At 42.3% G+C, this 72,089-nt stretch overlaps 1 protein-coding gene across 2 annotated transcripts; it reads right to left on the bottom strand.

Annotated features, from left to right (window-relative positions):
* Positions 1-14,981: 14,981 nt before the first annotated feature.
* LOC149439350 (uncharacterized) lies at positions 14,982-71,382 on the bottom strand. 2 transcript variants are annotated; one of them, XM_089659125.1, is made up of 21 exons: positions 71,165-71,382; positions 65,666-65,787; positions 63,212-63,300; positions 62,378-62,473; positions 59,754-59,858; positions 59,606-59,658; positions 54,593-54,732; positions 46,757-46,809; positions 43,738-43,827; positions 39,288-39,401; positions 37,289-37,338; positions 34,688-34,824; positions 30,977-31,050; positions 29,305-29,400; positions 29,088-29,186; positions 26,650-26,696; positions 24,692-24,813; positions 21,760-21,809; positions 21,573-21,677; positions 16,694-16,787; positions 14,982-15,203 (listed from the first exon to the last, which is right to left on the bottom strand). In XM_089659125.1, the coding sequence occupies exons 1-20, from the start codon at positions 71,273-71,275 to the stop codon at positions 16,696-16,698; spliced, it is 1,845 nt and encodes a 614-aa protein (XP_089515251.1). In that variant the 5' UTR covers positions 71,276-71,382; the 3' UTR covers positions 14,982-15,203; positions 16,694-16,695. The 2 variants fall into 2 exon arrangements, with proteins under 2 accessions (XP_089515251.1, XP_089515250.1); XM_089659124.1 differs by having other exon boundaries at positions 37,289-37,341; positions 71,165-71,381.
* Between the last annotated feature and the right edge of the window lie 707 nt (positions 71,383-72,089).

Here is a 72,089-nt window from a genome sequence, read left to right as displayed (position 1 = left end):
ATTTTTGACGTTTTTGCTATTAAATATGTCCAGTAAAAAAATGTAAAAAAATCAAATTTCGTCATAAATTTAGGCCAAAATGTATTTTTATTTTTTGCGCTATAAAAAAACCTGCCAATTTTGAGAAAAAAAATATATTTTTGATGTTTTTTCTATTAAATATGTCCAGTAAAAAAATGTAAAAAAATCAAATTTCGTCATAAATTTAGGCCAAAATGTATTCGACTACATGTCTTTGCTAACAAAAAATCCCAATACGTGTAAATTAATTGGTTTACGTGAAAGTTATAGCATTTACAAATGGTGGTATATATACTGGGCTTTTTTATATGTTTTACTAGTAATGGCGAGTGGCGACGATCAGCGACTTATAGTAGGACTGAGGGACTGCGGCGGGCATTCTGACACTGGGGGGGAACTGACTTTGTGTCACTGACATCCCCAGTGCCAACAATACAGTGACTAGTATGTGTATGTATGAATGTGAGTTTGGGACTTTAGATTGTACGCTCCTTGAGGGTTAGGAACTGATGTGATTGTACAATATATATGTAAAAAGCGCTGCGTAAAATTGACGGCGCTATATAAGTACCTGAAATAAATAAATGCAGTAAATAAATAAATAAATAGTGCTAAAAAAAAGCACTGACACTGTACTAATGACACTGGGCATGAAGGGGTTAACATGAGAGACAACCAAAAGGTTAACTGTGTGCTGTTTTACACTGTGATTTGTCCATGTGCTTCACTGTAATCACACTGCTGTGCACAGCCATCCAAAGCAGTGTGCACGAGCCGACAGGGAAAACTGTTTTGTTTACAAACAGTTCTCCTCCCCATCAGAGATCCTCGGAAATCACCGGGTGCGACGAGTAATCACCGGCCAGGACTCAGTGATTGACAGCCGAAGCCATGAAAGCGAAACGCGTCAGCCTACCTCATCTGGGTCTCCTGTCATTTGGGATTGTCACCACTGACTGTCTCTGTTTTGATCTCCTTTGGTTTGTGAGTATGCACTTTTATGCATGTTAATACATTTTTGTTTTGCTACGGTAACGCACGAAAAGAATGCGCCCTGTTTTCATTTTTCTTCACTAGGGCACGCGTGCTCCTTGCGCATGCCCCCTACCCGAAGATGCAAAATCACGTATATATATGTGATTGTGCGCACCCACGCCGCCCTGTAGCAGTATTTCTGCTATAGGTTGGTCAGGAAGTGGTTAATCATCAGCAATATTTAGCAGTCTTGTGACTTCTATCAATGTCCGGCTGAGCACTGGTTAATCTTGTAGGAGGAGTTTTCATTCTCCTCTAACTGTCCTATGAAACTGCATGACCCCTGATCCTCTGTCCAGACAGAGCTGATTGGCCCTGTGCCGATCACATGTACCATGACCCCCCCAAAAAAAAAAACTCTCTAGCAATACACACCAAACAGACCATGTGCAGACTTGCCACTGCTGCTCTTCATTATGACAGATGGATTGGGGACAGTAAAAGATGGGGAGGATCAGAGAAGACAGGATCAAACAGCATTTTTACAAAATGTGGAGGATTAACCCCTCAGGTTCCACAATGAGTATAACAAGCATGTTTTATTACACATAAAGACTGATTTTACTGTTGTGGGTATAGTAACACTTCAAAGCTCAAGGTAGCTCGGACCGCAGTATACACCTCAAATCTGGAGCTGTCCCCTGCAGTACCTCTTCTTCCTTACAAGATGTTATCAGTCTTCAATGATGCCCAGCATCCCTATAAATGCAGGGTTCTCATAGCCCTGACCTCTAAGGGTGTGCAACCATAGCACCCCTGTTCACACCATACTGATGCTTTCTGCATACTCATGACCCATCCAGTGCGGAGAAGAGGTGAAGGTGAGGCAGCCGCATGTGAAAGAACAGAAAGCTTCAAAAATGGTATTAGCACAAAAAACAAAAAAATACTTTCAGTGGGGGCCACGGGGGGGGGGGGGGGGGGATTTTTTGGGGGAGCATGACGTGTAGAGATTGGCTTTAGGGGTTATATAGTCACCTTATATAAATACATAAATAGGTAATTCTGTAAATTAACTGGACAATTGTGAACATTAAGCTTAGTGAAGAAGGCAGAAGGAACATCTTCGCAACTGGAGGAAACAAGATTTAACCATAGGGTTCCCTGATATAGGAACTATACAAATCTTAACTAGACTTCAAAAGTAGCTAGTCCTACTCAGGGGTGCCCTCCAGCTGTTGCAGAGCTACAAATCCCATGCGGCATTGCAAGGCTGAGTGTTAAAAGCATGACTCCCCAAGGCAGCGGCATGATGGGACTTGTAGTCTCTCAACAGCTGGTGGTTCCGCAGTTCTAGCCTATTCAGTGTATTCTTTGAAAAATATGGCTGGTTTTGTTTCTTAAAGCCAAACTCCAGCCAGATTTTTTTGGAATAGAACAGAGAAGTTTCAACCTCTACTACAGCCATTTTGTCACGTACCTGATGGGAAACTGAAATGACGAGGTCGGCCTCACTTGTGTCACTAGCCCTGACCCCGCTGGAGTTGGAACAGAGGGAGTCTAGGACCCAGAGGAACAAGAGCGTCAGTAGTTGTTGTTTGCAGCTCTTGCAGATGAAGACCTTGGAAGGCTGATGATCCTCTGATTTTGGCACAGAAGTAGTGGGCAGAGCAGGTTTTGTAGATTGCCAGATTGCACCAGAGCAAGGCAGGTAGTGAGGACAAGAGACAGGAGCAGTGTCATGGGATAGCCAGGGTCATCAACAGTCGGGCAGCAAGGTACAGAATCAGAAAGAAAGCCCAGGTCAGGAGCAGAGCCGAAGTCAGGAACCAATATCAATCAGGAGAGCAATCAGAGTCAGGTGAGGAACAAAGCGGGTCAGCAACAAAGGAATCACACAGGAACAAGCAGGACACGGGGGAAGCTAAAGACCAGTCAGCACTGAACATCAGCAGAGACACTCCTTAAATAGGCAGTCCGGCGCCAATCTTTGCCATGCATGTGCACGATTGCGCATATCTGCGCGCATGCGCACAACTGGAAATTCTCTGGCGGGAATTCATATGCGCATTTCCAATCGCGGTTCGTCTTGCCGGAAATCCCTTACACATTTTCAACTAGGGTTTCTTTGAAGGTTGCTAGGAGCTCCTTGAACAATGAGAAATGTCAGCCTCCTAGATGAGAAACCACTGACACTAATGATCTTTTTAGCTATCTTTAAGGGGGATGTCTTCCCTCTGACCACAAATGAAAGGAGCTGCTTAACCACTGACCACCAATGTGAGGAGCATTCATCCCACTGACCATCACCAATGGAAGACACATTCTTCCCACTAACCACAAATCTAAGGAACATTCTTCCCAATGACCAACAATGTAAGGAGCATTAGTCTCACTGACCACAAATCTAAGGAACACTGAGCTGGCCAGAACCAACTCTTGAGGAAGTCTATTCCACATTTTCACAGCTCTCACTGTGAAGACACCTTTCCATGTTTGGAGATTAAATTTCTTTTCCTCCAGACGTAAAGAGTGCCCCCTTGTCCTCTGTGATGACCTCAGGGTGAATAGCTTTACACCGAGTTCACTATATGAACCACTGATGTATTTATACATGGAGATCATATCCCCCCTTATGTATTATACATGGAGATCATATCCCCCCTTATGTATTATACATGGAGATCATATCCCCCCTTATGTATTATACATGGAGATCATATCCCCCCTTATGTATTATACATGGAGATCATTTCCCCCCTTATGTATTATACATGGAGATCATATCCCCCCTTATGTATTATACATGGAGATCATATCCCCCCTTATGTATTATACATGGTGATCATTTCCCCCCTTATGTATTATACATTGGAGATCATATCCCCCCTTATGTATTATACATGGAGGTTATATCCCCCCTTATGTATTATACATGGAGATCATATCCCCCCTTATGTATTATACATGGTGATCATATCCCCCCTTATGTATTATACATGGAGATCATATCCCCTTATGTATTATACATGGAGATCATACCCCCCCTTATATATTATACATGGAGATCATAACCCCCCTTATGTATTATACATGGTGATCATATCCCCCTTATGTATTATACATGGTGATCATATCCCCCCTTATGTATTATACATGGAGATCATATCCCCCCTTATGTATTATACATGGAGATCATATCCCCCCTTATGTATTATACATGGTGATCATATCCCCCCTTATGTATTATACATGGTGATCATATCCCCCCTTATGTATTATACATGGAGATCATATCCCCCCCTTATGTATTATACATGGTGATCATATCCCCCTTATGTATTATACATGGAGATCATATCCCCCCTTATGTATTATACATGGAGATCATATCCCCCCTTAATCTCCTTTTCTCAAGAGAGAATAAATTCAGTTCCTCTAATCTTTTCTCATAGCTGAGCTCCTCTATGCCTCTTATCAGTTTGGTTGCCATTCTCTGTACTTTCTCCAGTTCCCCAATGTTCTTTTTGTGAATTGGTGTCCAAAACTGAACTGCATATTCCAGATGAGAAAAAACGTACCTTTTTGTGGAGCTTGTGGAACGATCAGTTAACCCCGTATAGGTTGCAAGCCGATGATCCCCGTAGGATGGATCGGATGTGCAGATTAGGAAGCATAATGGATCGGACTCTGATCCATTATGCTCAATCTGCAGATCCGATCCATCCTGCGGAGATCGTTGGAGGGGGGACACCAAGTGTTATCACACCGTGTAACACCAACCCTAGGGACGCCTCTGACTTTAAGCCAGTAAGTTATTTGATTTTGGGGACAGAAAGAAATTCCTGTTGGAGAAAATTGTACCATGCTCTATAACAGGGGTCCTTATCCAGGAATATCCATACCCCTTTGGGGGTATAGGAACCAGATGATGGGGTATGGGACAGGATCACTGAATAATTAAAAAAAATTCAAGATGATTCTTTTTTAATTTGAATATGAAATTAAAGTGCAGAAATGAACTTGATGTGTCGGATGACATGCGATTCAACATTGTCAATAACTGGAGTTCAATTCCATGATTTCATTGCACAAAAAAACTCCAGGAAATGTTTCTAATTTTAGCTAGCTTGTATATTTGTGATTTGCCATTTGTATATCGATACATACAATAAAATGCTTATGGTTTTCCTTCTGCTATTCTGTTCCTAGATTTAAATATGAAAAGTAAAACCAAGCTATTAACAGCTTTTGAAAGTAAAAAGCTTAAGAATCCCTTATTTAGAAAGATTCGTGCTTTACTCTGGATCTTCTGTGTTATAGGTTTCTTTTTTTAGGTTGGACTCAATAGCTTCAACCTGATTACGCAACTAAAAATGACATTGTGTACAATTCATCGTAGGAGGGAGATCAAATTTTAGCTTTTGGGTAGGGCTTCGGATTCTGGTGGAGATATTTTTACCACTGGAGTTCCTTCGCTATTTAAGAAGTTAGTACAGTTTTTATTATTCCCTTTCAACAAGAACAGGAAGTGTTTCATGTTTGTTAAAGTGTTACTAAACCCACAACAGTAAAATCAGTCTGTATATACACTAAAGCATGCTTGTTAGGCCCCATGTACACAGGACACTTCTGACCAAGGGAAACTGACTGCTGGAAAACGTAGGTTAAAAAACGTCAGTTTATGTGCATTCATGTTTAGAAGCATTTTTTAAAGATAACCTCCCAAATGCCCAGAATGCACTGAAAAGTGGTAAATTATTAACTACTTCAGACTGTTTCAGAGAAATACAGAGAGTAGAAGCAGAGACAGCAGTATGTGTTGAGATTAGCTTAGGTGTGAGTTGCTCATTAACATTTCTTTTGTTTCCAAGGGTGGGAAGGTGGCTGGTGGGGGGAGTCATTAAGGTCACCTGGAAGGGGGTCTTCAGGAGGAATTTGAGGTGTGAATGGTCATTAACATATCTTTTGTTTCCAAGGTTGGGAGAGGTCTGAGGTGTGAATTGGTCATTACAATGTGTGACAAGCTTGGTAGGAACATCCTGTGTTCAGTGTTTTGTCCATTTGAGTACCTTGAAAATGCTTTGAATGCATTTTTCGTGATGAAAAAAGGCTTTGGACAGCATCGGGAACTGGAAGAGTTAAAAAAAAATTTCAAACACTTATAAAAGCAATTTGCTAAGTCTAGCTGCGTTTTGAGTTATAAACGCTGATAAAATCGACTGCTGAACGCAAGTTTTCTGCGTTCAAAAATACAACTGTAATCTCAGATGCCTGTAAACGACTGTAAACGAAGATTTGTACATGGACACATAGGAAAACATTAGGGTGAGTTCAGGGGCTGCTGAAAAAAACACTGAACAGCTCCTAAACATGAGTTTATCTGCTGCAGTGTACAGGAGCCCTTATACTCACTGTGGAATCTGTATCCTCTGCATTGTGTAAAAAGGCTGTTTGATCCTTTCTTCTCTGTTCCTCCCCTTTTTCAAGTGACTGCCACTTATTACAGACTGAACCGTAGGCATGCATATGCTCAGAAAGAAAACTCCTCCTACAAGCTTTAGATAGTGCTGGGCTGGACACAGATAGAAGTCACAAGACTGCTCTGACTTCTGATGAGAAAAGGTATTTAGCAGTTTATATTTACTAAAATAATTGCACTTTCATGATCTATGTATTGTGGGAGACCAGATATAGTGAATGCAGGGTCCTGGGTTTAGTAACGCTTTAAAAATACAGATTTCCCATAAAACAACTGCAGCCCTTTCAGCTTCTAGAAGAACACCAGTGAAGGTATCCTCCATTCTCCCTTTGATACACATATGCCTGTAAGTTCTTTTATTGTGCTTGTCAATGTCACGTACGTAGCTAGATCACATTTAAATATATTCAGTGTGATTTGTAGGTAGCTGTTTTCAAGAAATGCATTCATTGTATGCATTTGTGAGGGACATGTATTCAAGCATATTGTAACTTCAGTTTATGCAATTGTATTGCTGTTTTACAGAACTATTCACAGAAGTAAATTCAGTTTTGGAATGAAACACAATGTTGCTTCTGTCAGTTTTGTTAGCTAGCTGTCAGCTAACGGTTAGTAGGGTAATTCTTCCCAATGACCACAAGTACAAGGAGCATTCTTCCCACTGACCATCACACTAAGGTATCATGAGTTGTAGATATAGTCATTTTTTTTTAAGGAGTTCCTTGAGATTGGAAAGTTATTTCAAGGGTTCCTCTGTGTTGAAAAGGTTAAGAAAGGCTGTTTTAGGTGCTCTTTTTTACTTACCTAGGTCTGCTGTTCATGCCCCTTGTTTCCAGAAACTACAACTGGTCAATCCAGCGTGACATTGGACTGGTTGAATCTTCCTGATGATATCAGCAGTATTCAGTCTTCATAAAGGACCCTGCCAATTGACGGTCGATTGCAAGCTTCCACTTCAAATTCAGCAGTTACTTGGACACTAAAGAAGGATCAATTATTCTCTTCAATGAAGAAAAAACTAGTCCTTTGACCACTGTTTCAAATTTGGGGGGTTTTAGACTATTTTTGTGATCTAGCAACCTACCAATTAGTGGGTGGGGAGTGGGGGTGGAGGCAAGGAGTGGGGAGGGAGAGTTCTGCCTGGAGTTCAGCTTTAAATTGAAACATTAATGGTTTGGGATCATTTATATATTTTTAAGATCAACTAGTTTAAACTCTTGTTTGATTTTTTAAATAATTTTTTAATATTTCTATTTTACAAATAATAATTTAATACCAATACACATTCACTAAGATGAAAGTGCAACAGACACCACTTTACTTTCCTGTTAACTGAACCAACACATTTTGTGGATCTACAGCCTCAATAGGGCTAATGATAATCATAATTAGTGTACATGTTTATTCCCTATTAATTCACATCAACTATTAATTGGGATATTGTTCACAAAATGTGTAAGCTTTCCTTGAACTGTCAATATGTTCTATGCCGATATTGTTCTATGTACAATCCTTGTTTTATTGATTGCATGTAATATTCTCATTTTCTGAGATTGTGGATTTGGGGTTTTCATGAGCTGTCAGCCATAATCATCACAATTATGACAAATCACGGCTTGAACTATCTTGCTTTGCATGTAATGAGTCTATCTCATATATCAGTTTTACCTTTTAAGTTGCATTACTGAAATAAATGAACTTTTGCACGATATTCTAATTTTTAGAGTTTCACCTGTATATCATGAAAAGTTGTGATATCATTGAAATTTTGAGTGATTATTTATGCTTCATATGTAGCCTGCATCCTCAAGAACCTTGTCTCTTGTGTCTTCATGATAGCACACTACCAGTGTCTAGACTTATTTTACCACCCTTCCAGTGTCTGCCTCATACCACACTACCAGGGTTTAATTGCATGATATCACACAGCCAGTGTCTGCATGATGGCACGGAATCAGTGTCTAAAGAGTTTTTCGGTACCAGTATACGAATGATGCTGCAATGGCAGTGTCTGAATGATACTTTGTTGTTAGTGTTTCATGTCAAATGCTGATCCCAAATCACAACCTTACTTCCTCCAGAATGTTGGTAAGATGCCTTGTTCATTCTGTAATGCTAGTCAAAGGCTGCCATTACCATATTCCTTCCTTCCAGGACTGTCCTTGAGCCACCACATTTGAAATGGTGCAGATATTAATATTACCTAGCAAGCAGCAGAGGGACCTTGGAAGAGGTGCATGATGCCTATCATCTGGCAGGTGCCCATAAACTTACTGTACAATTAAAACTTGGACAGGCGTTAGCCCCAGTAGATGAGCTTCTGGGTTATGCATATGGTCTTTCTATCCCTCTATATTTTTCATTGCTATCCCTCAATATTTCTTATAGCTGTCCCTCAATGTTCTTGCCATCCCCCAATATTTCAGATTGCTATCCCTCAATGTTCTTGCCATCCCTCAATATTTCAGATTGCTATCCCTCAATTTTCTTCCTGTCCCTCAATATTTCATATTGCTATCCCTCAATGTTCTTGCTATCCCTCGATATTTCATTTTGCTATCCCTCAATGTTCTCGTTATCCCTCAATATTTGATATTGCTATCCCTCAATGTTCTTGCTATCCCTCAATATTTGATATCACTATCCCTCAATGTTCTTGCTATCCCTCAATATTTCTTTTTGCTAACCCTCAATATTTCCTTTTGATATCCCTCAATATTCCTATTGCTAACCCTCAATATTTCTTATTGCTATCCCTCAATATTTCTTTTTGCTATCCCTCAATATTTCCTATTGATATACCTCAATATTATTATTGCTATCCCTCAATTTCTGTCCCTCAATATTCTTGCTATCCCTCAATATTTCAGATTGCTATCTCTCAATGTTCTTGCTATCCCTCAATATTTCTTATTGCTAGCCCTCAATATTTCCTATTGATATCCCTCAATATTCCTATCGCTAACCCTCAATATTTCCTATTGATATCCCATCTCAGGGTTCATGTGGCCCTCTCACAGACGCAGGCCTTCTCAGAGGGTTTTGTTACCTTTCTAGACAGCCTTTTCTCTTCTGTACTCAATGCCATACTTAGGACAAATGGGTGAAAATCCAAAACAGAACGTGTCCTCTACATAATACTCACTGCAGGGCTTTTTTTTTCCAATTATGTGTTGTAAAGGATAAGCTCACCTTTGGGAACATGTTACACGTTATACCCATTTTTAGAGTGGAACATGTATCATGTTCTCACTGCTGCTGTAGCTGCTCCCCAACCCACCGCCTTTAGTGACAGCAAGCCAGGGATCTCCCCAAACTAATCACAATTTTTAAAAAAAATGTGGCAGTGCAGGGCTTTGCCCACCCGGCCGCCTCATTCATTCACAGAAATCTGTGAATGGGAGAACTACAAGTACCAACAGCCTTTGCAGCTGTCGGCTTGTAGTTCTCTGTGAACTACCAGGGTGCTGTTGAGTGCTCTAGGTAGTTCATTTTTTCTCCCTGTCAGTGTGCAACTGCCTGCCCCTATAAGGTATGAGCAGACAGCTTACACGGACAGTCTGCAGGAGTCCTGCATTGCACCTGCGATCTGCTGATGCACTGTTTTGCAGGCTAACAGTAAAAAAAAATGATAAATGCACATTTTTTTAACTTGCAAAACGATGTGCATTTTTTTCATAAATGTGAATTTATCCTTTAAATAATATTTTAATATTATTCATCTGTCAGATACATAAATACATGTTAAATAAATACTTGTATCTTTTTTTGGGTCATCTTCTGCTTTCTCAGCTTATAGCTCTCTGGGGACATCCAGTGGTCTTCCGTTAAATCTACACTCAGTATTAAAGTCTAATGCTTGGCATATACTATTTTCTAGCAGTTTTTTACCAACATTTGAATGCAAATGTAATAAAAAATAGATGAAGACAACCTACCATCCATGGTGGATCACTTTTCAGAGAACAGTGAAAGGTGGTTTTGCAGGAGGGGTGTAGGCGGCGATGCTGCCATTTCCTGATGCCTGTTATTTTCTGCTTTTTTTGCTTTGAGGGACTGCATCACAACAGTTTGGCTGGCAGTTACAGCACAGTCCCACTGATTTAAATGGGAGAATTTGACAAGTAGTGCTGCCTGTCAAACTCAGCATGACGCGTTAAAATTACTGGCATGTAGTGTTAAAGTTGCTGCAAAGCATCTTGGGTGCGGCAATGTGTACTCATCTAAATGGCACCATGTCTGTCCTTTAGCATAAAATAAGAAATAAACCCTATATATTACAATTGACCTGAATCCAAAAAAACTGAAGGTCTGTATTCTTATAAGGAACACCAAGAAATGGTAATTGTGCCTAAGCAATACCCTGAAAAATCTTCTTTTGTCTGGAAAAAAACCTGCAGTACACTTTTTGTGCCTAGGCACTCCTGTGCCTTCATTGTGTTATAACTGTATATCTGCTGTGTGAATCTAAGGCACTGTGCCTATGGCTGCTAGTTCAACCAGATTTGTCGTGAGGTTGGTGATGTTTCTTCTCGTTTATTCATAATTCTCCTTGCTGGAGAGAAAGCTGAACCCAATGATCTGCACACACATATCTCCCTGCCCCTGCTCCTTCTTTATCCAGTGGATCTAGTCCATCTGAACCACTTCTGCTGCTTCTTGAATATTCCCCTACCAGTCATCAGGGGGCAGCTCTGAGATTATGAATCAAAGCCCTGCCTCTGCAGAGATGGCTGTTGCCACACAGAGGCACAGTGCAGAACAAGGCATGGTAAGTCAGTAATGGAGAAATCAGCTGCAGGGAAACCATGGGCAATACATGTGACTAGTCCATCAATGTATGTTGCCTTTTTGTGCACAGCTTCCAGTATTTAGGTTTCAGGGTGTAAATTTGATTGTGTACCTGTACCGAGAAGTTCTAGTTGCTGACTTACCTCTTCACTGGCTGAAAGCTTATTCCAGTTCAGTAATTTAACCGCCTTTTTGATAGCGCTATAGCCGAATGATGGCTACAGTGCTGTCGTGTAGTTCTGGGAGGGCATCATATGATGTCCTCCTAGAACACCCTTCTCGCACGCCCCCAACTGCCTGCACCCAGCGCCCTTTGTGATCACTGTGTCCTTTGGACACAGCTTATCACATGACGCCATAAAGGGCCAATCACAGCAGCCTTTTACCACATGATCAACTGTGTCCAACCACAGCTGATCACCATCTAAATATACTTGCAGGTTATCAGCTGTACTGTCCTCAAAGTACTGCCAATAAATGGTAACTGTCAAAGGAGGCATCAACACTGAGTGCCCTGATTATCAGTGCAGCCCCAAAATTGCCCAACAGTGCTGCCCATCAGTGCCTAGCAGTTCTTCCAATCTGTGCCCATCAGTGCCGCCAATCAGTGCTGTCATTCAGTGCTGCCAGTCAGTGCTCTTCAGTGCTGCCTATCAGTGCCCATCAGTGCCACATATCAGTGCAGCCTCATCAGTACCTCCTCATCATCACCCACCAGTGATGCCTCATCAATTCCGCCTCATCGGTGCAGCCTATCAGGGCCCATCAGCGCTGGTTATCTGTGCCGCCTCATCAGTGCCCATCAGTGCTACCTATCAGTGCCTATCAGTGCAGCCTCATCAACGCACATCAGTGAAGGGTGAAAAAGTACCTGTTTGCAAAATTTTATAATAGAGATAAAATTTCTTTTTTCTGTGTTTTTTCATTTATAGTGCAAAAATAAAAAATCCAGTGGTTAAATACGACCAAAAGAAAGCTCTTTTTACATGAGTGCAGTGTTGCATGACCCAAGCAATTGTCCTTCAAAGTGCGGCCACTAAAAGCTGAAAATTGTTCTGGGCAGGAAGGGGGTAAAAGTGCCCAGCAGGCAAGTAGTTAAAAAGTACTAAGGCCATAGACAGCCAGACAATTAGCATTTTCATAAGTAGGTCAGAGATGGCAGCCTCTGTATCTAGCTTTAGTTTAGAAGGGCAAATCTGTTTATGCACATAGAATTGACATTTCCACCATATGTAACAATGTTCCCAGGCTATATTAATGAAACATATGGCTAATGGGATTTCCAGCAGAGAATCAGCTCATTAGTATAGGAAAAGAGAGGAGTATTAAAGCATGGGAACTATAATAAGGCTTACACTGACAGCTGCAATAAAACATCTGGTATAAAACTGCTGCTTTTGTAGTTCCTACATTTACCCGCTACTTATCTGTGTCCAAGCTGTGTCCCATTTTTAATTTGTTTGCAATTGCTCTATCCAGTTTTTGCAATAATACCACATTTTATTATAAAGTCTTATTTCAATTGGTACCAGGGTTCTGATGATACAAAGTCAGCAGTTTGGTGAAAAATAGAGTTTGTGCCTGCAAAGCATAGCTGCATTATTCTTCTATGTACTTTGGTTTTTCAAAGGTGAAATGATACATTTCTGGGTTGCTGTACAGCAGTTAGACACCACTGTTTCTCAACTCAATGAAACCTGTACCCCATTATAACATCCACCATTTACAAAGCAGAAATTTGTGTGGTTGCTTGTGCCAAGTAGCCCTTGACATGTGTACACGTTGTACTAGCACCTACAGGTAAACCAGTGCTTTGTGCTGGTCCATGAAGTTCCGGCACTTCCAGCTAGTGTCAAAGTTTGCCCAACTATTCCTACCTCCTTCACATTCCCATTGGCCAGTGGAACTAACCATTGTAGTGACCGGCTAAGAGTTATGTGTGGGGCAGAACTTAGTATCAAACTTTGCCACAACACAGAAGGGTTGGAGGTTTACAAGTCAGAATGGCCAAGCAATCAAACTTGACAGGAAGGTTTGGCAGTATGCTGGATTAGATGCCTGCAGCATGGCGTCTTCTGATCCCCAGAATTACAGAGTCTATTTAAATCCTTGTCCTCGTCTTCTATTTGCTCTATTTTCTTCTCTACTTGTCCATCAGAGTAAAGTGAAATATCTAATACTTCTGGTTGTGATGAAGATACAGTACTTGTACTTTCGGAGCGCACTCCTTATTCAGTGCTTGGTGCCAGCGTAAAAGCTCCTTTGGCAACTTGGCATGGTCCAAACCATCAGTGTGTTAAATGGGAGCATGATTGGTTTGTACTGCCATGATTTTGTAAATAAGTGAAAGAGATCTTAAATCAAAGACCTGCGTATGCATGTACTATGTTTTTGCATGGTTTTGACAAAGATATGACTCGCTTTATTTCCAAAATGCAGTGTTGGGTGCTAATTGCCAGGCCCATGATCTAACACCTGGGGTCAGTAAATAGCCCTTAGTAATATGTAATCTCAAACCAGAGCAGTGGGGTAGCAGAAGAAAGTACTGTATCATCTGAATCATAGGTCATAAGTGCCTCATGGACACTGGCAGATGCTGACTTCTACATTTCTTAGCCCCAAACAGATGGATGACCCAGGTAGAAATCCAAAACCTTATCTCTCCACCCTTAGATGTTTAGTGTGCATATGAATTAAGAAATTGTTTGAGAGCCGTACTTGATCAAGACAGGCTTTCAAGATCTACTACCTCCTTTGAGAACCTATGTCAAGTAGACTTCAATGTTCCATATTGGTCACCAACTTATACAATCTCTATACCCGAGGGAATTGTCTTCCTGTACATAAGCAAATGGGAAAATTAATTGCAAATGTTACTCTCCCCTTTGCAATTTGACAGAGCAATTTTGTTTGGACATTAATCTTCCATGATTTCTAATGAGATTTTAGGAACAGAGCTTCAAATTACTGTCACGTTGATACTACTCAACAAAGTCTACCCACAAGTTCCCATTACTTTGATGACACAAATTACAATCAATTGCAATCTTTTGGAGGTGCTCTGACTCATCCATTTCAGTCTGCAGTCCACAAATTAATCCTTTAATTCACTTCTATAGACCTAGGATGGACTCCAATTGGATATCTTCTTCATATCAACAGTCCACATACTGAATGCAGCATGAGCCTGCCTACCCACTGTGTAGAAGAAGACTAAAACCCCTCCAATGTCCTTATGGTTTTCTTAAATCAATGAGATTCAGTAGAAGGAAGATCTTATAGCCTCCGTCAATAATACATTTTGGAACATATGGTACCCATGGAAAGACTTCATTTATTTGTCTTCTATAAAGAATACGCTGACTCTCGTTGTCCCTACTAGGACCACCAGTAGGAGTCATCCACCATACCTGCTCATCCTAGCTGAGTATGCTTGTCAATTACCTGTCTATACCCCCAAGAGACCTTCTTGTCTAAAACTCTCCTACATGTTCATACTCCTGCATCTTTCCTTTTTCTCCCCCCTTTCCCTCCCGTAAATGACCATGCTAATACTTTCCCCATACCTAATATTCCTTCAGTCTCTGCTTTCTTCCCTTTTCTGCAGGGTTACTCTATCCCTACTGCTTACCCTTTTGCTTTTATCGGCAATCCCTACATATTAACCTGTGTTAGTAATGAAGAGTTTATATAGAGAAAACATAGCATGATACAAGTGTCGACCACCTCCTTTATTTCAAATGATGGACAAATCTCCAATAGGCTGCAGAAGAGCTTAACATTGCTGGAGAAATGTGAAATATGAATATGTGTCTTGAACATTGTGAAATATTTAATTTTTTCTTGACTTTCTTTGTCCAAAGTAATGTATTGTCTCACCCAGCATTGTTTGGGAGATGTTTATGCAGGCATTTGCTTGTACATGACTTGAGTCCTAAATAAAAAAATAAAATAAATGATTAAGGTAGGGAAATAAGTACATTTTATATCCAGTAGTTGTTAACTTAACAGGCACATACTAACACTGCTAAATTATGTCTGACCTTAAAGTGGTTATAAATCTTTAAATACACCCAGTGAAGTGAATGGCCTCAGGTAATAAACAGAGATGAAGGAAATCCTCCTATGTAAGTTGTACCTGTTTATCTGCAGTCTTCTCTTCTCTACAGCATTGCAAAGTGCAGAATTTATAAGACTTGTCTGAAAGTTCAGAAAGCAAGGGGCAGGGAGCTCAAATTACATACTATAGAGCTAAGTGAGAACTCTCAGAGCTGATTGGAGGGACACACCCTCCTTCACACAGCTCACAGGAAAAGAGCTGAGGCTGTCAATCTACTGGAGATCCCTCCCCTGTCACCATCTTTTCTCTTGATGTCAGGAAAACGTGTCAGAAGTAACTCATGCTAATAGCAGCAGGCAGAAATGACACTCAGTGCTCTGGACTGAGACAAGTACACACAATAGAGGGATATGCTTTGCTCATATTTCATGTCTGAGGTTTACATCCACTTTTCTCAGCCCCCATATTGTATTCAAGCATCATGCAATTCGGCTGCATCCCTTAAGTGTCTATCACATGCTGCCCCCCGATCAACCACCTAAAGCTTATTATATTGCCAGAGGGGGCTGTTTGCATGGCTTGGGCATGATGCTTTATGGCAAATATACCACAGCATGCCGTGTTGACAGGCTGCACCCTCTGTCAAACTAGTCCGTTCTTTTTTTGCAGTTCTTTTATTTATACATTTTTTGCAAAGTAGCCAAAATATGTACAATATGCAATACAGAAAAGTTACATAGCAAATGGCAGTATATGGGTAAAACATAACCAATAATCAGGTAAATCAGCAGCATGGTAAAACCAAGATGGACATGAACAAGATAAACTCAAGTGCATGGTACTGTGTGGTCCCAACCGGCTGGCATGTCGATGGTCCAAATACAGGTACCTACAACACAGATCACACGAACAACTGGCCATCCAAAGATCTCAGACATGTGGAATAGAGAACCCACCAGGGATCTCAACCAACCAACTGGGAAAATTATTTCAATAACGGATTCCACATCGATTGGGAGATCAACAAAAAAAACCTATGGTTACACAAGGGAGTCACAAAAAAAAAAAGGGAAATGGGAAAAGACAGGGCACAGAGGGAAGAGGAAAGGGGCAAAAGAGAAAGGGCAGATGTAGTAGGGGAAGGAAACCAGGAAGAAAGGGGTAAAGGCAAACTAGCCCTTTCAAGGCAATGGGTCTGTGCTGCTATTGGGAACCAAGTATTAGCGGCGCATTTGTTCCATTGAAGATTGCAAAAAAAGAGGGGCAGTTAGGAGGCGGTAGGATTGCCTTGTGAATACATAAGATGCTTAGTCACACTCATGGATCGCTTTTCAGAAAATTAACAAGTGTGGACTTTGCCTTACCTCTACTCCTTTATGAAGATCACTGGGATGGACATACAGGCAGCAAAGTGCTTGAATTTTTCAATGTCATGGGGTTCCGCTAGGCCAGATTTAGCTATAAGAGATGTGCATGGTTAAATTCTGCAGGAGAACACTTCAAAATCGACATTACCAATTACACAACAAATAGGTGAATGTTCAGGTGATAAGAAATCTGATTGTGATGACTTAAATCTTACGGGAATAATATATTTGACTACCATGTTGACTATACATTCCGAGTTATTAGGGTAAGATTTTAACCCTTTTATTGCCAGCGATGTATGTCATACGTCCACAGCAGCAGGGGCTTCACACACACACATCTCACAAGATTGCAAGTAGGCAACTATACATGTGCTGGATCACTTCCACGGACCCTTGGAACATGGCCACCCCCCACATGATTTCCCCCCACCATGTTTCCCAGCCTCCGCTATCCCGCCTGCAGGCCCGGTGGCAGTTTAGGGTGTCACCCAGTAGAGGGGAGGAAGACCACCTAAAATCCATTTGCTTTTCTCCCCTAGCAGCTAAGAACCTGGACGCGTCACTTTCAGTTGCAGCTGTCATTGTTCCCGGCTGCTCAGGGAAGAAGCTTATGGAGCGTGATCTGTGCTCCATTAACTTCAGTGGAGGGCAAAGGAGACATCGGGGGTCAAACAGACCCCTGATGTCTCATCAAAGAGAGCCTGTTACAATAAATATGCTTTTGCATAGGGGGCTATTGGTACATCCAAGCATTTAAACTCCACCCCCCAAAAAACTTTGGAGCCCCTCTACCCCATATATGTACTTAAATGCAGGGCGTCCCTAGGCAGGTGCAGGGGGTGCACGCTGCACTGGGTGACACCTATCACACGGGGTGACACCGGACCCGCTCCATGAAAAGGTAAGTTTTAAAGCAAGCTACGGATGAGTATAACGATCCATTATGCTCCCCAATCCGCAGATCCGATCCATCGTGCAGGGGATCGTCGGCTTGCAACCTATATTCTTTGTATTTTATTCTATTCTATTCTAATCTATTCTATTTTTTTCTATTTTATTCTTTTATTTTCTATTCTATTGTTTTTGAAATTAGAATTTTGAAAGACAGCTATATTATTTCTATTTTAGTCCATTTTATTCTATTCAAAATTAGAATTTTGAAATTAGAATTTCAGAAGAAGGCTATATTAACCATTAGCCGCCCGGCCAATGGCCGTTTGGCGGCTTCAAAAGTGTTGCTGCATTCCGGGTGCACGCCATTTGGCATGCTCCCGCACATGCGCAGTTTGCGCTAATGCAGAGCGGCGCAGCAGCGCGATCTGTCACCGGCCGTGTACCTCGGACACGGCAGATGACAGATCCGAGTACCGGCTCCCATTGCTGGTACCATGTGAACTGCTGTGACCAATCACAGCAGGTCACATGACAGTTGTATACAATGGATGGCTTCATTCATGCCATCCATTGTATACTAGTGCCTACCTTTGAATGGTCACAGCTAATCACATGCACATGTCATGTGATTAGCTGTGACCAAATCACAGCTAAGCACAAAAAAAAAAAAAAAAAGCTGAATGAATCGATTTCATTCAGGTAAATGCTTGCTTATAGCAAAGTAATTCTTTGCTATAAGCAAATTGTGTAAAAAAAAAAATACTGATCACTTCCCCAAAGTAGTACAATGGTACTATGGTAACATTGTACTACTTTGGTCATAGTAAAATATGAAAAAAAAATCTTAAAAAAAATGTAATAAAAAATTAAAAATAATAAAAAAAAAAAAATATATATATATATATTTTTTTCATACTGTCACCAGTCAGTGTCCCTGTTCACCGCCATGCCAGTTATATGATGACGCTGTACTGCACTGGTGACAGTATGTAAAAAATAGTGAAAATAATTTTTTTAATTTTTTCATTTTCTGAAAAATTATGACAAAAAAAATACAACTTCAAAAAACTCGCCATGCCTCTTATGAAGTACGTCGGACTGTCTACTCTGCAAAAAGGGGTCATTTGTGGATATCTGTACTATTCTGACATTCTTGGACCTCAAGAAATTAGATTGCCGTCAGTACTTCAGGATTGATCAATATTCAGATCTATACCATAGTTTGTGAACTCTATAACTTTCCTACAAACTAAATAATACATCCTAATTTGGGTTATTTTCACCAAAGACATGTAGCAGAATACATCTCGGCCTAAATTTATGAAGAACAATTATTTATTTGTAAACTTTCACAACAGAAACAAAGAAAAATGTGGGGTTTTTTTTCAAAATTTTTGGGTTTTTTTTGTTAATTTAGCAAAAAATAAAAACCCCAGCGGTGAATAAATACCACCAAAAGAAATCTCTAGTTGTGTGAAGAAAATGATAAAATTTTAGTTTCGGTACAATGCTGTATGACCGCTCAATTGTCATTCGAAGTGTGAGAGTGCTGAAACCTAAAAAATGGCCTGAGCAGGAGGGTGTAAAATTGCCTGGTATTGAAATGGTTAATTATATTCCATTCTATTTTTTTCTATTCTATTCTTTACTTTTCTAGTATGTTCTGTTTTATTCTATTCTTTTCAACACTCAAATTTTGGAAGATGGCTATATTATAACACTAATACACACAGTCTTTGAAGGAAATCAGTAATAGTTAGCAATATGTTTAGAGTTCGAATTTGTTTTCAAATTCAATTTTGTTTTTGAGTTTGTTTTGAACTTTATTTGAATAATTTGTTATATTGGATAAATTTTCATTTCGTTATTTTATATTTGTTTCATTTTGTTACTTTTGTAATACAGAAATTCAGATATATCTGAATAAAAATGAAAATTTAGTCCAGATTTCGATTTGGAACAAAATGAATCGCACTTGTCTAGATGCCATCTATTATACAGGGTGTCCCTAAATTCTGGACACATAGGAAATATCACTAACTATATGTTTTTTTCCTCAATATGCATTTTTTCTATGGGTCCAGATTTTAGACTTTTAGACTATTGATAAATCTGTATATTGCCACCGGATGTGTAATTAAGCTCTTTATTGGATTTAGATTAACTATTGCATGTTTTACATAGTGAGGGGACTGATATAATAAACAATTTGAGAATTACTTTATTTTTAATATTTTTAATATTTTTACAGTTATTGGGTACTATTCGGGTTGCTATTTAGTTTTAACCCTGGCTTCTGTTGCCTTTTTTTTTATTTTTATTATATAAATGAAGAAATACTGAAAATGTTGAAAAAAAATAGGCCTCTTGCACACTGGGCGTTTTTAAAATGCCAGTAGCATTAGCTGTAAAAAGTTGCATTAAAAATGTGAGGGTTTTTTTGCGTTTTACCGTTTTTGCATTAGCGTTTAGCTGTGTTTCGTCACATTTAGCCGCATTTTTGCTGCACTGGCAGTTTCTAGCATTTTTTTAAACAAAAATTATTTTTTGTTTTGGCTCAAAAAACACTCAAAAATGTCAGTTTGCCACTTTTACCACATTTACCAGCATTAGTGTGTTTTTACAGCTAAAAAACTCCTCTTGAAACCCACTATTTTGTTTTTTTTTAGGCCAATAGATATTCTGCTACATGTCTTTGGTAAAAAAGAAAATCTCAGTATATTAATTTGTTTCCAAGAAAGTTAGTGTCTACACACTATGGGATATATACTGGAATTTTTATTTATTTATTTTTTATAATAGTAATGGCACTAACTGGCATTAGGTGGGAACTGACTAACTGCCACTCACATCTCCAGTGACAATATTACAGTCATGCCCAGACTGGGTCAAAAAATAGGCATGGGCATTTTAGACTGAACAGACAATTTGGGGGGGTTCAAAGGCATGGGGGGGGCAGTTTGCTGGGCAAATCCCCGGCGTGCCCTGTGGCCAGTCCAGGCCTGAAAACAGTGATAAGTGATAATACTATACACCAACCTTTTCAAAACAGAGGAAATTTCTGGTCTCATGGAACCCCTGCCAAAAATGACTATATCGACAACTCATGAATACATTAGTGTGCTGGTCAGTAGGAATTATGCTCCTTACACTTGTGGTCATTTGGGAGAATTACCCTCTTACAGATCAATGGAGTCAGTGGCAAATTATCTGACAAGCAGAAATTGCTCAAGTAACGCCTAGCAACATCTGGAGAAACCCTGGTTGAGAAACCCTGTTAGACACTGTCACTGTACTAATGACACTGGCTGGGACAGTCTAAATGTGTGCCTAGCAAGTGTTAATGTGTGTAATGTGTGCTGATTTTGACAAAAATGTCTTTGTTTCTTCTCCCTGCAACTCCAGGCTTTGGACTGTGATTGGACACAGCTGATCAGCAGGTCCCAGCAGGTCCCTGAATCATTGGCCAGGACATGCTGACAAACTACCACTCTGTACAATGACAGCAGGAGTAGGCAGGCGGGCAACCCGGAAACAGGCAGTGATGCACAGGTACGTCGCTGTGCCTGTACTGGCTGCCCATCCACAGTACATAGCAAGCACGGCCCACAAGCGATTAATAAAAATGATAATAAGTGGTAGACAAGAGGAATGGAATTCCTAGCTCAATCACCACCTGGTTTTACAACAGCTCTCAACCCCTCCTTTTGTGAGATGAAACAAAAAAGTTTCCTATCTTTTTTCATTATCCAACACAAAAGTCAGTAACTGATGGTTTTGCCTATAGTGACCACCTGCTATCTGATGTACATTGAGATTGAAGAAGCCCTCCAATGCCCTCAGCATGCACCAGATGCAGGAGATGGTAAGAGGAGATATGATTACCATTGCTCTCTTGTTATTACTATTTAATCTATGGTTATTATATATTATATATATTATATTCATTATTATAATGAAAATATGATTAGACACTTACAAAATAGGACAAGAAAACTTTTTTGCGCTTCTGCATTTCCAACCCAGACCAGCAGGGAATCTTCCAAAGGATCGTAAAATCTCATCTCCATCGTGATCTCCTCCCCTGGACATATATAACATCTTAAATAAAAAGCTGGACGTATTTTATTTACACATCAACTGCCTGAGCTGTGATCTCACAGTACCTTTTGCATATTGCAGCCGTCTCTCCTGTATCTTTGTCGCCTTACTCTTCCTGCAGTTACACAAAACTGAAATCATTTTATATGTTGCTCAGTTACACAGACCAAAATCAAGTGTTTTTAGAAGCACAGGGACCACTTACATGCAGCAATCCTTGGCAAACATTCAGAATTTTTTATTTAGTTTACAGCAATCATATGATTACTCATTAGTTATTATACATTGTTGCACTTTGACTTATTGAGCTTGGTTGGGTAACATAAATCAAGTTACGAGTGCGCACAGGTAAACAAGAAAGAACACATTCCAGAACCATTCTACCATTCTGTAGGTGGAATGATCCTCAGGGATTTTAATATAGATCACTGTGCTGGCAGTGCTGGTGGTGGATTGTGCAATCAAAGCATTTTTTCTGGTGTTAGGATCTCAATGTCCATGATTTCAGTATTGGACATTAAAGTATATCTCCAGGCCAGCCACTCCCAAGCAGAGTTATGTGGAACCCTAGGGTTCCTACAGCAGTTGGAAAACATGGAACAGCCTTGTGCAGTACCTTTGTGACTTTCTATGCAACATCCAAGATTGCCTCTGAGGAAGAGGTTACCACCCCCCTCCATGATTTCAGTATTGGACATTAAAGTATATCTCTAGGCTAGCCATTCTGAAGCAGAGTTCTGTGGAACCCTAGGGTTCCTACAGCAGATGGAAAACAAGGAACAGAGGGTGCACCAACCTTGTGCATTACCTTTGTGACTTTCAATGCAACATCCAAGGTTGGATCTGAGGAAGAGGTTACCCCCCCCCCCTCAGTTTTTGGATGGTCCTCTCATGGTTGAGACTTGCATAGGTGACCAGGTTGCTTTGATTGCATTGTGGACTTTGATGTGCTTTCATTAATGGGTTGTTTGTGAGTATATATATTCATGTTATTTACACAAAGGTAATGCGCAAGGCTGGTGCACCCTCTCTTCCTTGTTTTCCAGTATTTCTCCTGTATTTCCCCAGACCTTAGAGAACAGCCAGGCCAGTGCCAGCCTTGGAACAGCCAAGGACCTGGGATCCATCACTTGCCAGTGTACTGCTCTTGAGCGCAGGAGATGGTTTTTCTTTGTTCCTCCAGAAGTTGCTTGGGGTTCCTTTAGATGTGGCTGATTGATCTGAAAATTATTTCAAAAGTTCCTGTAGGGATAGTCATTTGTTTGCTTCTGTCTGGCCCTTGGTAACTATTTGATCTACTGATACCAAATTCCCCCACTAACACTGATGAAGGGACATGATTCCTCCTAATGATACCAACGATGGGGCACAATTTCTCCCAATGACACCAACAATGGTGCCCAATTACACCAATGATGGGGCAAAATTCCTCCCAATGACACCTATGATAGGGTACAATTCCTTCCAGTGACACTAACGATGGGGCACAATTCTTCGCAATGCCACCAAAGATGGGGTATTGTACTTTTCCACTGACATTGGGACCTTTTCTACTCCCAGTGGTCACAGTCTGGCTTCCTTAAAGTCTGAAGGACAGTTTACCGTCCCTTTGTTTGGAGACCCCTGCTCTAGGGTAAAACTGTTGAAAAAGGCTGCTTAAGGCAAAACCTTTTTTTTTTCATTTTGAATAGAGTGAGGAAGGATTAGATCCTCTGTTAAGTTTTTAATGCTGTCTTTGTCCCCATTGGAAACAAGAAAGTAATGGTAAATCCAAAATTTTGGAGATATCCCCAGAACCAGAATCAATGGAAAATTGGTCAATAGGGAACCTGTTATGGGGATAATTGTCTTTGATGGGAATTTCCCTCACTTTGAGAGATTTTCTTTAAGTTCCTGTTACATCTCCAAAACAGGAATGAAGTGAAGTTCCCCAATGGTACACAGAAAGCAAAAAAAAAAGATTTAGCAGTGGTTTTGATGGTTCCATACTGTAAATCTTTTTTTTTTGTTTTAGCTATAGAGTATGGAACCATCAAAACCACTGCTAAATCTTTTTTTTTGTTTTAGCTATAGCTATACATACACTTTAGAGGGTTCTTTTTTTATCCCCTATGTACCACTACGCTATACACACCATGGTCCATCTCCCGTGTAGCTGTCACCTTGCCCTCTCCCCCCACCACCAGACAAAGTCCTAGCTGCTCAATGGAGCAGAGGGAGCGCCATGACCAGAGGAGAGCAGGTCATGTAACTTTGATAGATCACATGACCAGGCTCTCTTCCCATGCTCAAGTGTAGCCATAGCACTGTTTTATAAATCAGCCTCAAAGTGTTATGGGAGAAGTTAGGTGTCAAGGGTTCCTTTTAAGAACCAGACTAATGTGAACCTGTGCTTTTCCTAGGTAGGACAAAGCAACAGGTTTACTTTAATGCCAGCCCCTGTAGCATGTTATACTTACCTTTCATTCATTCTATTTGCCATCTGAAGTGAGAAGTAAAAATCTTGTGTATGTTTCAAGATGATCCAGGGCTGAGGACCTCCATAAAGTTGACCACCCCAAAATGAATGAACTGGTCCAATCACCAAGCATAGCCTAAAGGTACTGGATAATTCTCTTTGCTCTTGACGGTGGGAGGGATGAATGGTAACTATAAGGGAACTCTAATGTGTATAATGGGGCTGGCTTTAAAGTGAACCTATTGCATGATTCCATGTTTCCCCATTAAGCCACAGATGTCTTTGTCCCCAATGGCAGTATTTCACATTACTTTCCAGTGGGACACAGACAGCAATAAAACCAAATCAATGCTCTAATCCTTCTCTACTCAAAAAATAAAATGCAAGTTTTGGATAGAGCTTTCTTGTAATAAAAATCAGAAACTCAAAATGATTCAACAGCTTCTCCCAACAAATGTTCTTATAAAACTACTTGATGTACATAACAGCTACAGTCAATACACAACAGTTCTAGTAAAATTATAAGGCATGTCTCTTACCAGCTACCCTCTGTGATGACCACCTCCCCGTCATTGATGATAAACTGTATTTCAGGTGGAAAGTTCACATTCTCTTTGGGCACATTGGAGGCAACAGCAGCCAGCTTCCAGTTCCCTGCAATCTGTGGCATAGAGAAGCCATAAATGTTTAGACCCAAGCCAAGGGATTGAATCAGGCAATGCAAAGTGAAATTATGATCGGCAAACATGTCATTTGATAGCAACCAATTTAATTTCTGATTTCATCTTAGCTGAAGCATATCTAAAAACACAAACAATATAATGTGTTGCAGCTAACCAGTTCTAAAATGTAATGGCTGCTTCACTTTATTTCTGAATTTTCTTCCATTATTATCACCTTGTGATCATGTGTGTAGCCTAGAGCTCTGCCCTCTTGCTCCCCCCCTCCCACTCTGTGAGCAGTGACAGAGCCAAGACTTCTGTATGTTATGCAGCAGCCAGCTCTCTTCCCTTGCTTCTCTGCAGTGTGAGCAGAGCAGGCTGTGTTCCTCTCACCCCTCACGTCTCTGCAGTGTGAGCAGAGCAGGCTGTGTTCCTCTCACCCCTCACTTCCCTGCAGTGTGAGCAGAGCAGGCTATGTTCCTCTCACCCCTCACTTCCCTGCAGTCTGAGCAGAGCAGGCTGAGTTCCTCTCACTTCGATGATGTGTGGCAGATCAGGCTCTGTGTGAAATCCTGCCCCCACTCCCTCCTGGCAGCAGAGGCTATGAGCCAATCCATGGCAAGAGGACCTGCTACACAGTGGCAGCCGTGGATCATGGAAAATTTAGTCCTTAAAGGGGCCCAGTGAAATGCAAGTGAAGGGAGGCTGGTACTGTTGTGTAATTCACTACCCAGTATGTCCTGCACAACAGAGGAGGAGAGATAGGACTTTTCATGGGAAATTCTAGAGAGATCTGGGTCATTGGCCCAGTGGAAGTAGAATGTGCAGACTTGCCAGTTGGACTTGTGAGTGCTAGACCAAAGGGACAGCTACATGTTGGGTAGAAATCATTCAGGGGGCCCAGATTGCAGTAATCAATATATTGTAGAACCTGCAAACAGTACAACAGTTGAGTGGAGAGCCCACCCGACCAGGGGACTTACAGTTGATGTAGTGGAGTGCCAGTGGTAGTAGGCCCAAGCTGAAGACAGAGCCTGCCAAGGGGGGTGGAATGCAGCCTGGCCATTGAAACCCAAGATGAGCTTGAAGAAGTAGAGACATAATCCCTGAGCTTTCCGTACTCCTTTGGAACCTCTCCCTACCGCTAATGCTGTCCCTGACAGATGGGTACACTTTCCCTACAGTAGCCACTTCCCAAAAGCGCGTGTGTTCCATGAGGGGTGAACTGAACCATCTGTGTCAGGGGCAGACTGACAACTCATGGGGCCCCTGGGCAATAGGGGATCATGGGGCCCCTGTGTCTTGCCCAAACTCAAAAAAGCATATGAAAAAGGTACCAGGGGCATTTCATGGGGCCCCCTACTGACCCCGGGCCCTCGGGCAGTGCCCAAGTTTCCAAATGGTCAGTCTGCCCCTGATCTGTGTTTATCGCCTCCTCCTCCTTGTTTAGCAGTTCAACAGCCATCTGTTAATGGGATAGCTACATGTTCACTTCCTTTCAGAAGGGCCACAATGACAGCCGGCTAACATTAACAATTAGGTGACAGGTACTTATAAACACCTCCAGGGGTACCTTTTTGTCTACTATTGGGGGAGAAGCCACTGCAGGGACCAGTCTAGCAATTCAGAGAAGTGGAGGATCAGGTAAATAAATCCTCTTTTCCATGTTCTCTAGACCTAAATGAGCAGTTAACCCTTGCAGTTTGAGTACAGCCCCGCTGCAAGGAGGAATTTTCACATTTCCTGGAGTACGTCTTTAACAATGACATCTGATTGGTTGTTATTCATTGTTTGTGAATGCGTGTTGTTTTTGCATAATAATGTGAAATACCTACCTTGTCCACATCTAGAACCATAACTTCATTGGGCAAATCTGCGCAAGCTTAAAAAAAAAAAAATTGTTTTTCTTATGTACACATTTTTTTTACTATATCCAGAATAAACTTTGTGTCAAATGTATATTTGTTTTATCATTGTTCTCTTTAGTTCAGAGGCTGAAGTGTTTTAACAAAGAAGTTGCTGTGTGAACACTTCAAGCATTTGCACAGCAATCATGAATAATCATTGTAATGTGTCTAGCACATTTATTTCCTATGATTGTCAGCTCCATCTAGTGGCCATATTGCAGTATTTTTATGATTGAGGCATTTTAGGAAAAAGTTACATTATGGCCACTAGATGGAGCTGACCATGAAAAGAAATAAACATATTAGACACAATACTTCTTGAGGCATTCGCACTACAATTAAAAAATAGACCCTTTTGCATTGGGTTTTGCTAAAATCCTTCAATTTATTTAACCTAAAAAGAATTTCTTAAAAAAAAAAATCTGTATCAGCTGTGTATTTTCATTTTCTTTGAATTGTGATGGAATAGCAATAACTTACCTTGACTGGTAGACCACAAGCTTAATAATGTCATGCAATGCCAAGCTGCTGTTTCTAAAGCGAGCAAAATCCTCTCTTGTATTAAAAGGTATAGACTCCAGAGAGAGAGATATCATCCCCCCGGTACAAATCATTAATAATACCTCATCTGAAATATGCAGTTCAGTTTTGGGCACCAATTCACAAAAAGAACATTGAGGAACTGGAGAAAGTACAGAGAAGGGCAACCAAACTGATAAGAGGCATGAAGGAGATCAGCTATGAGGAAAGATTAGAGGAACTGAATGTATTTTCTCTTGAAAAGAGGAGCTAAACCTCTTCATGCCGGCCGAACGCAAATGTACGGCCTCCCGGCGTCTGGGCATAGACGCCGAGCGGCCGCACATTTGCGTTCTATTAAAAAAGGACACATGTGCCAAGAGCGTGTGCCCTGCGCGCTCCCTGAACACATGTGCGGTACTCACGGAAAGATCCCGATCTCCTCTTTCGATCGGGACCTTTCCCGATCATGTGACCGCCGTGACGGCGCGTCACGGTGGTCACATGACCCTAAACCCCGCCCTGCCTCCTGGCTTCAGAAACTCTTAAAGGGCCGGGAGGCGCCAGCATGAAGGGGTTAAGGGGGGATATGATCTCCATGTATAATACATAAGGGGGGATATGATCTCCATGCATAATACATAAGGGGGGGATATGATCTCCATGTATAATACATAAGGGGGGATATGATCTCCATGCATAATACATAAGGGGGGGATATGATCATCATGTATAATACATAAGGGGGGATATGATCTCCATGTATAATACATAAGGGGGGATATGATCTCCATGTATAATACATAAGGGGGGATATGATCACCATGTATAATACATAAGGGGGGATATGATCTCCATGTATAATACATAAGGGGGGATATGATCTCCATGTATAATACATAAGGGGGGATATGATCTCCATGTATAATACATAAGGGGGGATATGATCTCCATGTATAATACATAAGGGGGATATGATCTCCATGTATAATACATAAGGGGGGATATGATCACCATGTATAATACATAAGGGGGGATATGATCTCCATGTATAATACATAAGGGGGGATATGATCTCCATGTATAATACATAAGGGGGGATATGATCTCCATGTATAATACATAAGGGAGGATATGATCTCCATGTATAATACATAAGGGGGATATGATCTCCATGTATAATACATAAGGGGGATATGATCTCCATGTATAATACATAAGGGGGGTTATGATCACCATGTATAATACATAAGGGGGGATATGATCTCCATGTATAATACATAAGGGGGGATATGATCTCCATGTATAAATACATCAGTGGTTCATATAGTGAACTCGGTGTAGAGTTATTCACCCTGAGGTCATCACAGAGGACAAGGGGGAACTCTTTATGTCTGGAGGAAAGAGATTTAATCTCCAATAATGGAAAGGTTTCTTCACAGTAAGAGCTGTGAAAATGTGGAATAGACTCCCTCAAGAGTTGGTTCTGGCCAGCTCAGTGAATTGCTTTAAAAAAGTCCTGGATTCTTTCTTGGATACACAGAATATAACTGGATACTAACATTTATAGGTAAAGTTGATCCAGGGAATAAAAGATTGTCTCTCGGGGGATCAGGAATGAAGTTTTTTCCCCTGCAGGAGCAAATTGGATCATGTTTTGCTGGGTGTTTTGCCTTCCTCTGGATCAACTGTGGTATAGGATTATAACTTTTTTTTTTGTGGTTGAACTGGATGGACTTTTGTCTTTTTTCAACCAGACTAACTATGTAACTTTCTATACTGCTTCTTTATAAATCAAGCACGGTCAACACACAGAGCAGCTTGTTATTGAACTTGGGTCTACTTACATGAATGTCCCCATAATACTATGGTGTTATATTTGCGACAGTTTGCGTACTGGACAAATTTTGCGACGGCACCTGATGAAGGGACATGGTTTGTGTGACCTGTAATACAAAGTCATACAGGTCATTCATGAAAAAAAAGCAAGTAAATGTGAGAAATGCAAATCTTAAGCAGAGGTAGGACAGAGACAACACTGTGCTCCTAGCCGGAGATACGTACAATTCAGGTACAGCTTGCCCGGAAGAAGTTCAGGTAAGAACATAATACAGTTGGGGCTCACCCTGTAGACAGGGGACCTGGTGCCTTCAGGGGTATCTGTAAAGGAGCAGAGAACATGTATAGGTCAGTGCCACGGGGTTCACATGAACAAAAATATAGCTTCATTTCAATTGTTTCAGCCTTTCAGTTGAACTTCAGGCTAGCAGATAATAACACATATATGGGAGCTATTTTAACTGTGCAGGGATTTGCATTTCTTTCTATCCAGTCCTGAGATTTTCACAGCTCTGCCACACATCCCAGCCCTTCTTCTCTGCTACATTTACGTTGCATACAGGCAGGGGCATATTTTCCACGAGGCAAACAAGGCATTTGGCTTGGGTGGCATGTTTTGGGGGGGTGACGCCACCCAGAAGAAGGGACATCAGTGATATGTCACTTACTAGAGCAAACCCCTCACTGATGGATACAGTGAGGATTGGGAGTATCAGGCCTCCCTGGTGACAATGGGGAAAGAACAAAGAGAGGGCGCACAGGCCTAGTGCATTACCATAAAAAATGTTTAATAAAAAATAAAGTAGGTGTTGTACTCACAAACGACAATATAGTCAAGGCACATCATAAAAGAACAGCTGGATCAACACCGCGCTGAGTAACAGTCCGCAATAGGGAGTTTAGATATCCAAAAGGCTGATGCGTTTCGAGGACTCGCCTCTTCCTCAGAGGAAGAGGCAACTGTGCGCCCTCTCTTTGTTCTTTCCCCATTCAGTACATTTGGATTCCCCCGGTCCATTTGAGGGCAGCAAGGTGTGCATGTTCCAGGACATTCTTAATGTGGTTGTAGCCTGCATCGAGTCCATCCCCAAGCGCAGGAGCATTTGTGTTTGCTGGTTCTTTGCTCCCTGGTGACAGTGTCATCCTCCAGGATTATCACCCAGCCCTGGCTCCCCACCACCACACATGGCAGAGAGCTCTGGGAGCACTGATCCTCAAACCACTGCATTCTGGGAGTTGTAGTCCTTCCCCCGCCTCTGACCCACCACCTCCACAGCAGAGAACTACAATCCCAGCAAGCTGTGAGGGGTCGGGGCTCAGCTGCCTCTGCTATCGCAGAGATGGAAGAAGGAAGGGAAATGTTACTGTGAGGTGGATACATTTATTTATTTATTTATTTCAGATACTTATATAGCACCATCAATTTACGCAGCACTTTACATACATATTGTACATTCACATCAGTCCCTAACCCTCAAGGGGTGTACAATCTAAGGTCCCTAACTTACATTCATACATATACATACTAGGGACAATTTAGAAAGGAGCCAATTAACCTACCAGCATGTCTTTGTAGTGTGGGAGGAAACCGGAGTATCCGGAGGAAACCCACGCAGTCACAGGGAGAACATGCAAACTCCAGGCAGGTGGTGCCGGGGTTGGGATACGAACCAGCGACCCTAGTACTGCCAGGCTGACATGCTAACCATTTAGCCACTGTGCTGCCCCAATACATGACTCCCCCCCCGGCTTCTGCCAGGTCTGGTGAGTGATCTCCATCCTACTACTCTGTATATCCTGTATACCAATTTGGGGGGGGGAGCGCTGACAGATACTGACCAGAGACTGCCCGGTGACTGACCCATATCACTGACTGACACCTTTACACTACTCATACCTTTGTATAAAATATGTCCTGAACTCTCATCCACCTCAATGTCACTCTTCTCCAGTAAGTAGAGGATTCCGCGACTGAAAGGAAAATGCAAAATACATTTCTATGTCCCTGAATGAATAGTAAATCCTGCAGATTTGCTACTGTTCCCACCCATGCGATTCAGAGCTTGAGTCTGATTGGTTGCCACAGCCATGTCTGAATTATGATTGGACACATGTCTGCTGATCTTTATTGTGCAGTGTATTCTTTGTGATATACCTACACTATAGTTGCACAGACAGTGACATCATTTAGTCAGAATTCTGGCTTGCCACAAAAAAACAGACACTGGAAGGACAAGGATGGACTGCATGCATAAGAACAGTGGATGGAGAATTCCCAATAAAGGTTAGCTTTCACAAAAATGTTGTATTCTGATAAATATACAGTATGTAATTTGCACATTAAGTGATAATATAGGTTAAAAACAACAGAGCTTTCCAAAAAGAACACGCCTTTACTGTAACTGCTTGAAAAAAGAACGGGGGTGTGTATACTCGCGCACCATGGGGCCAATAGAAAAGATAAATTACCTAAATTTATAATTAGGATTTTTTATCACATAATGGCATTCTTGTTTGGATGATTATCTAAGGATGGAGGTCAAACAAAATCACCAGTATTCAACAAAGGAAAGAAAAAAAAGGTGGTCCAGTATTCTTGATACAATAAACACCAAGATCAAAGAGAAACCAATATGGCATAGCTTCTCACTTGGGGTAAACCCAACAATGAGGGGTGGAAAATTACTCCACCGATCATTTGTAATCCACTGCCCAATGCCGACAAGCCACGCTCAACACTATTAAATGTGTGCGCAAATCTGACATGTTGGTTCCAACCAGCATAAGAAAGTGGACAGGTCGACCCACTACTGGAAGTGGCAAAATCTAGACAATGGTCCCTATCACGAGACTATCTCTGCAGACTATTGCTAGAGGGAAATGGTCTTCCAGCACTATATGCTAGAAGTGTGTATGCCAGATTTTGAATTTCTTTACTACATTGCAGACATTAGTGTTTAGCATTATTTACTGTAACTGAATTACATAGTAACTAAATGTTGCAATACTTGACAGAGAAGTATGGCCAAAACTTTTTTGGCCATATTTCTCTTCTGGGTCATAGGAGTGCACATACTTTTGCTCTCCTGTGACCCAGAGTCAGCCAACAGCGGGCTAAAGTCCACTGTCGGCTGATTTCACAGAGCTGCCCAAAGCTCTGGAAGGGTGTATATATATATATATATATATATATTGAAACAAGGTGAGTGAGCGCAAATCACAAGACAGCAGCTAGCACACAAGGCAATCCTCAACACCAAAAAAACAAAATATACAATATGCAGCGCTAAATAATATACCAACCATCAATGTAAAGATGGATGAGACAGTAATTTATCAGTCAAAATATGAATAGTTCCATGTAGATGAAGATATAAATATATAAATGTTAGAATCCAATCAGGCTTGTGGACAAATCCAGTAAATGATTGCGCTTACCACAAAAACATACAAACAGGGCGTTGTATGTATAAGATGGACATCAGGGCCTGGTCAGCAACTAGGACAGCATCCGGTTACCATATGAGACTTCCAGGAATGGTGGAAACCCTCCACGGTCATCTCCGGTTTTACCAGCAGGTCCAACGAAGTCCTCTCCACGCACTGCTCATCTGGATCGCTCCGCCTTGATAGGGCGTGGGCCATGAATGGATAAGAAGCCTGGGGAATGGATAAGAAGCCCCAGGCTTCTTATCCATTCATGGCCCACGCCCTATCAAGGTGGAGCGATCCAGATGAGCAGTGCGTGGAGAGGACTTCGTTGGACCTGCTGGTAAAACCGGAGATGACCGTCGAGGGTTTCCACCATTCCTGGAAGTCTCATATGGTGACCGGATGCTGTCCTAGTTGCTGACCAGGCCCTGATGTCCATCTTATACATACAACGCCCTGTTTGTATGTTTTTGTGGTAAGCGCAATCATTTACTGGATTTGTCCACAAGCCTGATTGGATTCTATAATTTATATATTTATATCTTCATCTACATGGAACTATTCATATTTTGACTGATAAATTACTGTCTCATCCATCTTTACATTGATGGTTGGTATATTATTTAGCGCTGCATACCATTTGTATATATATATATATATATATATATAAAAAATCATTTATAGTCCAATATATATTAGTAATATTATAATATACTATATATTATATAATATAATTAACATATTATATATTATTATTAAAGCTAACAGGGAAACAGCTAAATACATAGAAAACACTGTACATATATGGGAGTTATTGTATCTATTAAAGGATTAGTATTTCTCTCCATCCAGTCCTGAGATTTGTACAGTCTTGTACCACACCAAAGCCAAGTCTAGCAGGGAGGGGACCTGATTTTTTGTCTGCTAAAATGGAAATAAAATCAAATTTTAAAATGTATTTATTTATTTTAATTGTTTTGATAGCCTATGTGGGGTCTATTTACTAAAGCTTGGGAGTGCAAAATCAGGCTCACTTCTGCATAGAAACCAATTAGCTTCTAACCTCAGCTTGTTCAAATAAGCTTTGGCAATAAAACCTGGAAGCTGATTGGTTTCTATGCAGAAGTGAGTCTGATTTTGCACTCTCCAGCTATAGCATATAAACCCCATTGTGACTGTGTTTTTTCTTTTTTTTCCAAAAATAATTTTATTGGGAAAGTTAAGACAGATCAATCTACATGCAAATATGGATTACAGTCCGAACCAGGGGCAGACTGACCATTTGGAAACTCAGGCACTGCCCGAGGGCCCGGGGTCAGTAGGGGGCCCCATGAGATGCCCCGGTACCTTTTTCATAGGCTTTTTTTGAATTTGGGCAAGGACACAGGGGCCCCATGATCCCCTATTGCCCAGGGGCCCCATGAGTTGTCAGTCCGCCCCTGGTCCGAACATAGCCACAATATGCAGCATCCCGTTTTGCAGATGGGCTATGTGTTTAAATTGTATTACAAATCGAGGTGAGGTATATCTTTATATCAAAGGTGTATAGCAAACCAGCAGATACAAAGAGTATAATAGATAAATCGTTATAGGTTTATTAACTACTGACCTATCTACTTGTAAGCCCTTATGTTGAGGGAATGTGAAGTGCTGGGAAAGAATAGCACATGATGATGTGTGCGTTATGATTTGTGTGCCCATTTCGGGAGCGTGTGATCCACGTGAAATTAGTCACACCTGTATGAGAGATTAAATGCTATATTTTTTGGGGGATATATGAATGATGAAAGCAAACAAAAGTTGTGAGATAAAGAGAAGTCAGAGAGGTGAATAGATAGAAGAGGAGATGTAGAGTGAGATAGTAGGGGAGAATATGAGGTAAAAAAAAAGTGGGGGGGCAGGTGGGGGGGAAGGGGAGAATGGGTAAGGAGTAGAGGGGATGTTAGAATGGGTAGCTGCAGATAAAATAAATCACATTGTTTTGTACGAGCCAGAAAGATAGCCATATCGCTTAGGATTCAATACGTGCGAGAACATTCAATGGGGGTGTTTTTCAACAAATAAAACAGTTAGCCATCCCGCTTCAGAAGTGTTTCGCTCAGTGACAGGTTCTCTCTAACTTTTGGATATTCCTGGGAGATGAAAGGGTAAAGTCACTTATCCTTGTTATACTCACTGGATTGAGGTGTGAGACAGGTGCACTTTATTATCTGCAATGCTAATTTCAGTGAAGCCGTGGAGAGCTGACGTATCTGCCAGGGCCGTTTCCGCCTTCTCATGTGCTGAAACTGTCAATATCCATTTTCCTAAAGACTAAAAACAGTGTACAATATATATATATATATATATATATATATATATATATATATATATACACATACATGCATTAACAGTCTTAGATATTAGTCTTATATAGTCTTACCACTCCATCCCCCACAGCTAATTACCTCTTGTACCACTATTGCCTCCCTCCTAGATTGTAAGCTCCAAGGAGCAGGGTCCTCTAATCCCTCTTGTATTGAACTGTATTGTTACTGTGCTGTCTCCCTCCATAATGGAAAGCGCTGAGCAAACTGTTGGCGCTATATGAGTCCTGTATAATAATAATATACCATAGGAGTACACATAGGACCATTAAATGGAGTTCACAGCTCCACTCAATTACTGTGATGCTTATAAGAGGGTTTCAGACTCCCTGCTTAAAGATTCAGTTACATTACAACAAATAAAACAAAGCAGAAGGAAAGGGACACCACAGAACAACTATTCTCATCCAGAGTTCCTCTAGAGGTTGCCAGGCGTTTCTTATGCTGTGGCTGATGGACCTCCCATCTGATGGTACAGCATAGTCTCAGGTCCAACACTACTTGGCAGAGCTAGTGGCATGACACCAATGATCTTTTTAGCTGTCTGTAAGGGAGGCATTTTGACCACCACTATAAGGAGAGCAGCCTACCTACTGACCACAGATGTAATGGCCATTCTTCTCAAAGACCACCAATGCAATAAGCATTCTTCCCACTGACCACTTATGTAATGGGTATTCTTCCCGCTGACCACCAATATAAGAGAACTCTTCTCTCTGAACACCAATTTAATGGGAATTCTTCTGTCTGAGCATCAATGTAAGAGGCACTCTTCTCACTGAACACCAATGCAATGGGCAGTCTTCCTAATGGACACCAATGTAGGGGAATTCCTCCTACTGACCACCTATATAATGGGATCTCTTCACACTGAACACCAATGTAATGGGCATTCTTCCCACTGACCACCTATGTAGTGGGCATTCTTCGCATTCCACACTAATACAATGGAAATTCTTCCCACTATCAATGTAATGGGCATTCTTCCCACTGATGACAAACGTAAGGGGCATTCTTCCCACTGGATATCAATTTAATGGGCTTTCTTCCCACTGAACACCAATAGGAGGTGTAGACCTTCATAAGTCAGTGTGCCAAAAGACACCATTCTGTGTACATCAGGAACTGTGCAATTGATTCTATTCTGACCACATTCCTTACCATGTCTGCTATTTCTTCATGGACAGCAAGTTAGAACAAAGAATAAATGTGTTTTGAGTAGCACATGCCCTTCAAGAGTGGAAGAACATCATTGGAAGATAGCGAGAGATCAGGAAGACCGTGAATGAGCTTAGCCGCAGAAAATGCATTCTTCCCAAAGATGAAGATCCAGCTCAAAGGTCACCAGTTTGACAACATTGCAGAGATCCAGAGATTTGCCTAGTTTCTTGCAGAATTTCACGTTTGTTCTTTGTTCCAACTTGCTGTCCATGATGAAATAGCAGACGTGGTAACACACGTAGTCAGAATAGCACCACTGACCGTTTTCCTAGTGACACCTGAGAGACCCCATGGGACCTGAAAATGATTTAATTGGTTCCTCTGGGGTAAAAACACCAAGAAAGGCTGCCATAGAAAGAATATTCCAAGTTATGAGTAGCAATATTCAATAACAACTCAAGTCATTTCCATTCCAGAGTTCATTAAGTGAACCTATGTTTTACTTAAGACATATTTGCTAAGTGCCAAATTATGGTTTAACCTGGAGGAACAACAATTGATGGATGCAAAGCAAAAGCCAAAAATAGGTTGCCATGCTGATCCAATGCCTTCAATATTGAGCCAACTCTGAGTCACTGACCTAACACTACTAAGAAATACTTAACTCACTTACATGTGAGAGCTAGCATTTTCAGAAGGAGGACAGGGATGGCAACCTCCATATTTCCCATACAATTGGTTTCCTGTAAGACCTGAGCATGCCTAAAGGTGATAATTTTTTCATAGGCAGATGCTGGTGGACTGAATCAACTCTAGATAAGCTAGACCCCCCCCCCCAACAGTAAGATCTTCCTACCATAATTCTTGACCCTGTTACATTCCCCATAATAAAAAATAAATATACCAGTAGGGAAAGTAGGATGGTACAACATAGTCTCAGGTAGATGTGTAGACATTCCACCAATAATGTCCCAGAGAGATAGATCAAACAGTAGGCATATAACAAAAAAACAACATTTTTGAGTGGACTGACTCTTTGCGAATCCTTAGGGGTCTGTTTTTAAACTTTCACCCAAGATTTATGCATTTTTCTGATAGGATAAAATTAGAAAGATTTGTGAGTCGCTGGTGAAAACATTTATAATTAGACCCCTTATGAAGTCTTTAGCTACCAGTAATGTGCTTCACCAAAACAGCGGAGGCTGCTATTTGCTGTGGTGTTGGTGTTTGTGATAATTTATGTCACTTACTTCTCGGAAGTTAATGGGGACCATTTGCTCCAGTTTATCAGCACAGCTCTCTGCTGTTGAAATATCAGGAATAACAATTAATAGCAAGTATACATATTCAATCATTGTTAAAAATGTCTAAATGTAGTTTTAAAGTTGAGCTAAATGCCTAGAATGAGCTTCTATTATGTGGTCCCTTTTCGATCTGTTAAATACGGTATATCATTGAATCCATGTTGTTATATTTGGTCAATAAGTGTAAACAAAAAACTGTTGATCCTGCCCCTCTTATCAGTTAACATTATTCCCAGTTCTCATCTGTGGATTATAGAACATCTCCCCCTCTCCTCTTCTCCATGACATACAGGGAGATGTTCCATACTTCTCAGAAGAGAACTGGGAGCAATGTTAACTCATAAGAGTGTACTTCCCCCTATGCTATGGAGAAGAGGAGAGAGGGAGTTGTTCTCTAGGTTTCATATGTTTCCTAGGGTGAATACATCGATCCACCATAGATACAATAAGTGAATGTTGCCACTCTAGGACAAAATGTTTGTTGCTGGCAGGGTCACCAATTGGAAATAAACAAAGTATAAAAAAAGGAAATTAAAGCTGGCCATACACAAGTAGAATTTCATTACAAAAAATAAATGTCAAAATTTGTGTTAAATTTTCTCATAGTTAATTGTTTTTGACCAAATATTTCTGTTAGAATGGAATTCTAACAGTCAAGGTGGTTTTCACTGAAAAAAATCCACTCATTCTAAAATCAAATGTTGAAAGCAAACTAAATTTTGAAGTATTGTCAAATAATGTCCATCAAGTGTCTGTTGAGGTTTTTCGTACAAGCATTCGTACCAAAATTTACCAGTGTAAATTACATTATTATACACTTTTGTTCTTGGGTATATGTGTGTATATACAGTATATATATATATATATATATATTTAATGGATCTTTTTGGGCAGTATCACAAATTCCAAAAAGGATGATTCTGCTCTGTCATATAAACCATTCATTGAGGTTCTACCTGCCCAGCATCCCCCCTCCCCCAGTAGCCAATCAGGTAAGACCCAGCCTCCCAATCACTGAACTCATATCTACTATAAATGAGCTCCTAAGGGTTCATGCACATGTTATTGATGTATGAACATCAGAAATTCCTGGAAGAAGAAAGTTCCTGTGTAAAATGAAAAAACGGGCTGTACAGTACATGTGTATACCAGTGGTATCTTGTTTTTGTGTTGTGAGAGAGAGAGAGAGTGAGAGAAGAAGCAGCTGGCCATCCAAGGAACTACAGACAGAGAGATGTGTTCTTCCAGTACTCACTTGCACCTCTCTGGAATGAAAACAGCCAGTTATCCCCAGTGTCGGGAACAAGAGTCAGCCTCTACCTACACCCTCCAGAAGTTTGCAGCCTCTCTCTGATCTCATGGCGGAGCTCAGGCAGTGCCTCACTTGGTCCCATCTTCTACCACCTTCCATGTGAGTCCTTTCCTCTGGGGGTTTTAATTCTGGGGCTGTGGTGTATGCATACATATGTACTTTTGCACATGTATGCGCATAAAGTACTGACGAGCAGTGCAAATTGAATTTTTTGAAAATGATCTATGTGCAATACAAGTTTACACGCATGTGTGTGCAGGCCCTTTTGAAAACAATGAGCTTCATTTAGGTCAGTAAAAAAAGGAAAAAAAAAACTGAATGCCTAAAATGTGGCATTTGTAGGCATCCGAGTGCTAGATCCCTTAGTGTCAGAGGTACAAATATTATGTCCATTCCTGAATAGGCAGCTGCTTGTAATATTCAGAGCCCTTTGACTTGGTGGGAATGTTTACAGCCCTCATTTGGGGGCCCCTAGATGGAAGTCAGAACTGCCTGCTAAGCACCCCCTTTGCATTGCCAATGTGAATGAGCCATAAGGATTCTGCTTGGAGGTACAACTGACCCTTGTGCTTCATGAAGGACAAAGAGCCCATTAATGGCAGACTCTACTGCATGCACATTTATCTCACTTACCGTCATCGTCTTTATCAGTGCCTCCCGGTATAAAGTAATTATATTTTGTTTCAAAGCACAAAGCTTGTGTCTTAAATTTATTAATGGCGGACTGCTTTGCTGTAGGGTTCCTTGCTGCAAGACAGAAAAGGAATGAGCTTTGCCAGAGCTATTATGAAGCACTTGTCACTTTTATTTTGTCTAGTGCTGGTGAACCAACACCATTTGCTGTCCCATTGTGCCTATCAATTGGGTTTGTTGGCAAGACACAGGATAATACACTAAAATATTAAACTTTATGTTAGCAGCATTGCTTTTCGGGAGGTAACTGGATCGACCTAGTCTCTTGCTGAAATCTTTCAACATAAGTGTCAAGTGAAAGTTTGAACTATATTATAATATCCCAGGACATGAAAAGGACAGAATATGTGCCTTCCAACCTGAAACCTGGCCTGCTAGGCCATACCCTCCACCAACCCAAATATTCAAAAAGAACACAAACCAGGTTTGGAGTCAAAATGGCCATAGCAGCCTTTTATTAACCAATAAATTATTTCAATATAAAAATAACATAACTAAAATAGAAACAGAGGAAAAACTTGGTGGTCTTTTGAGGGTAACAAACTCAACTTATCTTTTTGCGGAAAACTTTCTTAAATTTAGGCCCCCAGCCGCAGCCTACCGGCTCGGGGACAATCCTACTTATCCCCAGCTGCAACACACCAGCTCGGAGATAACCCTACTTATCCGCAGTGACCTCTGGTTTACCTATTCCAAGTTAACCCCTTGTTAACAGGAATGTACCGAGGTCCCCATACCACCGATGTGTCCTGAACCATTCTATATCCAGAATTCTTTCCTCCTCCAAAGACCAACTACCGCCAGGCTGCCTTGACAACCCAAGCCCAAGAATGATGGGGAAGGAGGGTGGGAAGCTTCTCCTCTTCTGAAACTTCACTGACTGGACTCCTGTGGATCAGCACTCCCCCCTACCTTCCTGTGACCCCTCTCAGAAACCAGCCCTTCAATCAGGTAAGCACAACTTTAACTTTCCAAACTTCCTTCACTTTCTAACCTTACTAGGTTGTCCCACTATTCACCCCGTCATGTCTGTCTCTACACTTTTTTTTTTTTTTTTTGCACTGGGCCTACCTTTATTGAGGATGCCATATATCAACAACCTTTCTGTAATTTGACTTCATGTTGTTTGCATGCTTTTTGTGAGAGGCGGTGTGCAAGTTTAACCTCCCTAGTGGTCTGATTATGTCCATATTTCTGTGCTGAAAGCGGTACATTTTTTTGCATGGAAATATGTTGTTTTTTATTGTAGGCTGTAATTTTTAGGAATAACTCACTGAAATCTGTCCCAACAAGAGTCTAGTAAACATCCTGGGTAGGATAAAACTTGAAACACAAAATCATAAATTCTAATTTAATAAATAATCATAAAAAATAATAATATAATAATAATACATTTATTTCAATAATATAATTAAACCAAAAACACTGAAATTTGAAATATAGCGCCAAGTTCGCACATCACTGAGCAAAGTCGCAAAATCGTTATCAGTGTCTGATGACGAATTTCTCCACGAATCATTATCACTCAATTCTGCAAGTGGTTCTGATTTACTATCTCTGATCTCTAGCTGGTCTAAAACTGCTTTTGACCTAAAGGGACGCTTTTTGGCCGCCATGGACTTTTCTACGTTTCCAGGCAGAAAGAACAGTCAAAATGCAGGCAGGGTACAGGACAAAGCACTCGGGACAAAATGTATGTGAAATGGTTTGAAACAGTAATGTTTTACTATGTTATTTTAGTTTATTAGAAAATGACATTTTTTTAAATTTTTAAATTTGCCTCCGCTTCCGGCCCCCGTACATCCTGACGCTCGCAGGGACCGGAACACAGAAGCCGGATGCCGGCATCGGCTGGAGGAGATGGCCGGGGACACTGCAGGGGACGCATCACGGTAGCGAAGGACAAGGTAAGCGCTGCAGGGAATCCCTGAGCAACGCCGCATGGTAAGCCCGAGTGTAGCTCGGGGTTAACGCTTTTGGTACTGAAACTTTACCCCGAGTTACACTCGGGAATACCGCTCGGGAGGTTAATGAACAGAGGGTTCAGAGAGTAATCTTGTCTATAACCTGCATACTGTTTTCAAGCAGGAAAACTACATTTTCTGGAAATATAGAAATTCATATCAGCTTGCAAATTGAAATAGAAAGGTATGCTTAGATATTGAATTCTACAAACTATTCTGCAGTATTTAAAGGGGAACTAAACTGTATCTGAGCACCCCAAACAGAAAATGCTATTTAATTCATTTTTAACATTCAAAGCAAATTCACCCATCCGTCCATGTCTCCATGCTTTATTTTGTTGAGAAATCATTTTGAAAAACATTTCTAGTCATGGCCATCTTGAGTAAGGGCAGATGATTCATGTAGCATTTACTTCCTGGAATCCATCTGCTCTTATCTCAGGCATGCAGACAGGAGGGTGTGCTTAGCTGAGAAAGCCCTTCCTCCAGATGAAAGAAAAAAATACCCATGAAGGCTCATGGGATGTATGACATCATTTTGGCCTAGGCTAAAAACCAGGAAGCAACATAAGAGATGTAAAAAAAAGTATAAAACAAATAAATATATACCTTCCTATCTATTTACTAATGCTAGGAGCATCAGGTTTACAAATAGTTCATTTTGATTGAGAGTGTTTAGTTCCGCTTTAAAGTCTAAGTTTAACTAGATTCAAAAACATAAAAATCCTCCATCCTATCCCCTCTCCCTCACCATAATCCTACAGTGTGGGCAGGCCAATACATCTAAAGAGCTATCAGGAGCTCTCATCAAGAGAGCTTGACTATGCCAGATCCACCATTTACCATAGAAACCATACTACAGCTTATATGAATGACACAGGATCTATGAATGGAGGGGGCAGAGCTCTCTAACACAGGGTGTTCTGGTGACATGGGATTCATGGAGCATTAAAGGTTTTCTAAAGAGAAGTTACTGCAGAAGCTGTTTCCTTTCAGAAGATCTCTCTCTAACTGAAATTACTAGTATTCATCTGAACAGAGCATACAAGGGTTATTGTATACATCAGGATGGATAAAAAGTAACTATGTGTAGATCTATTTCTTTTATAATGTTTTATTATTGCTGCAAACCTATAGTAAAGTGATATTAAAGGCTTTGTTTTTTTTAAATAACAAACATGGGATACTTCCAATGGTTTTGCACACAGCAGTCATAAACCTCTTCTTGGGTCTCCCGCCGGCGCTCCTGGACCCTTTCCCCTGCCGAGTGCCCCCAGACAAGCTGCTTGCTATGGGGGCACTAGTGCATGCTCGCTTCATAAGACACAGAGACCAGCTCAGCCCTGCCCCCCCCCCCCCCGCTCTGTCCTCACTGGCTGTGATTCACAGCAGTGGGAGCCAATGGCTCCTGCTACTGTGTCTCAACCAATGAGGAGAGAGCGCCCCAAGAGAGCAGCTGCTCTTGTGCACAGCGCTGGATCAAGTGGGTGCTCAGGCACGTAATATGGGGGGCTGTGAGGGAGCAGCACATGGTCTTTATAATCACTTCAAGTTGCCTATTGCTAGCAGTATGCTGCATATCTCCTGGGGTCAGACACTTCCCCACACTGTGCTCCAATCAGCAACACTTACACTTTATGAGCAGCTTTGTTCTTGAGAGCATTGTACAAGGGGCATGTCAACATGTGAAAAAGGAGCCTACCACTCCACCTGCTGGCTGAATAGTAGACTGCATTCATTCATTAATTCAGATTTTCCTAATTAAAATTAAAATACGTATTGTTTAATCCAGAACATAATACATTTTCTTGAAAGCTGAACTCTGGGTTGGACAAAAAGAAACCCTTGCAGTGAGGCCCCCCTTCCCTTGCAAAGGTTAAATGCTCATTTTGCCTAGGGGGATAGGAATATACTTAATATACTATAATATGAAAAATACTTACTTTATTTCTTTCTCCTGCAGACTTATAACTGCTTCTCCAAAGCTGTTTCTCTTTGCAGCCTGACATCATCACTTACAATGCAGGACCAGCGTTTCTGCATTGAATGTAAGGATGCAGAGGCTCCTTTCACATCCTGGGAGAGTTAGATAGCTATGGAGTGAGGAATGAGATAAGTAAATCAACTTTTTCATCAACCCCCCAAACAAAGAGCATTTAACTCTTGCAGTATGGTGAGGACCCACTTTAAGGGTTATTCTTTCTCCAGCATAGAGTCCAGCTTACTTAGCTCTCTTGGTTCCTGCACTAGGTTAGTGTATATATATATATATATATATATATATATATATATATATATATATATATATAAATAGTCATGTATTTGCCTCCCATCTTTTAGAGTCAAATGCCTCCAATAAGGAACTTTTAGGTAATATAGCACACACTATACACTAAGTCCATTTACAGTCCAAAGCACATACTCACATGCCAAGTACAAGGTTTTCCCCGCTTCTGTCTGGACTCCCAGTAACAGTAAATCTTCCCCAGTCTGGAAGGCCAGGACCTTATATCCATCTAAGACACAATATAGAGTTATCAAAAGTTTTCACTTTTTAAAATATGTGAATATTCAACTATTAAGTATTATTGTGCTACATGTGATAGGATGGGGTGCTGGGCAGCTAGAGGAAGAGCATAAAGTGGACCTGTCTTTTAAATATAGAATTCACAAGAATTAATAGAACACGTCAATGTTTCCAGATCACATTATTATTTTGAGCAGCAGTTGATTGCAATGAATAAAAAAATGCCCCCCTCACATTTTCTTTAAAAAACAATTAGATTTCTAGATCAGCCACTCTCAGCTAAGGTTCAGTGAAGGGTTCTTTAGAATTTGCTAGGGCTACCTTGAGCTGTGGCTGTTTGACCTCCCATTTAATGGTGATTGCATAGATTCAGGGTCAACACCACTTGGCAGCCATCATCATGAAATCAGTGTTCTTTTTAGCTTTTTGTAAGAGTGACATTCTGACCAGCACCGTAAGGGCGGTATTCTTACGACTGATTAGCAATGTAATTGACATTCTTCCCACTGACCACCAATGTAATGGGCAATGGGAATTTTAGAGAGTCTCTTGGCAGAGACCATGATCTTTTTAACTGTCTGCACAGGGGACATTCTGACCACTAGCCACCAATCACGAATTCATTCATTTTAGCAGGGATCTCCAAGCATTGCTGGATGTATAGGGGGCAAAAGGGATAATTGCCAGAGGAGGACCCAGGCTTCCTTTATAAAAATGTAATAATTATAAAATTGGTTTATTAAAAAAATTACCAAAGTGGGGTAGATTTACTAAAGCTGGTTCACTCAAAATCTGGTGCACCTGTGCATGGTAGCCAATCAGCTTCTAACCACAGCTTTAGCAATAAAACCTGGAAACTGATTGGTTTCCATGCAGAAGTGCAGATGAACTAGTTTTAGTAAATAAAGCCCAGTGCATGTGGGTGTCAGGATACGGAACAGTAAGGCCTGACTTCAGAGGCAAATTTGAGATGTTTGTTTTAAAATGACTGTGTCGCATAATTTACTGCCTTTTTTTTGTGAGAGACAGGTGAGTGGGACAAGGGAAACGTTAGAAAAATGTTGGAAAGTGCCAGGCAGCTGCCCTGATCCCATCATGTGGGCAGGGGCCTATTTACCACAAGGCAAACAAGGCACTTGCCTAGGGCGGCATTTTTTAAAGGCGGGCAGCACCTCCCACCAGAAGAAGGAATGAAAGAAGGCACACCATGGAAATCAGGTGGGATCCGAAAGAGGCTTTGGGCTGCTTCATGATGTATGTAGAGCCGGACTCTCATTCCTGGGGATGTCTGGAGCTGTGAAGATGAGCGTCTCTCTATCGCCAGGGGGGAGGTAGTAGAAGACTCTCCCAGGTGGGGGGCAGGGGTATTTTGGTCAATGTCAGGCTCTTTCTGCAGGAGGGGGAGGGGGGGGGGTGTTGGTCAGTGTCCGTGGGGCAGACAATTTTTGTGTTGCCTAGGGCAGCACAAGACCTAAATACACCACTGCATGTGGGAGTGAAGTTAACAACCAGCATCGATTTATCACAGTGAGAAACATGCGAGAGAAGCTCACTCTCCAGCTTGACCCTGATTGGGTCAAGGGGCGAAATTGACACTGTGCTCTCGAATAGGGAAAAACGTTGTTAGAAAGTTTTACCCCAAATTACGAGATCAGTTGAATTTGGGACGGGTGTATCCCTTCTCTCTGCAGACATATGAATGCATTGCGAAAAACGTGGCTCTTTAGGTTAGAATAAATTTATGTTTTTTTCTCAATCTTCAGTCTCAGTCCTTCAGAGGGAAGGTCATAGGCAATCTTTTCCTTCAGAGGGAAGGTCATAGGCAATCTCTTCCTTCAGAGGGAAGGTCATAGGCAATTTCTTACCATCAAATCAACCTATTAAACATTTATCGATCATCGAGTCAGTATAGCTCATTTAATTACACATGGTGTTCAATATTCATAGGATTTTACCCAAAGGTTTTCACGTAAACCTCAGGAACGTCAAGCACCGATTTGGTGTTCATGCTTTTTTTCTAGAACAAATGCGGTTTATCATTAATTTCAGTTCACTTTTTAATTTCTGATATAATTTAATTTCTATGTTGAGGGGCCCCCAATTTGAATTGCCCCAGGTCCCCCAAGGTCTAAATCTGGCACTGTTTCCAAGACCTGAAAATTATTTCATAGATCCCTCTGGAGTAAAAAGGTTGAGAAAAGTTGTTCTATGCTCCATATCACCCTTTGCTGTGCTTTGAATTTTTTTCTGAAAAGGTGAACTAACCCTTTAAAAATCACATATATAGTGTCTCTGTGAAGAGATCCCCTCCTTAAGGAGCTGGATGGAATAAGTGTGACTTTTTTTACATCTGTGTCTGTTCAATTCTCCTTTGCATTTAAAAACTGGAGTTTTCCGGACCCATGTTGGATCTTTGGGCAACCAGATGTAAATGAACTTGCAACCATTTACATGAGAATACCTCAGATCCATCATGTGTAGGTCTGAAAATATTATAAAAGAAGCAGACCTTTTCCTTTTTTTGGGGAGGAGGTTCTGAATGGACTTGAAGGTAATCAGATGTCCAGTCACCCATTGACTAAGATGGAGCTATTGATCGTGTGGACCTGATTGGACCATCAAGGTGAAAGAGCCTTTAATGCACAAAGAACATTTTTATAATAGCTGAAACATGGCGTACAACAGTGACGCAAAGTTTACACAGTAGGCGTACAATAGAGACATTTGACCAGCCATTTATAAAGAAGGTTTTCCATACAGGGAGACACACCACATTATTACTGATGTAGTCCACCCATGCTTTTGTCCATTTACCATCTCAATTATTTATCTTTTGACAAATCCCTAAGATATAGACCTTTTGGATCGGATCTGTACCATAATGCTTGCCAAATTATTGGAAATTTTCTTTTCTGTACCTGGGCCTCCTCTGTTGGTAAACGTCAGCTCTAGTAGGGTGTTGTCAGTTGGCCTGAGAAAGAGAATAGAAGAGAAATTTAGGAAAAAATAAAAGTAGGATCACAGAGATGTTTATATTATAAAATAAAGTATTTTAGTAGTAGAGGGAGTGTGCTGGGCTGAGTCACCCCCTGGTTTTGTATACTGTATACCCTGAATACATTGACAGCGAGATGTTATTGCCTAATTCCTGGCTCTGATCCTTGGATGTGTACGGAGGAGCTCCTGGTACAAAACTTTATTTCACTTAAAGGTCTTTTTGAAATGTTAAATGGTCAAAAATACAGCCAACGCATTCCAGGGGAAAAAAGCCCCCCCCCTTCTTTAAGGCTTAAGCATTTGATGTTAATAGAATCACAACAGAATGCACCTAGGGAAGGGAACTCTTAAGGCCTGATGAAGACTAGCAGTTTTTATATGAATATATAGTGATAAACAGCTTCCAGTCCAGTGGTGGTGCTCCCTGTGTTAAGGTAAACATTGCGCACTAACCAGAAGCGTAATAAGATTACGCGGTGTGGAAATATCATACAGGTCCACTTCACTGGTCTGGGTCCGGACTGGAACTCAAGATGGTTTCTCCTTCAGGTTGGTATAGATAAATAGCCCTCAGTAGGTGTAGGTAGATCCAGTAGGCCAGAGGTCCCCTTTAAGGGATAGGTGGGTGAAGATTCCTGAATTACAGGTGCTCCCCTTTCTGGGTCTGGTGGATGGGTAGCTGGATCACAGCAGGGCTCTGAAAATAATAAAGCTCCTGCAAACACATCGGCCCCACCTCCTCTGAAGGACAACCCATCTTGAGTTCCAGTCCGGACCCAGACCAGTGAAGTGGACCTGTATGATATTTACACACCGTGCAATCTTATTACGCTTCTGGTTAGTGCGCAATTTTTACCTTAATACAGGGAGCACCACCACTGGACTGGAAGATGTTTATCACTATATATTCATATAAAAACTGTCACTGGCTGTTTTCATTATTGGGGACATATTTTATGATATATTATATGATACCACTATTTGATGATTAGCGCTGCACATATATTTTTGTATGCGATTGTGACAAGGTTTTATTTGGTTTCCTTGGATGTTCAGCTGCTTATCTTTTAAGAGTACCAATAAATAAATAATTTGCGCTAGTAAATGTGTATAAAAAGAAATCATCAAATCATAAGTCCAGAAAAAAATATATATATGCCAATACCACAAAAAAAATTTAAAAAACTTTTAAGTGTAAAAAACTTTTGTGCAAAAAAAGTGTCTAAATATGAAAAATTTTCACCAAAAAACCTTGATAATATAATGGCAGATCATCCATAAATATATGCCATGTGCTGAGTAGCCAGGCTCGTTTATGTGATTGCTGTTATGCTGTTGATGCTGGTGTCGGCTGGGACACCTCTTGAGTAAGTGCAATGAGTACCTAATAAAGGAATTGGTTTTTTATAATATTGCACCATGAAGTCTTTCTGTTTCTCTCGAGTGCTTGGTATTTCCCCCCATGGATACGTTTGAAGGTGGTCCTTTATCTATTGGAGAAGTGGATTTTCGATTAACTACAAAGTTTTTCATCCTGTTATTTCGATCGATGAGGATCGATGTGTTGCAGAGTTTCCGTTTCTGAAGATATATTTATGGATGATCTGCCATTATATTATCAATTTTTTGTGGTATTGGCATATATATTTTTTTTTCTGGACTTATGATTTGATGATTTCTTTTTATACACATTTACTAGCGCAAATTATTTATTTATTGGTACACTTTATATATGGTGATTTTTTGCAGCTGGTACACTATTAGTAAGTTATATAATTTTGACCATAGGCGCTATTATTAATTTTTCTTATCTTTTAAGAGTGCTCACTTTTATTGCTATTGTATTCTATAAAAATAATTACACTTATCTATTCTGTGCAAAACCCATATGCCCTCTTCTGGGGTTCTCCACTGCATTCTCAGCTTCTCCTCTTCTCTGTGTGCCACTATAGGAAGCTGCTTTCTATGTTGGCAAATGTGTGGACTTGATCTTGAGTCTAGCTGTTAGTCAAGCTGTTTGCATCTATTGACACAAGGCATGGCTCGGCTCCACCGCCTCTGGATTTGACTGACAGCACCCGGAGCCAATGGCTTCCACTGCTATGTCTCCTGTGAGGAGGAACAGAGTATAGATCTGCTTCAGGGGGAACAGTGCAGGATCAAGAAAGGGCTCAGGTAACTGTTTAAGTTGGGGCCCAGGGGAGCAACTTTTGAAAGTTTTTTTTACTTTAAAGAGGTTGTAAAGGCTCAAGGTTTTTTACCTTCATGCATTATAAAACCTTCTGTGTGCAGCAGCCCCCTCAGCCCCACTTAATACTTAAGCTCCCTAGCGGTATGATTTTTTCAGATTTTTGGTGCTGAAAGCGGTACCATTATTTTGCATGAAAATAAGTAGTTTTTTTTATTGTAGGCTGTAATTTTTAGGAATGACTCACTGAAATCTGTCCGAACAAGAGTCTATTAAACATCCCGGGTATGATAAAATTTGAAACACGAAATCATAAATTATAATTTAATAAATAATCATAAAAAATAATAATATAATAATAATACATTTAATTCAATAATATAATCAAACCGAAAACACTGACATTTGAAATATAGCGCCAAGTTCGCACATTGCTGAGCAAAGTCGCAAAATCGTTTTCAGTGTCTGATGACGAATTTCCCCACGAATCATTATCACTCAATTCTGCAAATGGTTCTGATTTACTATCGCTGTTCTCTAGCTGATCTAAACCCGCTTTTGACCTAAAGGGACACTTTTTGGACGCCATGGACTTTTCTCAGTTTCCAGGCAGAAAGAACAGACAAAACGCAGGCAGGGCACAGGACAAAGCACTAGGGACAATATGTATGTAAAATGGGTTGAAACAGCAATGTTTTACTATGAAAAATGTGTTTTGAAAAAAATTAAATTTTTTAAAATTTTCAAATTTCCTGCCGCCGGTGGCGCCCGTACGTCCCGACGGCACAGGGACCGGAACACAGAAGCCGGATGCCGGCATCGGCCGGAGGAGATGGCCGGGGATGCTGCAGGGGACACATCGCGGGAGTGAAGGACAAGTTAAGTGCAGCAGGGACTCCCTATGCAGCGCCGCATGGTAAGCCTGAGTGTAGCTCGGGGTTACCGCTTTTGGCACTGACATTTTACTCCGAGCTACACTCGGGAATACCGTTAGGGAGGTTAAATGAGCCCCATCCAATCTAGCAATGTGCATGAGAGCATCAGATCTCCCTGATGTCTCCCTCCTCATTGGCTGAAACAGTAGTGGTAGCCATTGGCTCCCGCTACCGTCAATCACAGCTAGTGAGCCAATGAGGAGAGAGCGGGGGCAGGCCAATCCTAGGCGTGCTCCATGTGTGAATGAACACACAGAGCAGCGGGTTGGGAGCGAGCTGCTTGCTATGGAGACAGTAGGCAGGAGGAAGGGGCCAGGAGCACTGGCAGAGGATCCAAGAAGAGGAGGATTGGGACTGCTCTGTGCAAAACCACTGCACACAGGAGGTAAATATAAAATGTTTGTTATTTAAGAAAACAAATGAACCTTTAATGTCATTTTAATGCAGATAATGCACAAGGCTCTATGCACACTGGCTTAGAAAAAAGTTTTAAGGTGTACTTGACATTGTAGATACTTCCCCTAGAAATATTGTTACCTACAGTACCGTATTTGCCGGCGTATAAGGCGACCCCCTACTTTTCCTGTTAAAATATAGGGTTTGGGCTATACTCGCTGTATAAGACTACCCCTCTTCCAACACACACCAAAAATTAAAAAACATCAGATTTGATTTCAATATGGTATGGTATTCCAATGATGGGGCACTATTCCTCATATTGACACCAATGATGGGGCACTATTCCTCCCATTGACACCAATGATGGTGCCCCATCATTAGTGTCAGTGGGAGGAATAGTGCCCCATCATTGGTATCAGTGGGAGGAATAGTGCCCCATCATTGGTATCAATGGGAGGAATAGTGTCCCATCATTGGTATCAGTGGGAGGAATAGTGCCCCATCATTGGTATCAGTGGGAGGAATAGTGCCCCATCATTGGTATCAGTGGGAGGAATAGTGCCCCATCATTGGTATCAATGGGAAGAATAGTGTCCCATCATTGGTATCAGTGGGAGGAATAGTGCCCCATCATTGGTATCAGTGGGAGGAATAGTGCCCCATCATTGGTGTCAGTGGGAGGAATAGTGCCCCATCATTGGTGTCAGTGGGAGGAATAGTGCCCCATCATTGGTGTCAGTGGGAGGAATAGTGCCCCATCATTGGTATCAGTGGGAGGAATAGTGCCCCATCATTGGTATCAGTGGGAGGAATAGTGCCCCATCATTGGTGTCAGTGGGAAGAATAGTGTCCCATCATTGGTATCAGTGGGAGGAATAATGCCCCATCATTGGTATCAGTGGGAGGAATAGTGCCCCATCATTGGTGTCAGTGGGAGGAATAGTGCCCCATCATTGGTGTCAGTGGGAGGAATAGTGCCCCATCATTGGTATCAGTGGAAGGAATAGTGCCCCATCATTGGTATCAGTGGGAGGAATAGTGCCCCATCACTGGTGTCAGTGGGAAGAATAGTGTCCCATCATTGGTATCAGTGGGAGGAATAATGCCCCATCATTGGTATCAGTGGGAGGAATAGTGCCCCATCATTGGTGTCAGTGGGAGGAATAGTGCCCCATCATTGGTGTCAGTGGGAGGAATAGTGCCCCATCATTGGTGTCAGTGGGAGGAATAGTGCCCCATCATTGGTGTCAGTGGGAGGAATAGTGCCCCATCATTGGTATCAGTGGAAGGAATAGTGCCCCATCATTGGTATCAGTGGGAGGAATAGTGCTCCATCATTGGTATAATTGGTATAATTGGGAGGAATAGTGCCCCATCATTGGTGTTAGTGGGGGGAATAGTGCCCCATCATTGGTGTTAGTGGGAGGAATAGTGCCCCATCATTGGTGTTAGTGGGAGGAATAGTGCCCCATCATTGGTGTCCGTGGGAGGAATAGTGCCCCATCCTTGGTGTCAGTGGGAGGAATAGTGCCCCATCATTGGTGTCAGTGGGAGGAATCGTGCCCCATCATTGGTGTCAGAACAACGAATAGTGCCCCATCATTGGTATCAGTGGGAGGAATAGTGCCCCATCATTGGTATCAGTGGGAGGAATAGCACCCCATCATTGGTATCAGTGGGAAGAATCGTACCCCATCATTGGTGTCAGTGGAAGGAATAGCGCCCCATCATTGGTGTCAGTGGCAAGAATAGCACCCCATCATTGGTGTCCGTGGGAGGAATAGCGCCCCATCATTGGTGTCAGTGGGAGGAATCGTGCCCCATCATTGGTGTCAGAGCAACGAATAGTGCCCCATCATTGGTATCAGTGGGAGGAATAGTGCCCCATCATTGGTATCAGTGGGAGGAATAGCACCCCATCATTGGTATCAGTGGGAAGAATCGTACCCCATCATTGGTGTCAGTGGGAGGAATAGTGCCCCATCATTGGTGTCAGTGGGAGGAATAGTGCCCCATCATTGGTATCAGTGGAAGGAATAGTGCCCCATCATTGGTGTCAGTGGGAGGAATAGTGCCCTATCATTGTTGTCAGTGGGAGGAATAGTGCCCCATCATTGGTATCAGTGGGAGGAATAGTGCCCCATCATTGGTATCAGTGGGAAAAATCGTACCCCATTATTGGTGTCAGTGGGAGGAATAGTGCCCCATCATTGGTATCAGTGGGAGGAATAGTGCCCCATCATTGGTATCAGTGGGAGGAATAGTGCCCCATCATTGGTATCAGTGGGATGAATAGTGTCCCATCATTGGTATTAGTGGGAGGAATAGTGCCCCATCATTGGTGTCAGTGGAAGGAATCGTGCCCCATCAGTGGCAGGAATAGTGCCCCATCATTGGTGTCAGTGGCAGGAATAGTGCCCCATCATTGTTGTCAGTGGGAGGAATAGTGCCCCCATCATTGGTATCAGTGGGAGGAATAGTGCCCCATCATTGGTATCAGTGGGAGGAATAGTGCCCCATCATTGGTGTCAGTGGCAGGAATAGTGCCCCATCATTGGTGTCAGTGGGAGGAATAGTGCCCCATCATTGGTGTCAGTGGGAGGAATAGTGTCCCATCATTGGTGTCAGTGGGAGGAATAGTGCCCCATCATTGGTGTCATTGGGAGGAATAGTGCCCCATCATTGGTGTCAGTGGGAGGAATCGTGCCCCATCAGTGGCAGGAATAGTGCCCCATCATTGGTGTCAGTGGCAGGAATAGTGCCCCATCATTGTTGTCAGTGGGAGGAATAGTGCCCCCATCATTGGTATCAGTGGGAGGAATAGTGCCCCATCATTGGTATCAGTGGGAGGAATAGTGCCCCATCATTGGTGTCAGTGGCAGGAATAGTGCCCCATCATTGGTGTCAGTGGGAGGAATAGTGCCCCATCATTGGTGTCAGTGGGAGGAATAGTGTCCCATCATTGGTGTCAGTGGGAGGAATAGTGCCCCATCATTGGTGTCATTGGGAGGAATAGTGCCCCATCATTGGTGTCAGTGGGAGGAATCGTGCCCCATCAGTGGCAGGAATAGTGCCCCATCATTGGTGTCAGTGGGAGGAATAGTGCCCCATCATTGGTGTCAGTGGGAGGAATCGTGCACCATCAGTGGCAGGAATAGTGCCCCATCATTGTTGTCAGTGGGAGGAATAGTGCCCCCATCATTGGTATCAGTGGGAGGAATAGTGCCCCATCATTGGTATCAGTGGGAGGAATAGTGCCCCATCATTGGTGTCAGTGGCAGGAATAGTGCCCCATCATTGGTGTCAGTGGGAGGAATAGTGCCCCATCATTGGTGTCAGTGGGAGGAATAGTGTCCCATCATTGGTGTCAGTGGGAGGAATAGTGCCCCATCATTGGTGTCATTGGGAGGAATAGTGCCCCATCATTGGTGTCAGTGGGAGGAATCGTGCCCCATCAGTGGCAGGAATAGTGCCCCATCATTGGTGTCAGTGGGAGGAATAGTGCCCCATCATTGGTGTCAGTGGGAGGAATCGTGCACCATCAGTGGCAGGAATAGTGCCCCATCATTGGTGTCAGTGGCATGAATAGCACCCCATCACTGCACACTTACCCTCACTCGATTTTCGCGGGTCCGCTCAGCTCCGCCTCCTCGCCCGTGATTGGCCGCCTGTGTGCCTTTCCTGAGCTACAGTTCTAGCGGCCAATCACCGGTGAGGAGGCGGAGCGGCAGGAGTGAGGGAGTGGCCGGAGTGACTGAAGGAGCAGCGTTTACTGGATGGATCGTCGTGGGAGCCAGGTAAGAGACAGCAGCCCTCTGCCCACCCCTGTACTTAGTGTCCCTTCCGTCGGAAGGGGGGGGGCGGCAGCAGCACCGCGCTGCCCCCCTAAAAAGTGCCCCCTGACGTATACCGGCGTATAAGACGACCCCCGACTTTTGAGAAGATTTTCAAGGGTCAAAAAGTCGTCTTATACGCCGGCAAATACGGTACTTGTTTAATTGTGTCACTGCTTTTCTCCTGCATCTCTATATTACTACAACTGGGACAAATTATGTTATGGTAACTGGCAGGCTCTTCTACTTAGAACTCCCACTTAGTAAACGTTAGCAGAGTTTTCTGTCTCTGTGTTTACAGAGCCAAAGCAGTTAAGAATTTGATGAAATTCTTGCAGAGTTTGAAAGGGAATTATTGTAGCATTGATTGCTGAAGCAACTGATAAAATGACAGACACTCACGCTGTTATGATCTCCCGCAATGTATATTCTTCTCCATTTTTTGTGATCTCCAGCCTTGCTGTATAGAGGATTCTGAGCTGATAATGTTGATCAGCGGTGCTTGAAGATTTAGCTATAAGATGCCAGGAAGTAACATCATCCTACAGCATGGAGACGCAAGGAATAGAAAGAGACAAGGTGCAGACAAGTTATAAAAAAGGAAGCAAAGAGTAAAAAAAAAATCCAACAGTACACTAGAATACCCAGAGAAATATATGGAACCATGTGAACCGATGGGCAACAGTCACTTTTCAGTACCAGAAATTGATTTTATTGACTCCCACACAACACTCCTGGGAGAGAGGTTTGGGGCACAGGACAGCCATGGACTCCAGATGAGGGACTAAAAAGTACTTACCATCTTCACAGTTAGAGGTCCATAAAAGCTAACCCAGCATTGTGTAAAATCCACCCCTGACTGCAAGCCACTAAGCGATTAAGCTACCAACTCCTTGGAGAGAATGTACATGCATTAGTCAAGGACCAAGCTTTACCAAAATTCTTAGGTACCCCAGTTAGGCTGAAGTTTCTCCAGGCGGCTTCAGTCATTTTGCTCAGTATACTAGGCTTCCAACCTAGGCCTCTATCCAGGAACTGGTCACCCTCCTGATGCAGAGGGCCTGAGTGGTTGTGACCGCCACACGCATCCCACCCCAGGCCCAGGGGATGACTGACTTCCCAAGGTCATTCTTGATCATTTATACAATATTTATACTCTCTTCCAAAATGCACCACTGACAATAAACCCCCTAGTGCTTGACTAAGGAGATATAGATATTCCTAACTCTGATTAGAGATTAAGGATCAAAAGTACTTACTGCCTTCACAGATAAATTACCTTCAAGTCATTCCGGCATTCTTTGAAAGCATCTCCTGAGTGCAAAACACTACCTGGTCCAGTTACAGACTCCTTAGAAAGAATCCAGCACACTTCAGTTGGGGACCACGCTTCCCAAGTGACATACAGTCAGGTCCATAAATATTGGGACATCGACACAATTCTAACATTTTTGGCTCTATACACCACCACAATGGATTTGAAATGAAACGAACAAGATGCGCTTTAACTGCAGACTGTCAGCTTTAATTTGAGGGTATTTACATCCAAATCAGGTGAACGGTGTAGGAATTACAACAGTTTGCATATGTGCCTCCCACTTGTTAAGCGACCAAAAGTAATGGGACAGAATAATAATCATAAATCAAACTTTCACTTTTTAATACTTGTTTGCAAATCCTTTGCAGTCAATTACAACCTGAAGTCTGGAACGCATAGACATCACCAGACGCTGGGTTTCATCCCTGGTGATGCTCTGCCAGGCCTCTACTGCAACTGTCTTCAGTTCCTGCTTGTTCTTGGGGCATTTTCCCTTCAGTTTTGTCTTCAGCAAGTGAAATGCATGCTCAATCGAATTCAGGTCAGGTGATTGACTTGGCCATTGCATAACATTCCACTTCTTTCCCTTAAAAAACTCTTTGGTTGCTTTTGCAGTATGCTTTGGATCATTGTCCATCTGCACTGTGAAGCGGCATCCAATGAGTTCTGAAGCATTTGGCTGAATATGAGCAGATAATATTGCCTGAAACACTTCAGAATTCATCCTGCTGCTTTTGTCAGTAGTCACATCATCAATAAATACAAGAGAACCAGTTCCATTGGCAGCCATACATGCCCACGCCATGACACTACCACCACCATGCTTCACTGATGAGGTGGTATGCTTAGGATCATGAGCAGTTCCTTTCCTTCTCCATACTCTTCTCTTCCCATCACTCTGGTACAAGTTGATCTTGGTCTCATCTGTCCATAGGATGTTGTTCCAGAACTGTGAAGGCTTTTTTAGATGTCATTTGGAAAACTCTAATCTGGCCTTCCTGTTTTTGAGGCTCACCAATGGTTTACATCTTGTGATGAACCCTCTGTATTCACTCTGGTGAAGTCTTCTCTTGATTGTTGACTTTGACACACATACACCTACCTCCTGGAGAGTGTTCTTGATCTGGCCAACTGTTGTGAAGGGTGTTTTATTCACCAGGGAAAGAATTCTTCAGTCATCCACCACAGTTGTTTTCCGTGGTCTTCCGGGTCTTTTGGTGTTGCTGAGCTCACCGGTGCGTTCCTTCTTTTTAAGAATGTTTCAAACAGTTGTTTTGGCCACGCCTAATGTTTTTGCTATCTCTCTGATGGGTTTTGTTTTGTTTTTTTCAGCCTAATGATGATAGTGACAGCTCTTTGGATCTCATCTTGAGAGTTGACAGCAACAGATTCCAAATGCAAATAGCACACTTGAAATGAACTCTGGACCTTTTATCTGCTCATTGTAATTGGGATAATGAGGGAATAACACACACCTGGCCATGGAACAGCTGAGAAGTCAATTGTCCCATTACTTTTGGTCCTTTAACAAGTGGGAAGCACATATGCAAACTGTTGTAATTCCTACACTGTTCACCTGATTTGGATGTAAATACCCTCAAATTAAAGCTGACAGTCTGCAGTTAAAGTTCATCTTGTTCGTTTCATTTCAAATCCATTGCGGTGGTGTATAGAGCCAAAAGTGTTAGAATAGTGTCGATGTCCCAATATTTATGGACCTGACTGTAGGTACCCTAATTAGGCTTAAGTACCTCCATAGGGCTTCAATCCCTTGGTCAGCATACTAGGAACAGACCTAGTCTTCAATGCAGGTACAAGGTCACCCTCCTTGGGCAGCAGGCCTGAGAGAATCTGACAGTCATCTACATCCCTCTCCCAGACAAGAGGCCAGAAGAGGACAAACTTCGCAAGGTCACTCCTGAATATTTATACATCCTTCCAGCCCACATCACTGGCAAGGAACTTCCTAATGGTTGGCCAGGATGATACATAACTCTGATTACTGCAGCCTCCCACACTATTGGAGGGGCAATTCCCTGAAGAACACAGAAGCAAACAATAACCAGAGTCAAGGAGAGACTCAAGGAAACTGAAATATCAATCCAGCTCAGGCTGACTACAGCCTAGCAAATGCTACATTTGAAGAGACACTTAAGGCAGGGTGGTTACACTACACTAAACCATGTATTCAATCTCTGTTATTATGTTTCTTATCTTTAAAAGCCAATGCAAAGAAAAAGGACTAGTACAAAAAAGTACTTGAGGGTTATCCAAATTGTTTTGGGATTCAGTTTTATGTGGTCTGTTTAAATAGGGATGTGGCAGGGATTGTCTTTGCCTATCTACTTTGTGCTATGAGGTGTTTCTCTTTCTTCTCTCAGAAAATTTGGAGGTATGGAACTAACTAAATGGACCCCTGACCCAGTCAGTGTTGCTGCAGTTATTGCCCCAGGATCTATGCCAGTCATATGCTAGTAAAATAATACCCCCCACAAAACTGGCCTAGGATTGGCAAATGGAATACATTACTTATTAATCTTCAGTGAGTAGTATATTTTTCACTACAACCCAGCTGGAAGCATGGCAGACGGTGAGACCCAGGAGAAAAAGCAGACCTGAACAGAGTGAATGCTGGGGCAAGTGCTGGACTGCCCATGCTGTCTATGTGCTGCCCGCTAAGCATCATTATTTACTAGGGCCTTGGAGGCTGGATGGCTCCCAGTGTCCTAGAAAACAGTGATGCTGAATGGCCAGCCGTCATGTAGCCTGGCATTTAGGAGGTCACCAGAATCTCGCCAGCATCCTAGCCAGAGCTTTACGGGACCATGTGGGATCCTAGTGTTCAGTAACCAATGATGCTGCATGGCCAGCCTGTCATGTAGCCTGGCAGTCTGGAGACAACCAGAACCCCACCATTATCCTAGCCAGCGCTTTACGGGACCATGTTGGATCCTAGTGTTCAACAACCAGCGACGATGCATGACCAGCTTGTCTTGTAACCTGGCAGTCTGGAGCAGTGGTGGACTGACAACTCATGGGGCCCCCTGGGCAATAGGGGATCATGGGGCCCCTTTGTCCTTGCCCAAACTCAAAAAAGCCTATGAAAAAAGGTACCAGGGGCATCTCATGGGGCCCCCTACTGACCCCGGGCCCTTGGGCAGTGCCCGAGTTTCCACATGGAGAAAAAGCAGACCTGAACAGAGTGAATGCTGGGGCAAGTGCTGGACTGCCCATGCTGTCTATGTGCTGCAAGCTAAGCATCATTATTTACTAGGGCCTTGGAGGCTGGATGGCTCCCAGTGTCCTAGAAAACAGTGATGCTGAATGGCCAGCCGTCATGTAGCCTGGCATTTAGGAGGTCACCAGAATCTCGCCAGCATCCTAGCCAGAGCTTTACGGGACCATGTGGGATCCTAGTGTTCAGTAACCAATGATGCTGCATGGCCAGCCTGTCATGTAGCCTGGCAGTCTGGAGACAACCAGAACCCCACCATTATCCTAGCCAGAGCTTTACGGGACCATGTTGGATCCTAGTGTTCAACAACCAGCGACGATGCATGACCAGCTTGTCTTGTAACCTGGCAGTCTGGAGCAGTGGCGGACTGACAACTCATGGGGCCCCCTGGGCAATAGGGGATCATGGGGCCCCTTTGTCCTTGCCCAAACTCAAAAAAGCCTATGAAAAAAGGTACTAGGGGCATCTCATGGGGCCCCCTACTGACCCCGGGCCCTTGGGCAGTGCCCGAGTTTCCACATGGTCAGTCCGCCCCTGGTCCGGAGGCCACCAGAATCCCGCCAGCATCCAAGCCAGAGCTTTACAGGACCACATGGGATCCTAGTGTCCAGCAACCAGTGACGCTGTATGGCCAGCCCATCTGGTTGCTGGAAAGCAACCAGAATCCCATCAGCATCCTAGTAGGCAACTGGGAAAAGGGGATCATGCAGACTGAAGACTGCGCTGTGCTGAGGGAGCAATTACAGAATATATTATTGTTAGGTGAACCAAGTCCAAAAGAGATAAACATAAAAAAATATCTCTGTTAAGTTGCAATAAACACATTTAAATGACCAAAAACCCAGAAAAAAAAGACACCAACCTTAATCTCATCCAACTGCTTAGAAATGCGAAACATACCAAAACATTTCTGTGCTAAACAGGAAAAGAACATTAGATTGCATGTGACATGTAGTGGGGAAATAAATAGCTGAACACGCAGTCAGTAGAGGACAGAGACATTTTCATACCATAGTTGATACTGATGTTGAGCTCCCTGTAGTCCTGCAGTCCATTGCACTCCCCCCACTGTTTAAATTCTTCCAACTCAGCTTCAGGAAGAGAAGTCCCTTTTGCTAAAGTTAGGGCATAAAAAAACGTTAAAGTGTATATCAGGGCAAAATAGAAAAAGATGAAAATGTATGAAGTACAGTACATCTCTGCAATACAGGCACATTTTGTATTGCTGCAACACGCAGCATTTTTGTTAAATTCCTAGAGTCTCCCACAGTGACACTGTACTACTTGTGGGGGGTGATGAAGATTTTTTTTTACACTGATTGCTTTTACACCCATAAAGGCTGTAAAAGCAGTCATTTCTCCTTCTCTCTGGCTGCATTCTTGCAGCAATTGAGAAATACTGTGAGAGCTGTGATTGGTCACAGTTTGTCACATGGTACAAGCCTGCTGTGAATAGCCTTGTACCATGTGACCTCTGTGATCATTCACAGATTTCACTAGTAGTAAGCAATGATGTCAGAAGTGACATCTTGCTTACTACTATTCATGTGATCACTGATTGGCCAATCCGTGATCACATGATCGGGACCTCACACAGAGGACACAGCGGGAACCGGATCGTGGTGCCGCGCGTTCCCAGGGAGCACGCACATGGCCACCCGCTCCGGAAATGCTCCTGTCCAGCAGTTTATATACATGGGCTGGACAGGAAGTGGTTAAAATAGATGGAACATGTAACATGTTCTAAAATAGTTGTAAATGTTAAGTACAGTGGTCTCCAAACTGTGGCCCTGGGGCCAGATGCGGCTCTTTTCTTGCTTTTATCTGGCCCTTGGGGCACTATTTCATTCACTGATACCAACAATTGGGCATAATTCCCTCCACTTAAACCAATAAAGGGGACACAACTCTTTTCAACGACACCAACAACGGGGCATGATTCCTTCCAATGACACCAATTATGAGGTCCAATGACATCAATGATTGGGGCACAATTCCTCCTACTGACACCACGCAATGGCGTATTATTTTTTTCCATTGACTTCAGGACCTTTTCTACTACTAGTCACAGTCCGACCCTCCTAAAATCTGAAGTACAGTAAACTGGCCCTTTGTTTAGAAAGTTTGGAGACCCCTGGTTTAGTACAATAAAAAAAAATTGTAGTACAATAAAAATTCCATTAGATGGCAGAAGAACACCACCTCTACCTTTCAGTGTAAGGTTGGTTTATGTTTATGTTAACAATGTATTGAAAAGAGTGTTGTCCTGCTACCAATTGTAATACAATAAAATTACTGCTAGATGACGGAAGAACACAACCTCTGCCTTAGTGGTAAAGGAATCCATTATAAAGAAAATATGTCGTCAACATGAATAATTCAGTAAACCCGCTCAAAAAGGAAGTATAAGCATTAGGTTATGGTCACATCAATGTGTTAAAATTCAAAGCAACGTATAATGTGTTTTGCATGCATTTTCCTCCCTTGTCACCTGGGAAAATGGACATGTGACTCAAAAAAAAATGCGTTTTTGGTGTACTACAATTGACTATAATGGAAGGTGCATTTTTGGTGCATTTTTCACAAACGCAAGGAAGCGGGACTTTTCAAAAACCCAGCGTACTGCAGCTCACAAATGTGAACAGTTACATAGCATTGGAAGGGGACTAAGTTCAGGGATGTTCAATTTATATCACCCGATGCCCAGGAAATGCAGTTATTTGTTGTTATGTTATTTGGCAAATTTAAGGCTTGACATGTGGATATCTATTTACAACCTCAACTTTTATATTTTACAAAAAAAATTGATAATTTATTGCTTTTTGTGTCCTAAAATTAACTTAAGTGCATTTTTTTACTGAAATTTTGCATTTCCTAGACCTGTGTGATAATATCGTGTGACATAATAAAATTGGAACTACCACTGTTTTATTCTTGGTCTCTGATTTAAGAAAATATATGTTGTTTGGGGGGTTTGTATAACCTTCAGCCCTAAAATGATTTTTTAAATGTGTTAAAAAAACACAAAAATGGCTTTGGCAGCGAAAGCGATAAAGGATAAGCCTGACACTCCCCAATTGGTACTCATTACACTGCAAGGTCTCTCTCCTCCCTGCTAGTCCCCAGGTGCGGTGCTGGAGACAGGCAGCGCGGGGAGGAGGAGATAAACAGCGCAATGTTAAAAATATTAACCGTTTAAGTCCCCATAATGCCCCTTTTGTTTTTAAAAGATATTACTTAAAGCAGATATAAATACGGTTTTGGTTAAAAAAAAAAATGATCAGGACATGTAGATTGTCATGAGGGACAAGTAGATTGCGACACCGATTTAGTCCCTGGACAAGAAGATTTTTCAAAAATTTCCACACCCCTGCAAGTTACAGTGCAATTAAACCATGGCAACATCTAATGTTTGTGTAGTATTATGTTCAGCAGACTGTGTTCTTCTATTGTTGTGACTTAGATGACGTTCAGAGCACATTTTATGCCCAATTCATGCAAAACTCCATGTAATCACAAGGGGTTCGCATACTTTTTCTTGCAACTGTATATGTAATATATGCATTATGTTGGCAACATAAAAGGCTGAGAACCTCTGAGTATTTCCCCTTCTGGGTAGTATAAGTATACTTACTAAACAAAGCAGATAATTTCACCCCGTCATTTGGTCTCAGCTGTAGGATCACACTGTCTGGCTGAGTCTGGGTAAATGTTATTATACTAGTAATTCCTAAAACAGAGGAAAAAAGGAGAGGTTATAAACATACTACAGGCATACCTCGGTTTACGAATTTAATGCATTCTGTGCAGGGGCGGACCGACCATTTGGAAACTCGGGCACTGCCCGAGGGCCTGGGGTCAGCAGGGGGCCCCATGAGATGCCCCTGGTACCTTTTTCATAGGCTTTTTTGAGTTTGAGCAAGAACACAGGGGCCCCATGATCCCCTATTGCCCGGGGGCCCCATGAGTTGTCAGTCCGCCCCTGGTTCTGTGGGACTTTTCGTATTGCATATTTTAAGTATATTAAGTATTTTATCTGTTCAATACTCTTTATAAAGTGCACTTTAAAGGCATAAATACTGTACAGGGACATGATTAAATTAATTCGTAAATGCAATGAAAACCAAATTATCCGTTCCAGTGGATCAGACAAAAGTAATATAAAGTCTTATCTGTTCAAAACTCTTTATAAAGTGCACTATAAAGGCACAGTACTGTACAGGGACATGATTAAAAATTAATTCATAAATGCACTGAAAACCAATTAATCAGTTCACATTGCAAAATAAAATTGTAAACCGAGGCATTATTTTCAATGGATTTTCATTCATAAATGGAAAATTACATTAACCGAGGTGTTCGTAAACTGAGGTACGCCTGTACATCGTAGCTGTTCTTTTGTCAGTTTCAGCTACAGGTGACAAATCTGTATACAAGTCTTATTATGGTATGGATAATCTTGTCTCACCTTTGACTGATTCATAGCTGAAAGCCAGGCTTCCTTCTTCAGGGTCAATTCTCGTTGCTCCAACAATTCCACCATCAAACCCTGTCATTCTGCAATTATTAGAGCAAAACTTGTAAACATCTGGAGGGTTTTTTTTAAAAAAAGCTAAATGAAAATACTGCCCAATCCCAGGCATGCATACTCTCTGGCCACTTCCAATTGGAAAGTACCTCCTACATCATCAATTCTCAGTCAGGGTTCCATGGAAGCCTGGGGTTCCTCCAGTGGTTGCTAGTGGTTCCTTGAGCAATGGCTGACAAACCTCCTATCTGATGGTGCCTGCATAATGACAAGGCCAACACCACTGAGCAGCGATGTGAAGCTGCCAATGATCCTTTTGCTGCCTATAGGGGTGGCAACCCTACCACCAACATAAGGGACATTTATCCCACTGATCATCAATGTAAGAGATATATTCCAAATGACCCCCGTTTGTTTTTTTCAGAAGGGTTCCTTGAGACCCAAAAAATCTTTTAAGGGTTCCTCTAGGATAAAAAGGTTGAAAAGGATTGCGTATTGCCTTGTTGCCTAACCTGTAGCCTGGAGCATGCTAGTAGCTTTTTTGCACCTATTGTGCGGCCCTAGGGCCCTTGCTGACAGAAGTGTGTGTTTTTCTAACCTAGGTTCCTACTTGAATCAGTAAAGAAAAAATATTCTTTAAAATGAGCTCTAGTAGGTAAATTGCTCGGTTTATTTCTTTTACACTATCTACTCTTTTCTGCACTGTCCATCTCTCTCCTCTTTTTATGTTTTTTTCCTCCCGACGATTTTTTTTTTTTACAATGGATTTTGCCTTGAAGAAATATCAAATGTAAGTAACATGTAAGGGTTGTAGGCAGCACAAGTGTGGAAATATTTATTTGTAAAGTAACTAATAGCAGTGATTGAATATGCACGTTTGGGGTTTACTGTAAAGCAATAAACCTTACATTCTTATGTAAGAATGTCTCCAGTCTATCATTGTCTTCTAAAGCATGTTTTCAGTCTCCAGCAAATCCTGATAGCATGTGTAGCACTAACCCCTTAGGAGTTGCTGGAGATTTGGGTCCCCCCATAGTCCTGCACAGCCAGGCAACACTTATGTCTTTCCAGCCTTACACTCCAGAGGCAGTAAACAGTCCTTGAACTTGTTTTTTTGGGGAATTTTATTAGGGGATGATAACTTGGATGGGGATGAGAGATACATGGGATGCTCATGGAACTGTTAAACTGAGGACAGTTTCCTTAAACTATGTACAAGTGCTCAGAAGGGTTTTCTCTTCCTGGAGAGCTATCCAGCCTATCCTGGTGTACCACCTCAGACCCCAGATGAAATCCCCTCCTCACCCGGCTGCCTGAGGAAATCCCTGGACAAAGGGTCCCAGAAGCTTCCATCTTAAGATGACAGTCCCAGGTGGGGGCTAGGCAGGTTTCCCACCAGAATGTCCTCTCCCCTTATCTGGCCCAGAAGGTCTGGGATTACTCACTTAGTCCTCTCCTGCAAGTTGGTAGCTGCAAGTGGGTTGGTAGCTGCCTTCAGGCCTTATGCTGAATTGGCTCCTTCCCTGCTTCCCAGGATGTCCTCTCTCAGGGGACGTCGAGGTTGAGAGATCCTCCCTTTTCTGCTCCTCCTCCTGTAGATAGGCCCATCTCCTGGACCCCCTCCCAGGCTACACACACCATCATGCTCACTCCATCTTCCAATCACACTCTTCTGCTACTGAGAGGCTCAGTCACTCTTAAGGGCTGTCCTGACCCCAGGTCAAGCCTCCTGCTTGGGGATTGGTCCTAAGGGTGCAGACCAAATCCTCCTCACCCCCACCCACTGAGTTCTAGAGACTTCTCTAAGCCTCTAGATCAGGGGAAGGTTTCAGAGAGCTGATCTGCTGAGCCTTAGTTTAGTGCATGAGGTCATCTAATCATGTGCCAAAATGATTTTTACATAGCTTAATGAATAAGGTCATCAAATCATTCATTAAAGTGGTTTTCCTGACACCAAGAGGTAAAAAGGTGACTTGGGAAGGGAGCTCCAGATCACAACCTGTGATTGATAGCCTCCACTCTGTTCCTTGCGCTGTGTGAAGGGGTTTGTGTCACTTCCCTCTAATCAGTTTTCAGAGCTCTACTCATTGAGCTCTGCAGAGTGTTGCATTTTTAGCTCCCGCCCCCTGCTTTCTTAAAGCTCAGACAAGCTGTATAGATTCTACACTTTGAACAACTGTATAGAAGAGAAGACTGCAGCTAAACTGGTACAACTTATGTAGGAGGATTTGTTTTATCTCTGTGTATCACCTGAGGCAAGTCACTTCACTGGGTATATGTGAGGGTTTACAACCAATTTAATAGAAGAAAAAATGTACCTTGCATAGAGAACATGCTCTAGTCTTTTGGTAAATCACAATGTATATTGTGCGCAATAGGAGTATGTGGACTTACGGACTGAAGAATCCCCAAAAACGAGCTTCTTTCTCGGATACTCTCAAGTTTGAGAAGGAATATGTTAATTTAGGTAGGTCAGACATACCCATGACTGCCTTCAGGTTCCACAGACCATTTAGCTGTTGAGAAATGCAGGAATGTTAAAGGAACAACACCAAACAATTCATGTAAATATTTCTGGCATTTGGCACATTGTAGTCAGAAGTGCCTGTACAGGAGTTTAAATGATTTTAAAGTGTATCCAAAGCCAGTTTTTTTTTATTATAGTTTTGGATAGAGGTGAGTGAATCTGTCTGGGTTCAATTTGTGAACAGTTTTGTGAATCTTGGTTAAAGTTCGAAAACGTTGCCGCAAACTCTGCTGAAGTTTATGCAAAGTAAATCTTGTGATTCAGATCTGGCCGTTTGTAGATTTGATATGCAAGCTATTGTCAAACAAAAGCCTGGTGTGGTCATAAGGAAGGTGAGCCAATGCTAAAATATAAAATATGATCTTATAAAATATTCCATAGCAGCTCCAACATACACTGACAATATGGCTGCTGTGAGCTCACGCTTTCATAGAAACTGGACTAGGTTATCCATTCCTGGAAATTTTTGGCTCTTTTGACTGACCTGGGGCATAGGCTATACACTGCCACATAGTTTGTTCCTTATTTTTGGCCGTGACCAAAAGTTTGGCTAGTGGCCATATTTGGGCAGCGAGGTCATTGCTATCTCTGCCCCTTTGTTTAAAAGGGGCAGGAATTCCCCATGACATCAGTTGTCCTTAGGGACGCTATGGGTGCAATAACCCTAGGAACAAGTGCCATTGAGAATTTTTCAGATATAGAAGAAATACCACTTCTATATATGATGCATGGCTTCTGCTGAACAAGGGGCCGAATGGGCTAAAGTTAAGGCATTTGTCTGAACGCCCGAACAGCCAAAGTTCAGTCCAAACCTACTTCAGACTGAACTGTGAGCTCATCCCTGATGCACTGTTAAAACACTATGTTATCAGAATGGCACTGCAAAATCTGGACTAGGATTTGACCCACATATTCCCCATTTTATTTTTATCTCAACACTTTGGCTTCCTAATGTGTAATACTATGAACCAGCTTTGGGGCCCATAGAAGTAGAAATGCCCAGTGCACCATGAGATGTCACAATACAGGGAATGAGATGAAATTTCCCCATTTCGGGTACTGGCAGCAAAAACCCAATGAAGGTGCTAACCTTTCCTCTCTATCTAAGACAAAAAATACAAAATGGTTTTGGCCAAAGTTGAAAATTAACATTAACCAATTATTAAAAATTACCACTTAAAGCATAACTAAACCCATTGGTGTAACTGTTTCTCAAAAGGCATGCTGTGAATAGCTGACACAGTTGTTTGTGCTCTCTACAGAACTGTCATGCCACCAAATGGCTGGTGTCATAACTTTTCACATGTACAACACTATGGCAGGGCTGTATCTAGCCTGTATAATATGTGGGTGCAGTAAAAGCCTGTATAATATGTGGGTGCAGTAAAAGCCTGTCTAATATGTGGGTGCAGTAAAAAAAAATGTTGGAGGGCAGAGGATAGGAGGTCAATAGGGCAGTGTACAGGGGTCAGCAGGGCAGAGGATGGGGTCAGCAGTTTGCAAGGCAGTTCACAGGGGCCATTAGTTTGTAAGACAGTGTTCAGGGTGTCAGCAGGGCAGAGGACAGTGGGGCAGCAGGGGAGTGTACAGGAATTGGTAATGCAGTGTACTGGGTGTCAGTAGGGACAGAGGTCAGCAGGGAGGAGGAAAGGGGTCAGCAGGGTGGAGGATAGGGATCAGCAGGTTAGTGTACAGGGGTCTTCAGGGCAGTGTACAGGGGTCAGCAGAGCCAAGGAAAGGGGTCAATTGAGCCAAAGACATAGGTCAGCAGAGCAAAGGACAGGGGTCACTGCTGGCAGGAGAGAGGATAGGGGTCACCGCTAGCAGAAGGGAGGACAGGGGTCACCGCTGGCAGGAGAGAGGACAGGGGTCACCGCTGGCAGGAGAGAGGACAGGGGTCACTGCTGGCAGGAGAGAGGACAGGGGTTACTGCTAGCAGGGCATAGGACAGGGGTTCACCATTGGCAGGAGAGAGTACAGGTGTGGGAGAGGCTTTAGGTGCTCTAGTTGCTCTAGTGGGGAAACTAAGAACTACACTCACTAGTTGCCTAAACACTAGTCAGGAGTTTACGGTCATGAAGAATCAGCATTAAGGTAGAACTCCAGACTTAGAAGCAACCAAGGGTTAAGCAAAGTTAACCCTCTAGAAACCCAAGGCTAACTTATACAGCTAACACTAAACACTCTAGACAGCACTACAGTTAGAGAACACCACTTCCCAGATGTGCAGCATTTAGGAACCGGTACCACAGTGCTTTTACTGGCATCAATCAACACAGCAATTTCTGTCACCTCACTACCAGTGACATGTCCAAATGTTGCTACTGAATGCAGGCAATGCACTTCACTCACAACTACATGCTTGTTCTCTCTCAGGGGCCCCTCTACATCTCTCTCTCTCTCTTGTGACTTCCAGGCTGGGTCCTTAGGTACACTGTGCTGCAGAGCAGGTCCCAGGAGTTGGCAAACCAGTTGCTAGTGAAGGGGCCAAGCATAAGACCCCTTCACCATCAGAGTAACTGTCACTTGGTTGTCCTTAGCATATAGGTCATGTAGCCTACACTAGAGCAAACTAGAAAACTACATGCTGGACTAAATGTACTGTATCTTCTCTAACAGTCCCCTGATATAAACCCTGTTATTTAACTACGTCACGCATTGCAATTCTTTGTGAGACTTCAGACCAGGAATTTAAAGGAACAAAAAACACTGAAGTAGTGCAAAACATACAGGAACAGTTCTTGTAACAGCTTCACACACATCCCTGTACAGAGGTTCTGTGCCCTTAGGGTAATCATACTTAAGTAGCAGCAAGTCCATAGTCCTTTAGAGGCAAGAGTCCATTCAGGCAAATAATCCAGAGAGGTAGCAAGAAATCCCTTTAGAGTTCATGATTGGCAGTAATCCATAAAGGCAATAAATCTATAGCAGACAGATAAGAGTCTATAAGGTCTCCAGTTTCCCTTCCCCTCAGGGAACCCCTACTGGCCCCCTTCCCCAGCTGGGGGCACAGTCCAACAAAATAACAGCCTACATCTTGGCAGTGCTTTAGCAAGAGCTCTCTGAGGCACTGAAGAAAATTGATAGGAAAATCTAGCTAATCAATCCCTCAGATCCACATCTACACTGTAACAATTCATCTGAGAAACAGACAGCTGCAGAACATGAGGCAAGACCAGGGGTGGACTGACCATTTGGAAACTCGGGCACTGCCCGAGGGCCCGGGGTCAGTATGGGGCCCCATGAGATGCCCTTGGTACCTTTTTCATAGGCTTTTTTGAGGGGCCCCATTATCCCCTATTGCCCGGGGGCCCCATGAGTTGTCAGTCTGCCCCTGGGCAAAACAACAGAAAACTTTAACCCTTCTGTAGGCACCTGCCTACACAGGAGAGAGGACAGGGGTCATCGCTGGCAGGGCACTGCCATTTCTCCTATATCTGCACTGGGCACAGGCACTAAGATCTCCCCCCTGCCATGGCACAAACTGTATCTGATTCTCACACAGCTACGATCTGCACAGTGCACACAGCTACGATCTGCGCAGTGCACACAGCTACGATCTGCGCAGTGCACACAGCTACGATCTGCGCAGTGCACACAGCTACGATCTGCGCAGTGCACACAGCTACGATCTGCGCAGTGCATACAGCTACGATCTGCACAGTGCACACAGCTACGATCTGCACAGTGCATACAGCTACGATCTGCACAGTGCATAGCTGGATATTGTGTTACAGTTCGGGCCTGTGACATTACCTATTCAGAAGGACAACTCGGCTGCTGTAGCCAGATACACACTGTGCAGATCATAGCTGTGTGTAAGGGAATCAGATTTCAGCTACAGTGTGTGTTGTGTGGGGAGGAGGAGATCTTAATGCCTGTGCTCAGGTTGTGAGATGGCTGGCACAGTGTCAGGGGTGGTGGGGGTCTTTGGGGGAGGGGCATAACTGACCCTAGATCCAGCCATGCACCATGGCAACTGCAGATTAAACAGAGGCAAAGATGGCAGTGTCCTTAGCTTTAAAGGTTAGGAGTGTTTTGTTCCACTTTTAATACACAGAAATAAGTTGGGCATATGTCAGTATAAAATCTGCTGCTTTCAACATGTGAATTAAGAATTATGCAAAAATCACTCTCCAGGCTAAAAGAACCATTATATGTGTTTCATATCATTACTGGGGTTGAAGGGGCTGCCACCTGTCCAGTTTTTCTGAATAGCGTTCTCAAGCCTCACATGACTTAATGCATAGGCAAAAATCACAAAATTTAGGGCTATCAGGAACATTATGGGTATTACATGTCATCTAGTTTTGAATTAGACAGACATTGTCCTGCAGATTACAAATGAAATTAGAGGATCAGCAAGGCACAAGGAAAATGAAGACCATATATGTAATAAGCACATATAGTTGCCCCCACGTACACAGTTAAAAACTGCTTGCTATTGATTACTGCATTTTCACATCATTGTTATTCTTTCCATTATTTTAAAGCCCAACTCCAGGAATTAAATTGCTCTCCATGTCTAGGGGTTCCAGAAAAAGGAGAAATACTTATCTAGGGTCCCCCCAGCTGTGGGACCTTTCCAGTGCTGCCTCCTCTGTAAGCCATTCCCAGTTTCGGTTGCATTCCAGCCACCTCAATATACAATACAAGGTTGACAGCCCTGTATTGTATGTGATGACAGCAAGGGACTGCTTACAGACAGGAGCTTCTGGGAGAACATGTCAGTGCCATATCTAGTTGGGGCGAGGGCAAACGCTAAGCAAAAATGCCTATTACTGTATCCCTAGATATATTGAGCATCCAATCCTTACAGTGTGGGGTGAAGGGCATGGGTAGATTTTCTTCTACTTCCTTGAGTTGGGCTTTAAGCTACCATTAGGCATGAGATGGTAAATGGTTGATCCATCAGTTGACCCATGTTCCCACCCATTCTAAGGCTTACACCAGTTGGCTGAAGTCTAGGCCAATGTTTCCTTAGGCATTTACGCCCACCCCACCTTTATGAGTGTGTGGTTAACCTTAAAGGACAGTAAAGAGGCTTCCATAGCAGACCTCCTCTTCTGGGTTGTTGTCTGGCTGTCACGCTGTCCCAACAGCTTCTGGGACTACTGACCATGAGTATGGAGATTGGGAGTTCCTCTTACTTTCCTGATTCATGTTTGTGCTTGATCAATGTCTCAGAAGATATTGAAGCCATTGACACCCATGCAACTTGCATTTGCAGAAGGAGGTCGGCAATGACACCTTCCATATTCTTTCAGGACAGGCTTCCTTGAAAAAAAATAAAGTTATACCCCACTTTCCACTATTTTAGTATTATGCCTTCACATAGCGAACGTTCTTTTCCAAGAATCACTCACCCTTTTGACATTCGGCGGTATCCCTCTTATCTCTGCGCTGCAGTTTAAGGGGTTTTCCAAGGTGGCATGGAGGAGGCAAGTTGAGAAAATGTAGAGTATGAGGGCCCCCATGGTAGAGTGTGACAGCGACAAAAGTGACCAGATTCCCAGGGTCGGTGTATGAAGGCGGTGCACGAACACACTGCACAAGGACTTTTGAACACTGTCCCACCCCACACTTTTTCAGAAGTGACTGGTCAGAGGTCCGGAGAGGACAAGATAACAGAGGGAACGTGTGGCAAACTAAATATTGCTACATGCCTTGCAAGCTGGGCTGTTTAATGTTTAATACTATACAACGTACAAATAAAGGCAGAATTTACTAGCTATCACCTGAAAAATCCAATGACAAAAGAGTAAGGACAGGACACAGTTTGTATGTTGCAACAGACCTCAGAATAACATGGATCTTTTACTTAAAGCTAGACTCCTGGATAAGCAAATACTGTCTAATTACAAGAGGTATGTGTGTTTCTTCCAGATCTGTGTGGTAATCAAGCATGAAACTTTACTTCTGTACAGGAGCTTCCTATCCTAAAGCCCGGCCACTACTGCTCTCTCTCTCTCTCTCTCTTTGTACAGGTTGATGGGTATTGTCTCCACCCTCTCATGCAGTTTTCTTCAGGCAGCTTGTACTGGTTGGATTTTCTGGGTACCGTCCTCAGTGCTGGTCTCTGTACAGGATATGTATATAGCATGCTCCTAGTTACACTAGGTGGAGCTAGAACCCTGATGGCTAGAGAGGAACTGATTAGCAGCTCATGTGAGATAGTCAGAGGGGTCAAAATTTGGTCAGGGCTGAGAGAATCTGCAGACCAGCCCCTCTGAAATTTCCCCCTGCTCTAAGGCTTTCGGAGGAGGGCCTTGGAGGCAGTGGAAGGATCTG

This window comes from Staurois parvus, unplaced genomic scaffold (assembly GCF_062004578.1).
Source record: "Staurois parvus isolate SC_StPar_1 unplaced genomic scaffold, SC_StPar_1.0 ptg001133l, whole genome shotgun sequence".
Lineage (NCBI taxonomy): Eukaryota > Metazoa > Chordata > Amphibia > Anura > Ranidae > Staurois > Staurois parvus.
Note: the sequence above shows the minus strand (reverse complement) of the source record. Positions and strands in the feature narration are given on the sequence as shown.

Excerpts from the sequence above, each read along its gene's own strand:
- LOC149439350 (XM_089659124.1), bottom strand. The coding sequence starts at position 71,275 with ATGGGGGCCCTCATACTCTACATTTTCTCAACTTGCCTCCTCCATGCC. Across the intron at positions 59,859-62,377 it reads GAAATTATCTGCTTTGTTTA|CAAAAGGGACTTCTCTTCCT; the intron begins GTAAGTATACTT and ends CCCTAACTTTAG. Across the intron at positions 39,402-43,737 it reads GAAAACCTTGTACTTGGCAT|CAAGGAACCCTACAGCAAAG; the intron begins GTGAGTATGTGC and ends TCTGTCTTGCAG.